Below are 72089 nucleotides of genomic sequence, written 5' to 3' on the forward strand. Positions count from 1 at the left end.
GTCAGAGACAGACAATGATGAAACACTGAGAAAAAACATCTCGGATGGATGGCCCAACATAAAGCGGGACTGCTCCTCTGATGTTTCAGAGTACTGGAACTGCAGGGCAGAACTATCCATGGTCGAAGACATCATCTACAAAGGAAATAATATCCTTATCCCAAAAATTCTGAGAAAAGAGATGCTAAAAAGGATCAATGGAGGACATCTTGGAATCGAAAAGTGTAAGAAAAGAGCACAAGAGGTGATGTACTGGCCAAGAATCAACAATGATGTAACAAATGAAATGTCAAACTGTACAATATTCCAGAAATATCAAGCAAGCATTCCTGCAAAACCACTAAAGCTGCACCCAGAACCATACAGACCTTATCAGAAGGTAGGCGCTGACCTATTAGAATATAAATGATGGATTATCTTGTAGTCACAGACTATTACTCCCTGTATCCAGAGGTGTGTAAACTGAACAACATCACTGCAGATGCTGTAATAACAAGTATGAAAGTCATATTCTCCAGACATGGCATGGCAAGTGAGGTCTTCACAAACAATGGACCCCAGTTTTGCAACTCAAGGTTCTGACAGTTTGCCAAAGAGTGGGACTTTGTACACACCATCTTAAGTCTTCATTTTCCACAGTCCAATGGTCTAGTGGAAAAAATTGGTACAGACAGTGAAAAGACTGATGAACAAGGCAAAAGACAGTGGAACAGACTTCTACCAGAGCATGCTAGTATACTGCACAATGCCGCTCACATGTCACCAGCACAACTCCTTATTGGATGTAGGCTAAGATCAAACCTACCCATTCAGGAGAACCTCCTGAAAACAAAAGAGGGGGAGAAAATGAAGAAGTTCAAAGAACAACAGAAAGAAAAGCCGAAGTATTATTTTGACAGAGGAACAAAAAAACTACTGAAACTCTACACTGGTGACCAAGTAAGGCTAAAAGACAAAACAAACTTGTGGACTCAGAAAGGAACTGTCCTTAGTAACATTTCAAGGCTTTTCAGCCAAGATCATACACCATTCAGACAGATGAAGGTGCTGTTCTGCGAAGAAATCGTCGAGATCTTCGAATGGAACCAGCCACAGTAGATGGAAAGACGAATACTTTTGAACAATCTGAATGCACATCTGAGAAGACATTGTCTGAGGCAACAACTCAGATTCAAGGACAATCAATTAGGAGATGGCCAAGAAATGTGAATCCTCCTAAGAGACTCATTAAGCAAATTTGAAGACTCCTGTTATAGAATGAAATAGTGCTATCTTATTTGCTCTTCAGGTTTTAGTGTATGTAAATGTCAACACAAAACAAGTTTAAAAAAATGTTAACAATGTTGATAAAGATGAAAATGTAAGTTTTTGGTGTTAAAGTTAAAATTGCTGAGTAATAAAAGAAAACATGTTAGTTAAAAGTAAGCTACTTTTGTTTTAAGAAAGGGAGATGTAAAGATAGTGACCATGGTTGCAATGCAACTAGCAATGCCTCATTGTTTGATTAAACTTGGCTGCCAGCAGTATGCTGTATCTGTAATGGAGATCTGCAGCCTCATGGCCTGCCTCGAGTGCTGTTTACAACAACTTTAAAATAAAGAACCTTTTCCTTTATCCATGTGTTGTCTAAGAACTCACGAATACAAGATGAAACAGTGATGAGGGCATCCGGTGTGGGCTGTGACAGCCTTATTGGGTGCTTCTACCTTTGGGGTTCCTCTCTGCTGCTCAAAATGTGGCAGAGCAATGGCAGACTTCCCTTCCAATAATCCCCCCACACAGCTGGAACTGTTCAGGGAAGACATCCATTACTCTTCCACAAAGTTATGACGGATAGCGCTGCGGCACCAGTTCCCCCCCACCACCTCCATCGGCTCCAGAGGGCGCTATGAGGCACCTCTCATTTATGAATGGGACGCTGTCTGAAAGGTAAGTTTTAGATCCGCTCTTGTAGCCGGCCTCCAGGCGGAGGCCTGACATGAAATGGCCTAATTTTTATTTTGGTGGGGGGGTGGGGGAAGAAAGAAATTATAACGCAGAAGTGAAACATTATCATTGCCAAGTATTAACATTTTTAAATCATCTATTCAAATGGATACCTGTAAGCACTGGTTTGCAGTCTTGGCATTATGACAATGCCAGATGTTTGTATCTGACACAGTCCTATTGTTGACCATTTAAAAACTATCCAACTGTAATAAAAGTGATGGGGTCACTGTGACCAAACTTGGTGGCTACTTCAGATCTGTTTCTTTAAAAATAATCATTTGAGCATACACCTGATTTCCAGATGAGTAAAGATATTTGATATCCAGCAGGCACTCTGCCTCTGTACATCTGCCGGAATCACTTTTATCGTGGCAGACTTGCTGTAATCTTATGTTAGTAAATCCAGACCCAAAGTAGAGATCTCAAGTAAATCTGAACCATTGTTTCAAGTATGGAGCAAGATTTTTGTCTCTTCTTCCTGAATGATAGAAATGTGGTGGAGTTGACCCATTGAGCTGCTGAGTACCAGTTGTGCAGTACTTGGCTGAGTAGGTATCAAAATCACAGAATTATTTGTTCACTGAATAATCATATGAATAATTATAGTTCAGTATTTGCCAACAGCTGCAGAGCAAGTATTTTCAAAACAGAAAGATGAGGGGAGAATGAGGTCTCTGAACCAATTGCCAGTGCCAAACAATTCTTGTTTTATATCCACTCTCAAATCTTACTGCTCTTCTGTTGACAATTTAAAGATACAACACAAATTAAATCTAACAAAACGAGCTTGAAAATCCAAAACAGTAATCCAAGTACTTTCTCCAAGATGCTTTGGTTTTTCTTTTGCTCTGTTATCCAAGTAATGGTTCCAGCTGCAGACTTTTAATACTGGAAATGGCAGCTCAGTTTCAAGCATGAACTTGCAGATCTAAGCCTTGAATTCTTTTCGCTAACTTTTCCAGTCATGAAGCAGGTGGGTTGGGCATCCTTCTGTGTAGTAAGTTGTTTTAAAATGAAAGTTAACGTGCTTGAGGGGACAGTGGGTTGATGCACTTGGTGTGATTCTCTTGATAGTCGGTCCAAACAGTTGGAGCATGGTCTGCAGCTTCCATCAATTGCTTGGGCTGACTTCCATACTTCCAAGTGTCTTGACTTGCAGAAGTATCTGAGCTGGCATAACAAGTCCCCAACCTTCCATTCAGCAGTGGGATCTGTGTAGTGGAAGCTGGGGATGTAGATGACTTTAGCCCCTTTCACACTGGCACTTTAACCCAGTAATTAACTGCCGATCTACTGGTTAATATGCCTGTGTGAATGCTTGCAAACTGGCATGCAGGGGTCAAATTGCCTTGGGATGAACCACCTAGGGGACTAGTATCATCGCCAATTTGTTTTGAATCTGCGTACTGGTTCGCCTAGTGTGATTTTGTTTGGGGAGGGTGGGGCGGTGGTATGCAGGATGTCACTGCTGGGGGATAGGCATCCCTTTGCTCTGTGATGCCAGTTGGTAAATGTGAAAGGGTGCAGAGAACTAGTTAGCATTGATCCAATGTGAACGGCTCTACTGATATTTTAAAAAGGTTCGTTTAGTGCCTTGAGGTGGGTTTACTGATCATTGACCCAAGTGTGTATAAATCAAAGCTTTTTCTGTAAGCAAGAAATTTGTTTTCTCATTTGATCTGATTCAACTGTATGAAGTCTTGTGTGTCTGACTTTCCTTGAGCCGACACCTACCCCATTTTACTCTGGTGGTAGGCTTCCTTCCATGTGCCAAAGCTGTCTCTAAGTTGGCCACATTCTAACTACCACTGGTAATCTTGAGCTGGGCAGCTGAGTTTCAGATTGGCTGATAATTGTGATGTTGCCTCTACTCCTTTTGCTCTTGTCCAGTTTAAAGGAGAGAACACGACTTCATTTTTAACAAAGTTGTACAGATGGGATTGATGGAAAGCCACAGTTTCCCACAGAGTGGGATGAGGTGAGAGGACTATTGGTTTGGAGCATGCTGCTGTCTTCCATAATTATGCTCTGCTGTCAAATGACTACTTGTGTGAGGTGTTTGCTGTTGGTATGTGTATGCAAGAGAAAAGAGAGTTTAGTGTAATTGATGGTGTGTGAACTTCAAGGGCACTTGGGGCTGGGTCCACACCTTGCAAACAAACAAATTTAAAATCTCCTCCCATTTCCTTCTGGGGATGTCTGAGGGTCTCACAAGCCAACCAAAAATCTACTCTTTTACCTATGTATTTTTCAGTGGGGTGGGGGAGTGGAGGGAAGAAGAAAGAGTTGGTCCTCCATTGTAGATCTCTTCCATTTGTGTTTGCTTGCCATTAAAGCTTTGCTTTCTAAGACTGTCCCATTGAATTGATGTGAGCAATTCAAAATTGAGCATTTGGGATGCTGTCTGTCATGGGTTAAACAAATTACAATCCAATCTCGCTCAGTATCATTAAATACATGTGGCAGTAGTAATGACATTTCAAAAGTTCTTCATTATACACAAAGCTTTGGTTCCTCCTTGACTGGACATCAGTAAGTTTTCTAATGCAAGTCCTTTCTTTTTGTTAAAAGCCCTGTCCTTTATCACTGGTTTCAATGATCTGCTCAGTGTTTGAGGATGATGTAAGTATTTGATGTTTTTTTTTAATATAAATGTTGGTGACTTCATGAAATAAAACTTGTTGGCTGACAAAATTTCAAAATGTTATCAATTTGAATGTAGCTTTAGGATTTACCAGTGCTTATTGTGCAGTATTAATGATCTTCACAATCCTCATCAGATCAAGTTTTTCAATGAACTTTTCCCTTGTGCGCTTCAAGATGTAAATAACATTTTTTTTTTCCCTGAGCCATTTTGGTAACTAGTTGAATTCCCATCAAGCAAAGCTTGTGTATAGTATTTGTGGTTATTTTTCTGGCAAATCCGTATCCATTCCTGGCAAAATGTAGAAATTTTACTCAAATGAGAAATGTATTCAAGCTAAATCCACTCAACCAGCAACACCTGAAATTCAATATTCGAAAATTTAAAATACAAATTTGATACAAGGAATGAAACTATTACAAAATGTTGTCCTTTCTGAACATATATTTGAGAGTTCAAATCTCTGGGCAAAGGAAGTCTAAACATAAAGACCTTTGTGTTGCCCCATGGGGCATATTGTAATCTTTTTCTTGATTTTTTTTAGAAAAAAGTCTCGGACTTTATCGATTTTTATTTTTAAATAAAATTTGGGAATCAGAAATCCAGGAGGAATACTGAAGTGATGCTGAGAAATTATGTGATGCTCTATAGATATAGTCTTCCTGAGTGTGTATAATTTCTTGTTAACTGATTGTAAACATTAATGTTGAATAACTTTTAAATGTATGTAAATGGGCAGAATTCTGAAACATAGGATCTCTAATGACTTAAAGAAAGCAACTGACTGTTTGATGCAGATGTTGCAGCTGATACAAATTTGAACATGCCAGGAGCTCTCTGTATTTGATCCAAAACTCCAGTAAGTTATGAATGTTACCAGAAGTATCAGGACTTGATTAAAGCTTTAGGCTCTCCCAGCTGTACAGGAGTACAGAGATCCTGCTACAGCTGTACATGGCCTTGATGAAACCACATCTGGAGTACTCCGTACAGTTTTGGTCTCCTTATCTGAGGAAGGACTTCCTCACCATGGAGGGGGTACAGAGAATATTCACTAGACTGATACCAGGGATGGAAGAACTTGCATATGATGAAAGGTGGGATAGACTAGGCTTGTATTCTCTGGAATTTACAAGATTGAGGGGGGATTTTATAGAAACATAAAATTCTTAAGGGTTTAGACAGACTAGATGCAGGTAGGTTGTTTCCAATGCTGGGAAAAACCAGAACCAGGGGTCACAGTTTAAGGATAAGGAGGAAGTTTTTTGAAGGACTGAGATGAGGAAATATTTCTTTTCACAGAGGGTGGTAGATCAGTAGAATTCTTTGCCACAGGAAGTAGTTGAGGCCGGTTCCTTGTCATTCCTTGTCATTCCATGTCATAGGTTAGATTTAGTCCTTGTGGCTAAAGGGATCAAGGGGTATGGGGAGAAAGCAGGAAAGCAGAGAAAGCAGGAACTGGGTGCTTCAATATGATCATATTGAATGGTGGTGTAGGCTTGAAGGGCCAAATGGCCTACTCCTGCATCTATTTTTCCACGTTTCCCTTATCTAGCCCATTCCAAAGTGGCAACTTCTAATTTTTTTTAAAATTTGGACATACAGCATAGTAACAGGCCATTTCTGCCCACGAGTCAGTGCCGCCTAATTTACACCCAATTAACCTACACCCCCAGTACGTTTCAAATGGTGGAAAGAACTGGAGCTCCCGGGAAAACCCATGTAGCAATGGGGAGAATGCACAAGCTCCTTGCAAACGGCGTGGGATTCAAACCCTGGTCCCGATCGCTGGCACTGTAAAGTCATTGCACTAACTGCTACACCAACCATGTCACCCTACTTGTTACAAATGCTTACATGATGTTGCAAGGTTGTGGCATTATCTGCAGCCAGTTGAGCATATGGCATATTGCTGAGCTGGAAAGGTTCCTGTATATCTGGAGTACATTAAATCTCCGTAAACACTATTTAAGTAGTGCACTTCCTTTAATCCATACTCTGTCCAACAGCATACAGCTAGTTTAATTTATTAGTCATGAATGTGATTCTCCTAGCTGCACAACTATGCAAGTAATCTTATTAATTTCAGACAGCCTTGCAGAATCCTTCCAGAGTTCAAGTTGCCACTTCTCACATCCAGCTACACCATCAGTAATAGTGTGGCTGTGGGTTGGAGGAGGTTTCTCCTGAATTTCACACTCCAGCCCAGAGCCACTTCAAGTTGGATGAGAGCAAGTGTCCCTCTATGAGTGTCTGTATGGAAATATATATTGCAGAACATCTTCATTAAAATCGATCCACAAATTTGAGGTTGAAATATTGGCTGGTTGTACAAAAACCACAAAACAACTCCTGATTGTCTTTGTAACCTGCTTTCAAGATAATTATGAACAGTTCAGATGTGGCGCACACTTTTCGGGCTATGCACAATTGAATCTACATATCAAGACACCAAATCTAAACTCTCAAACCCTGGAAAAGACAACGGTTGTGCTTTCCACCTTTTGTAGGGGTTTGATTGTCTGCTCATCAAATTAAAATACTTTACAATTTATTCTGTCAATTAATGATGGAGTTCAATGTTGTTTTAATTTAGGTGATTGGTTAGCACAACATTTATTACAGCGCCAGTCACCCGGGTACAAATCCAGCGCTGTCTTTAAGGAGTTTGTAAGTTCTCCCCATGCCGGCATGAGTTTCCTCTGAATGCTCCAGTTTCCTCACACCCTTCAAAAATGTACGGGGACTGAAGGTTAATATTTGGTGGTGGGGGGGATGTGGGGAGGTTACGGCCTTATGGGCTAGAAGGGCCTGTCACTGTGGCGTATGCCAAAATAAAGTATAGTACATGATCAAACTTGTATGAATGATTTAAAATTTATTTGCATTTTAACCACTGTGGCGACAGATTGACGTGATTCTTGATAGCTTTTTGATTGCCACTTCAATTTAACCTGAACATGGGCAAGTCTGGGAAAATAAGGAAAGGTTTTTGAGAGCAATTTATAGAAAAAAATTCAACTAAAAATTATTTTATTCATTAACTCTTCTCAGTAACACCTTTTTTTTTTACCCATTCATGGCATAAATAGCAGTGAGAATGTTGCTGCAATAATTTGAATGCGTCGGATCTATTTACTATTCTGGCATGATACCATCAGCAGAGAGAGGGAGAGTTCTGTAAAATTCAAGTGATTTGTTTCAGCCATTCTTATCAAATAATTGCTATCTGCTTCTGAAATGTAGAGGCAGGATAGGCCCTGATGGATAAAGATGTCCTAGGGAGACTGCAGAACATCACTCAAAGTGAAAGTAAGTTTGAATTTCATTTGAAAGCAACGGGCCCTTGCATCTCAAACATTATGCATGCTAAAATTTGCAATTGAATCATGTCCATGTTAATATTGGAACAATGTTGCCAATGTATATTTCAAGTTCAAATTTATTGTCAGAATGATATCACATACAACCCTAACATTCTTTTACCTGCAGGCCAGGCAGAATTTCTACTTATCAATACTGTAAACCGTACTCAACAAAAAGGCATATACAAAAGAAAAATGTAAGGAAAGTGTTCAAATCGGAAAAAAAATTCAGTAATAAATGTGAAGAGTCCTTAAATGAGTTTGAGCTTGTTGTTTAGTGTCTGGTGATGAAGGGGCAACAACTGAGCACATCCTGGGTGGTGTGAATCCTTGATGATTGCTACTGTTCTATGACAGCAGTGTTCCGGGTAGATCTTTGGGGAGAATTTGCCTGTGTCCACTATCTGTTTTGCAGGGCTTTGCGCTTGGATGTTTAGGCACTCCATACCAAGCAGTGATGGTGCTGGTCGGCACCCTTTCCATTTTACATCTGTAGATGTTTGCCAAGGTTTTCCAATGTCATATCAAACCTCCACACACTCCTGAGGAAGTAGGGGCAGTAATGTGTTTCCTTAGAGATGGTGTGTCCCATGAATTTAAATTCAGCTCTTCTTTTCAACTCCATCCCCACCCCCACCCCCCCCCCCCCCCCCCCAGCGCTTCCCCCTTATTAACACTGGATCGTATATCTCTAGCCTTCCCTTCCTAAAGTAGCATTAGAAACAAAGTAGATGACCTGGTTGCTCAGATTCAACTGAAAAGATATGACATTGTGGCCATTACTGAAACAAGGCTCAATATCCAAGGATACATAGTCTATAGGAAAGATAGGCAGGTAGGTAAATGTGAAGGGGTGGCTCTGATGGTAAGTAATAACATTAAATCAATAGAAAGAAGGGACATAAGGTCAAAAGTTGTAGAAACATTATGGGTTGAATTAAGAAATGTCAAGGGTAAAAAGACCATATTAGCAGTTATATAAAGGCCACCAAAGGCAGCTGGGACATGGACCATGAATTACAGCTGGAAATACAAAGGGCATGACATAAGGACAATATCAAAATAATTATAGGGATTTTAACATGATAGGGGATAGGAAATTACTGGATCTCAGGAGAGAGAGTTTTTTTTAATAAAAACTAAGATGGCTGTTTTGAACAACTTCTTGAGAAGTCCACCAGGGGATCAGCAGTACTGGATTGAGATGTGCAATGAACCTGAGATCATTAGGGAGTTAAAGGTCTTAGAACCTCGAGGAAGCAGTGACCATAACATGGTTGAATTCAATTTCAAATTTGTAAAGGAAAAAATGTTAATCGGATGTATCAATTTTTCAGTGGAATAAAGGAAATTACAGTGGTATGAGAAAGGAACTGGCTCAAGTCAACTGGAAAATCAAACTAGTTGAGGAACAGAGCAGGATTGGAAGATATTTTTACACGTAAAAGCATGCAGGATAAATATATTCCAAGGAAAAGGATATTTGTCAAAGGTAAGATGGAACCAATGTGGCTAACAAAAGAGGTGAAGGCTAAGATAAAAGCAAAGGGGAGGGCATACAAGGAAGCTAGAATTAGTGGGAAATCAGACGGCTGTGAATCCTTTAGAAACATATAGAAAGAAATAAAGAAAAGTCATTAGGAAAGATGAGTTATAAAAGGAGATTAGCAAACTATTAAAAAAAAAGCTATTTAAAAAAAACATAAAGAATAAAAGAGAGATGCATGTTAACATATGACCAATAGAAAACAATGCAGGGGAAATTATAATAGGTTATAAAGAGATGGCAGAAGAACTAAATCAATATTTTATGTCCGTCTTCACTGTGGAAGATGTTAGTAATATCCCTGACAGAGGCTTCAAGGAGTAGAGTTAGATACAGTTTAGATTATAGAGAAACTGTGCTTGGCAAACTGAATGGATTAAAAATTGATAAATCTCTCTGACCAGATGAGGTGCACCCACAAGTTCTGAAAGTGGTGGCTTTAGAGATTGTGGATACTTTGGCAATGATCTTCCAGAAATCAACAGACTCCGACATGGTTCCAGGGGATTGGAAGGTTGCAAATGTGGTTCTGCTGTTTTAAGGAAGGTGGGAAACAAAAAAAAAGAAAACTATAGGCCTATTAGCCTGACATAAGTGGTTGGGAAGATATTAGAGTCAATCCTAAAATATGGGGATATGAAATACCTGGAGATGCACGACAGGATAGGTCCAAGTTAGCATTTTTTTTTAAAGTGTAGATCCTGCCTGACCAACCTATTAGTTTTTTGAAGAAATCTTAAGTAGGATAGGGGAGGCTGTGGATGTTGTATATTTGGATTTTCAAGGCTTTCAATAAGGTGCCGCATGTTAAGCTGCTTAATAAGATGAGGGCCAATGGAATTACAGGGACAATATTAGATTGGATATAAAATTGGCTGATAGGCAGGAAGCAAAGGGTTGAAATTAAGAGATCCCATTCATGATGGCTACCTATAACAAGCAATGTTCCGCAGGGGTCAGTCTTGGGGCCACTGCTGTTTAAAATTTATATCAACAATTTGGATTGTAGAATGAATGATTTTGTGGCTAAATTTGCAGATGACACTAAGGTGGCAGAGCAGGAAGTGTTGAAGAAACCGTAAAGTTGCAAAAGGATATAGACAGATTTGGAGATTGTGCAAAAATATGGCAGATGAGACACGATACTGAGAAATGTACAGTTCTACATTTTGGCAGTAGAAATAAACAGTCATAATACTATTTGGATGGGGAGGAAATTCAAACCTTGGAAGTGCTAACGAACCTGGGCATTCTCGTGCAGGGAAACCTAAAAATTAATGACCAGATGGGATTGGTAGTGATGAAAGGGAATGCTATGTTGGCATTCATTTCACGAGGAATAGTGTATAAGAGTAAAGAGGTGTTGATGAGACTCTATGGGGCACTGGTGAGACATCAATTGGAGTACTGTGTGCGGTTTTGGGCCCCCATCGTAGAAAGGATGTGATGTTGTTGGAGAGGGAGCAGAGGAGATCTACTACAATTATTCCTGGAAAGCAAGGGCGAATGAATGAGGAGCATTTGGCAGCTCCTGGATTGTGTTCATTGGAGTATGGAAGAATGAGAGGGATTCTCAGAGACATTTCAAGTTTTGACAGTGGATGTCGACATTTCCCATGGTGGGTGAATCAAAAACAAGAGGTCACATTTTTAAAATTAGAAGTTATCCATTTAAAACAGATTAGTAGGAACTTCTTTAGTCAGAGGGTCATGGATCTGTGGAACTCTTTGTTGCATACAGTGGAGGAGGCCAAATCATTGGGAGAATTTAAACAGGAAATTAATGTAAATAATTAATCAAGGTATCAAGGGATATGGGGAAAAGGCTGGAAATTGGAACTAGGTGTGAACATAGTTCAGCTTAGTGTAGATTCAAGAAACAGAAGCAGGCCACTAGGCCCAACGAGTTTGCTCCATGAATCTACACTGCTGAACTATTCTCACACCTAATTCCAATTTCCAGGCTTTTCCCCATATACCTTGATTAATTATATATCTGTACAGTATCTTCTTGCTTTTGATGACATTGAATGAGAGGCTGCTGTTAATACATCATTCAGCCAAGATCACAATCTCCCTCCTGAATGCTGACTTGTCACACTATCTTATGCAGCCCAGTACCATAGTGTCATCAGCACATTTTGTAAATGGTGGTGTACTGAGCCATGCAGTTGTAGGTGTAAAGCAAGTAGAGCAGTGGGCTAAGTATGCAGTGTTAGAGTGCTGACAGAATTTGTGAAGGCAATTTTATTAAAAATCCTCACTGGGGTCCTGAGGTGAGGAAATCCAGGACCCAATTCCATAGGGGTATTGAGGCCCAGGTCTTGGAGTTTGATGATGAGTTTTGATGGGATGAGTGTGTTGATTGCTGAGTTAGTCAGTAGAGAGCATCCTGATGAGTGTTCAGGTATTCAGGTGTTCCAGAGTTCTTTGGTGAGCGAGTGAATTGGCATCTGCTGTAAACGTGTGGCAGTGAGCAAAATGAAATAGATCCATGCCACCTGTCAGACAGGAGCTGATGTTCTTCAACAATAGCCTCCCAAAACACTTCATTGTTGGATGCAAGTGCCACTGGTCAATGGTCATTTAGGCAGATTACCGCACTCTTCGTGGGCGCTAGTGCGATTGAGGCCTGTTTAAAACAGGGGAGTATAATGCCTTGCCAGAGGGAGATACTGAAGATATTTGAATACATTGGTCAGTATTGAGCAGGGTACTCTATCTGGACCAGATGATTTCCTGGGATTTACTCCCTGAAGGCAGAATGGATAACGATAGTAGAGGAGCAGTGGAGATGTGCAGTGGTTCTTTTTTTTGTTCTGTTAGTTGATTCAGGTGTAGAAGGCCTTGAGATAATCTGGGAGTGAAGCTTTGCTGTCTCCTATTGCACTGGATTTTTGGGTAGCAGTGTGAAAGAATTAGTTTTACAAATATGCTTAATAAAGGGCTAATGGATTAGGTAAGGATACAATAGCTACTTGCAAGTTGCTGGGAACATGGTTGCTTCTTAACATCTGTCCCAAAGTGAGATGGTAGCTTATCCACAAGAATGTCAATACGTCTTGGCAAAGGGACACTCTGAGCTTCCCAGATAATTCTAGACATTACAAGGTAACGTGGAATGGTAAACACAAAATGCAGGTGTGTGAGGTTCATTTGAAACTTGAGGATCTCATGCAGACCCCTTCCCAAATTGTGTACGAATGAATGATGAACACTCCAATGCATTTAGTGCTTAGGGCTCAGGGTAGGGGGGGGGGGGGTGGCGTGGCAAGATGGCATAAGGATCAGACGTGCCTTCCAGTCCTCTCCTGACTCTATCTTATTGTTTTGTCTAGAAATGCCCGTTAAAATTCTTTAAAAGTTTAGATAACTTCAGTGCTGTTAATTTAACTTCTGATGGTACAATTGGTGAAAAAGAGCAAAAAAAAATGACAACAGATCTTCAAAAAACTACATTTTCCAAAAGTTCAAGTTTTGGAGCCTACCTATAGAAAAGGCACCGGGACTCAGCGTGAAATGGATCCTGGGAGAGAGGTACAGTGTTCGGATGCAGAGCTCTATGTTACATCGGTAGAGCCCCCTAAAGAGGGCGCCAAACAGCCTTTAGAACAAAGAGTTACTCAGGTTCGCACATGCGCAGTAGCATCTGACGGCAATGTTATGAATGAACCACTTGTAGTATCATCAGCTGAAGTATTACCAGCTGAAACACCGGCTGGGGAAAGGCATTTGTCAACTGTAGTGGTGGCGCTGCAAACTGTACCTCTTGAGATGGAAGAACCTATACAACTTGATGTACTGGGAGAACTTAATACATTATGGACTGGGGAAAACCCTGGCCAGCGTCCTCCAGTCATTGCTGGAGAGGCTGTGGCTGGGGTTTCCACACGCAGTCATACTACAAGGAAAGCAACCAGAATGAAGGAAGGAACAGAAGATCCTTTGGTTATGCAGAAGAAGCAGGAATCTGTTGAGCCAGAATCTCTTTCAATTGAAAAGATTCTTGTGAATCTTGAATCTAAATTATCTTATACAATGCAGGGATTATCCAAAATTATGACTGAACTTGGTACGAGGTTTAATACCCTGGTGAAAATACATTTTCAACAGATGGCTGAGTTTGGAGCTTTTAAGCTTGAAGTGAGAGATAAATTTAATTTGTGTGAAGAAGATATAGATGAAATATGGGATCAAGTTCTTGATGTGACCAAAATGGTTGAAGACTTACAAACTCAAAATAAAAATTTGGTGAAAAAGATTGATTATTTGGAAAACCAATCCAGACAGAACAATATAAAGATTATTGGTTTGCCGGAAGGTATGGAGGGACCAGACCCAAGAAATTTTTTTACTGAATGGATTCCGCAGGTGCTGGGTGAAGAACATTTCCCGGAAGGTATAATACTGGAACGTGCTCACAGAGCTTTGCGTAGGTCAAAGTCCAAGACCTGTTTTGGTTCGTTGCTTGAATTATTAGGACAGAGAAATAATTTTACGAGTGGCTATTAGAAATGCACAACAGAGAAAATCACCCTTGATGATTCAAAATAATCGAGTTTTCTTCTATGTGGATTTGAGTCAAGAGGTTATGTTCCAACGATGGGAATTCAACCCTGCTAAAGAGTTGTTGTGGAAGAAAGGTTATAAGGCAACCTTTAGATATCCAGCTGTTTTGAAGGTTTTTCAAGATGGTTACCAACCAAAGTTCTTTGATTCTCCAAAGGAAGCTATAGCATTTGCTCAAGAGCTGCCAATCACTCAGTTTCAAGAGAGATATAGTCCGCCGCGATCTCCAAGGAGACAAGAGATGGAAGAAAAGATCCGTGCTCCAAGAAGGAATGGTCGTAATGGTGACTCGGCAGTTGGAGCTGATTAAAAGAAGAGTTGTCCATTTTTTTCTAATGCTTTTTTTAAAAAAAAAAGGGATATTAAATAATGATGATGTTAGTTTAAGATGAAGTGAGAGTTGGGGGAGAGAACTGATAGGCACTATTTTCTGAAAGTCATCTGCTACGTGTGAGTTATCTCACACCCATTTTTTTTGGGAGTTACCGCATTGTGCGGTCTAGACGGGAGGGGTTATTTTTAACCTCCTACCTGTTTTTTTTCTTTTTTTTTGTATTATTAGATTAAAGAGTGAAGGGGTTTTTTTTTGTTTAAATAATTTTTAAAAATTATTTTTTTTTCCTTTTTTTTCTCTTTCTTTTTTTCATTTTTTTTGATCGTATTAAGAGAGGGTAAGGGGGTAAGAGTTGGGGTTTTTTTTCTAACTGTTGTAAGACATGTCAAAATTTAAATTTGCTTCTCTTAAAGTTCAGGGTTTGAATAATCCTATAAAGCATAAGAAAGTGCTTGCTTATTTAAAAAAACTTAAAGTAGATGTGGCCTTTTTACAGGAAACTCATTTGACAGATAAAGAACATTTGAAACTTAAGCGGGACTGGGTTTATTAATTCTTCACTCTTTATCGTGGGGGTGGGGAGGGTGGGGTTTAGGGGTTAAAAATAGGTTTTTTTTAGTCTTAGTTTTTAGTTGTTAGGGGGAGATGCCAAGATTGGTATTGTATTAACTATGTTACTTTGTACTTGTATTACTTTATTTTGTATTTTTTCTGCATGTGAATTACTTACTTTCTTCATATGTTAAAATTAATAAATAAAGTTTCAAAAAAAATGGGCTCAGGGTAGAGAATGAGTCACTGAACTCTTTCTTTAATCCTTACATTCTCACTACGGTTACAGAGGTTTAAGTAAAGAAGCTGTTGTATTCTTAATTGGTTCTGCTGTGTGTTCAGCTGTTCATTTTCTTACAGTGTGGGCTGACTTTAATGTTGGCATAGTTGGCAGGATCTCATTGGGCAGAAGTCGCTTCAAAACGAGTGAGGCTATTAGCATTTAGGACATTGAGGTGTGATAACTGTGCTCCTTTCAAGGTTCAAAAAATACAACCAAGCCCCACGGTACATTTCAAACAGACTTTATTCAAATAACACTAGTGGGAATGAGCAGTTGTTAGTGTTGGGTAGACAAGGTCACCTCACTGAGATTGTTTGGTCTCATTCAAGGCAAGGGGTACAGTTTATAAAGTCACTCTTTTGCATAACTATCAAACACAAATGTCCGCAGACTCTTTGTTATAGATAAAATTAGCATTATACATTTGTTCATTTCAAAAGGCAGGAAAAAGGGAGTCGCCTTGATCAGAGGTAGCAAATACATATGGGGATTCATAAGTGTTGATGGCTTTCTGGGAAAGTTCATACCAAATATACAATGATATTTGTTGTGGTCACTGGAATTAATGAGCTTATGAGCCACACAAGGGTGACCGAAACTACCTGCACAGGGAGGGGGCCAGTACCAGCTTATCTGTTGGCGTCGGTTTCTGGCAGCATCCTTTGACAGTAAAGGACTGTATCTGTCTTGTATTTGTAACAGCTTAGTTGATTTCGGACAGGAAGCGCTCATGAAAGGCTTACTCCGTTGAAAGCTCGTTATGCAAATGTGAGTCTGTTTAACTGTTGCTTGGCTGCAATTAGCAGTACAGCAAAGGGTATTCATCATGCTCATAAATTCCAATTACCCACCTTAATTTTTCAGGAATGGGATGGACAAGGTGTGATGACTTGGTCTAGAAGGGTCTCTGAATATGTGGAATGTAGCTTCTGCCACCTTCTCCCTGGACTTGAAATTACAGGCTGGAGTTATTCTTTAAGCTTGCAAAATTCTCTCATGCTTGTACTGACTAGAGCCCCCAAACCTATTCCTTCAGCTGCATTTGAGCAAGAGCCTGATTGGGCTGCCGTTTGACAGCTCGCTGGCCAGATCTGTTGGTGTTACTGTGTTTAAAAGGTGTCACGGAAGGCATTAAATTAAAGCCTGGGGGCTTTGTTGGTCAGGAGAGATGCTTGGTGCCTGTCAGGGAGGTTTGTTAGCCAAAGAGTGTATTCTCTTTCCCATCCTGTTCTTGATGCTTCTAAATGAATGATTAACATATGCTGGTTCCCAACATCTGCAGTTCTTCATGAAATACAAATTCCAACAGTAGTTGTCTTGTGAAATACAAACTACCACATTACAGAGGGAGGATAAAGAGATGCCTTCAGATCCATTGTTTCTGCCTCCCATTCTGGTTTCCGGGAACTCTGTGGTCCCTCATCAGAGAATGATTTGGTTCTCTGCTGAGATCCAGAAAAGAACCTGGATAGATAAGACAAAGCATATAGATTTGGGGAATATGTGGTTCAAGGTTGCGTGTGACTGCAGTGGTTCTATGAATAAATGGATACAGGATTGTCTGAGGTTAAGTTTTAATTTGACTAGTTCAGTGGTTCTCAATTTTTTTCTTTCCACTCACATAACTCCCTAAGTAATCCCTATGCCATCTGTACTCTTTGATTAGTAAGGGATTACTTAAGGTAGTATGTAAGTGGGAAGGGAAGGTTGAGAATCACTGCTCTAGACCCATTTGTTACAGAAATATTTTGCTTGAGAAAAATAGTCACCGGCCCATTTCCTTGAGAGTTATGAAACCATGCACATAACAAGTAAATTAGGTACAATTAAAACTGTGGTTTTCAAACTTTTTCTTTCCATTCACATACCACCTTAAGCAATCCCTTACTAATCACAGAGCACCTATGGCATAAGGAATACTTAGTGGTATTTGAGTGGAAAGAAAAAGGTTGAGACTAGTTGGTCAGAGAGGCCCAGACAAAAGATGTGGCAGGAGATTATGGATAAGATTGATAAAGATGCCCCAGTACAACAGAAGTGTTATTTGTTTCTGAAGTATGGTAAAGAATTTTGACACTGTTGGTAGCATTAATAGACTGGGTACTGAAGCATGGCCAGATGGGAGAAACTGTACAGGATGTAGAAAAAGCAGAGCAATTATTATGGGAGAAAAATCTAAAGAAATAAACTGGAGGAAAAATAAGTCTGAGAGGGAGAGAATTGTTTACAAAGTAGGGGTGCAGCCAAAGACTTGGAGGTCCTGCAGGCTGAGAGTGAGTGGGACGACAATCAGAAGGAAAATGAGAGTAGGTCCCGGATGGTTTACAAACCAAAGGTGACGAAAAGACCCTGGGGACCTGATGTCCAGCAAGGCAACCCTACTTTTGCAGGATGATAAGGAATTAAAAGATCCCTTGCGGGCATCACCTGAAGCCACAACCTCCTCCTACGGCTACTAGCTGGGTCTCACGGCTTACGGTGAAGGAGGAGAAGTTGCTAAAGCAGGTTTCAGGCTCTTGTTTTGATGGAGAATTGTTGCCTCTTTTGGAAAAAGAAACGTGGAGATTTCCTCCCCCACCCCTTCTAGGCTCCTCGAGCACTTTTGTTTACATAATGCTAGTTGCAGAGTGTGAGGAAGAAGTGCTTTAAAAAACACTGGAGCTGAATGTATAATGAGCAGCAGTTTGAAGCCGGCACTGTGGAGGGCTTCGCTCATAATGGAATGAATCCTCTGTGTGTCTGTGTGTGTGTGAACATGCTGCAATGTGTCTGAAACATCGGGGCTTTGTGGAATTAATTGGCAGACACAGATCACAGGTCGCAATGTAAAAGTCAATTCATGCAGCAACTTCACGGCTATTGGACGTTAAAGTGACAGTTGAGAAATAGTGTTCCACTCCTTCGGTGTTTACAGTCTCACTTGCAGTCTTAGTGGCTAACTTGTACAGCAGGAGTGAAAACGAGACAAGGAGACAGGAGAAATGTGACCCTCCGTGTAAACGACAAGAAATGTTGTTAATAGCCCACCATGCTCCCAACAGAAATAAAAATCCAGTAAGCTTTGTTAACTATATCCGATCAACTCGAAATATCTGTGGGGGCTTAACCCCAGGACTTATTTTCCCTGTGCCGTGCAATTTTGATTCCTGAGGAAAGTGTAAAATGGACGTGGGTGGGGGAATGCGAACACTACAACATCCCATATTGCTGTATGAAGAACTCAGACAGTCGATCAGATAAATCTCATGCACACAGCCACTGGCTGATGGTTTAAAGTGACCTGTTGCCTGGAGTGTAAGCCCTTCCCCAAAGAAACTTCAGAGGAATGTCGGGAGCACTTTATTGTAGCACATCAGACATGCTGGACATTAAACAATGGGTAGCCCTCGGCCTAATTGCAATCCTTATGAAATGTTTACCAGAAATAAAAACTGCAGCACTGTTTAAAACAAATTTAAACTGATCAGATAATACCAAAGGACAACCTAGAAGAGCAGCGATGGCCTTCTGCCAGAGTAATAAAGAGGGAGCTGAGACACCACTGTAACCCAGAGTAAAATAGGAATTTCCTTTAACAATAAAAATGGGAGATGATGACTACTGGGACGATTGGCCGTATCCTGGCAAACCATCTGCCTCAAGGGCAAGGCTGATTCTAGACACTCTGCCCAGGAACCCAGAGTACACCAAATAATTAGCTTGTGGACTACCACCTCACCAACCTGTCTGTTTTAGGTGTGGTGGAGAAGGACATTAGCATTGGGAGTACCCCTCCTTTGAAGAAGTTAGTGGCTGTCGGGGATCTTCTACTACTAATAATCACTCTGTCAATGATCCACTAAGGGGCTGAAAGTTCTCCTTGCCTCACCCCTAATAACATGAAGAAGGAATGAGGAACCTATTGTTATGATGAGGGTGCAGGGTGCCTCACTTCCATTTTTGATTGTTGCAGGAGCAACTTTACAAGAATTCTCAGTGAGCATTGATGCCTCAAGAAGTCCATTGCACTTTGCAACACCATCATCTGCAAGAGGAGGTATGTCCAGCATCACCTTATGAGGTAAGGATAAACTAACTTGACTATCTTCCATACCACCTTGGATCAATCAATATAAGTTACACCTAGCATTCAGTGGCAGCTCTCCTGACGCCTAATCAACCAGGCCACATAACTTGAGAACGTTTGAGCCACTAGGAACTCTTTTTAGCAAACCTGTATCTGATCTTCCATGACTGCATTACTGTTAACCTGGCAGCCTTTTTAACACATCTTCGAGATGAACTTGGAGAACCAGATCATGATTATTTTCAGCGTAAGCATCTTTTGACTTCTGGCACAACAACATTTAAAAGATAGTCCCATTAATGGTTTGTGTACAGGTCAACCTTTGTCAACACAGTTCAGGTTTTGCCATTGTCCAAAATACAGATGAAGTAATAAAGGTGGCTGCCTTTTCATCCAGTCTGCCCAGCAATCTGAATTGTTCACCCTTATTAAAGGCTGCATAATAGGGAAGTGAATGACATTTAATATTTATGACCATATCAGGACCCTGTATCCCTTGGGAATGCTTAAGCAGATGCCACTGCAAAAGGTGTTGTTAGAAACCGTCCCTTCATAGTTTATTCAGAAAGCTCTAAACTTGGACAAGAATGCCTACTATTTGAGTGTATATGGATTGTTTTTTTATGGAATTGCTTGTACAGGTACACGATCGTTTATCCGGAACCCTTGGAGGAAAGTGTGTTCCGAATTTTGGATTTTTCCGGATTTCAGAAAACCCACCCAAATTGTGCTGCCGTATCCACTCCCACCCTCTTCCAGTTACCTGGCCACCTCCCCCAACTGCGGTGTCTCGGTCGCCCAGCCACCTCCCTCAACCGCCGGATTTTGTAGCTTTCCAGATTTTAGATGTCCGGATATTGTTGTTATTACTGGCTGACCTCTTGTCCTGGGGAAAAAGAGCTGAGGCAAATTTATATTCTTATTTATGAATGTACAAACTTGGATAAAGTGTTTTTATTTTATATTAGTAGTAGTACTATGTCTTCTTGCAGAGAACCTTCAAAAACAATGCAATTTAGAACATTTTATCCTTAGAACAATTTAAGTAAATATTGCAGATGTTTTGGCAATAAAAAATATGCATACTAAATTCCAAAATCCAAATGTATCTGATTTGTGTTGATCTTTAATGTTAAACTATTTTTTTTATTTTTAAAATGTCTTAGTAAATTAAATTATAGAGTTAAAATATTGTATCTGTATTCTTCATAAGTTAGCTGTGTGTTGGTACAGGGTCACATACAGGTTACTGCACATTTATAGAGAACTATTGTTTTCCAAGAAAAGAGTTCATTCTCAGAGTTGACATGTCTGGGAAGGACAGAGCTAATGGATTTGCAGTGGGTCTTAATTATTCAAGAACTGCTGAAGGAAGTTGGTTATTTTTTTTAATCAAAGCTACTTAAGCCTCTTGAACAGAGATGAGGTCAGAGGTTGTTATGCATATGGAATGTTTTTGAAAAAGGAACAGAATTTTGGTAGAAATAAAACTGTTCATGTGGTTTTCAAGAATTGGGACTCATCTCAGTTATGATGTAATGGTCATATTATTTGGAGAAATATATTGCCAAATTCAGAAATTTTGGGTTCAGTTTAGAGGGTACAAAAGTCAAAACGCCTGTGACATAGGGGTTGAAACCTTGTGAAAGACAGGATTGAGTTATAATAACCAGAATTGGTGCTGTTGTTGTGTTCTGACCATTATTCCACTAGTCTTAATGACCCGCTCCCATTCCATAAGACTCCAGACCTCCTGCATCCATGTATCTATCGAATTTATTCTTAAAACCTGAGTGTGATCCGATATTTACCACATCAGATGACCGTTCATTCCACACTACCACCACTCTCTGAGTGAAATTCCCCCTAAACTTTTCCACTTTCACCCTAAAGCCAATGTCCTCTCGTACTTATCTCCCCTAATCTAAGTGGAAAAAGCCTTCTTAGATCCATTCTGTCTATTCCTCTCATAATCTTGAAAACATCCATCAACTTTCCCCTCATTCTTCTTTGTTCAAAAGAACGAAGTCCTAACTTGTTTAAATTTTACCTGCAACCCAACTCCTGAAGAGCTGGCAATAGATAATAAATCTTCTCTGCACTTTTTCAATCATGTTGATATCCTTCCTGTAGTTAGGCAACACAATATTCTAAATTTGGCCTCACCAATGTCTTAAACAACTTTAACATAACATCCAAACTCTTATTCTCAATACTTTGATTTATAAAGATGCCAAAAGCTTATTTTTAATATACAACCATGTCTATCTGCGACGCTACCTTTTGGGAACAATGTATCTGTATTCCCATATTTCTTTGCTCTGCAGTGCCCTACCATTTACTGTGCAACACCTCACACTTGTCTGCATTAAACTCCATCTACTATTTTATGGGCCATTCTCCCAGTTGGGAGAATGCAAGCTTTGAAAATCTTCCTCACTGACAACTACATCTCCTATCTTTGTTATCCACAAAACCTAATTATTCAATTTACCACATTATCCTCCAGATCACTGATAAAGACAACAAACAATGATGTTCCCAACACAGATCCCTGAGGTGCACCATAAGTCACAGGCCTCTAGTCTGAGAAGCAACTATCCACTACCACTCTCTCACTTCCAGCTTTATTTTTAAAATCTCAACCTGCTCCAGATAGGTTTGAGCTCCTCTTGCATTTTTCATTCAATAGGGACAAATAACAAGATGATTAAATTTTTGAGTCTTTACATTTACAGGTTCTGAATGCTCAAGGGAAGGAAATCCAACTGGAAACAATGTTACCTGGTATCTAGTCTAGTGGTTATATTCTGATTAGTAAGTGGGAGTGGAAAAAGTTGGCACCAAGGTGGAATGGCCCCTCCCAATGCACCCACGGCAGTAAAGGTTGAGGAGCAACCTCAGTAGATGCATACATAGGCTGTGGAAAAAGATTGGCCCTGGAAAAAGGCAGCATGACTTATTGGAGGACAAGCCAGACCCCAGAGTGGCAAATAATGGACAATTGGTGTACTTTGTTTTGGGCACCCTTGAAATGACTGACTTGATGAAAGAGAAAGAGAATTTAAATCAGATAGCTAGATGGGAATGGTATTTCGATACTTATTTATGCATATCCCTAATGTATGCTAAAACTGTACCCATATACCAACCTATAGTAGTCAAGGTATTCCTATGGTAGCAATACCGTTTGACAATACAAAACAGTTAGCTTGGGAATGCCACTCCAACTGGACTCTGAGGGTTTGAACTAGATTCACGGTGAGGGTTTGGGGGGGAACCAAGCTGAGGAAGCAGAGAAAGAGGAGGTTGGCACTTAAACAGGGAGTGTATGTGTGGAAGGACAGGCCGAGTGGCCAAAAATGGAGTAACGGGGAGCAACAGGGATGCAGTCAAATGTAATAAATAAAGGGTTAAAGGTTTTGTATTTAGATGCACACAGTATAAGGTGGATGACCTTGTCGAATGGCTACAGATTTGTTGATATTATGTTGTGGCCATTATGGAGTAGTGGCTAAAGTATGGATGTCATTGGAGTGGAATGTGCAAGGATACACATTGTATCAAAAGGATAGGCTGGAAAAAAAGGAGACAGTGTGACTGTTGATAAGAAACAACATTAAATCATTGGAAAGAGGATATAGAATCAGTATAGGTTGTTAAGAAATGGCAAGGGTATTTTTTTTTAAATGTCTATGATATACAGATCTCCATGCAGTAGCCAGGATGTGGACAACAAACTGCCACAACGGAGAAAAGGCATCAGAAGCAGAATGTTATGGCAGTCATGGGGGATTTTATCCTGCAAGTAGACTGGGAAAAGCCAAGTTGGGCCTTAATTTCAAGAGAGAGAATTTGTAGAAAGCCTACAAGATGACTTTTAAGAGAAGCTTGTTGATGAGCCCATGAGGGGATTGGCTGTACTGGATTGGTAACCACAGGTGATTAGAGGTCTTAGAGTAAAGGAACCATTTGGGGGCAGCGATCACAGTATGAGTTTAATTTGGGATTTCACAAGGAAAAACAACTGTCAGATATGTCTGTATTTCAGTAGAATAAAGGCAATTACAGTGGTGTAAGAGGAACTGGCCAAAGTAGATTGAAAGGAAATACTAGTAGGGAAAATGGCAGAATAGAAATGGATTAGAGTTTCTGCAAGAAATGTGGAAGATGCAGGATAATATCAAAGAGGATACAAAAAGCTTCAAGTATATTAAGAATAAAAGGTGAAAGTAGATACAGAATCAATAGAAACCAATGATGGAGAAATAACAATAGGGAGATTCTTCTGTTTGATTCATTCATGTCTTAAAACTGACTTGTTAAGTGATTATCCTGACAGATCATTTTTCTTTAATAGTGGGGTATATCAAGGGAAAAGAAACCACATTCTAACCATTATACTGGTTATCATGAAATGATAAAAGAAGGGAATGTGAAAGAATAAGTTTTAAGAATATGCTTAGTAAAGGGTTAATGATTAGGTGAGGATACAATTGCTTCTTAACATCTGGCCAATAGCTTATCCGCAAGAATCTCAATATGTCTTGGAATAGAGACACTCTGACATTCCTAGGTAATGCTAGATATTACAAGGTATTCTGGAATGGTAAACACAAAATGTGAATGAGGCTCAAGTGAAACTTGTTCGGATCTCGTCCAGACCCCTGTCCAAATTGAGTATGATGAACACTGATGCTTTGAGTGTTTGGGGCTCAGTGTGGAGTATGAATCACTGAACTCTTTCTTGAATCCCCTCACTCCTGCTAGCATGACAAAGGGTTAAATAAAGAAGCTGTTGTATTCTTAATTGGTTCTGTTGTGTTCTGATATTTTGTTTTCTTAAAGTGTGGATTGTCATTTAGGCCTTGCTTCAACTATCCTTTGTTGTTTTCATTCTCATCTGGAATCTCTACTTAGCCCAGAATGTGACTTTTTGTACATCTTACCAGATGTATTCGAGACCTCTGGACTTGTATGTCTGTGATCTGGCTCTCAGCAGGTTCTGGGTTTCATTATTCATCCAGAGATTTTGGTTAAGGAAAAACCCTGAATAATTTGGTGGGGGGTGGGGCAAACACTTATCCACAAATTGATTTCAAAATCCAAAACTGCCTGGTGTAATTGTTTACATCCTTAGCCGAGTTCTTGAACATTGCCTAATCCACTAACTCCAGATAGTTTTTTAACTGTTCTTCAGCCTCCTGCAACCACCTTCTGGCTGTCTTGATCTCTGGTGCTTCACTTAGGCTCTATCTGTGCACAGCAAGCTGATCAGACTCACCAAAATGTGGTCACAGGAAAGAACAGTAAGCCTTCCTTAATGCAGTAGTGATCGAGTGTTCTGGGACCTCAGGTACAGCAGGTTTTGTGCTGGTGGCAATTGGACATGGGTTTCATTTGAAAAATTTTATTAGTATCTTCATACATTTCAAATTAACTTGCTATAACATTACAAATAGATAGTAAATAATTTTCAATTTTCGCCCCCCTCCATCCACCATCCGTAACTCCTGCAGATACAAAAAAAAGATAGAAGAAAGAACACATTCATCGTAATAATTATAGCCACATTAATAATACCATAATATTTCTTGATGAAAGTACCATATTTTCAGGGGGGATTGAATTAGAAGATCTGGATTAATCTAAATTCATAAATCTCGAATTTGACAAAATTTATCATAATGATGTCTTCTTTTAAAAGTAATTTTTTTTCTAATAGGAGACAGGCCTGGTTAATGTTACCAAGTATGATTTTTAGTGCGTCAGGGTGGGCTGTCTTTCGTTTACTGACCACATTATGCACCTCCAAATGCCTGTTTGTAATTGGTATCAGGAGTAATATAGACTCACTGAGAACTCTCTGTGGATGGAATGGGGTTGGCTGTGTTGAGGACGTTAGGAGGATGAAGAGTGATTTGGACGTTAGGTGAGTGGCCAAGATGTGGCAGATGCAATATAATGTGGATAAATGTGAGGTTATCCACTTTGGAGGTAAGGACAGGAAAGAGGACTATTATATAAATGGTATCTGTTTAGGCAAAGGGGAAATGCAGAGAGACTTGGGTGTTGCTATACATCAGTCATTGAAAGTGGGCGTGCAGGTGCAGCAGGCAGTGAAGAAGGCAAATGCTATGTTGGCATTCATAGCAAGAGGATTTGAGTACAGGAGTACAGAGATCCTGCTACAGCTGTACAAGGCCTTGGTGAGAACACATCTGGAGTGCTGAGTGCAGTTTTGGTCTCTTTATTTGAGGAAGGACATCCTCACCATGGAGGGGGTGCAGAGAAGATTCACTAGAATGATACCTGGGATGGAAGGACTTGCATATGAAGAAAGGTGGGATAGAATAGGTTTGTATTCTCTGGAATTTAGAAGATTGAGGGGGATCTTATAAAATTTTTTTAAGGGGTTAGACAGACTAGACACAAGTGGGTTGTTTCCAATGCTGGGAAAAACCAGAACCAGGGGTCACAGTTTAAGGATAAGGGGGAAGTTTTTTTAAGGACTGAGATGAGGAAAAATTTCTTCTCTCAGAAGGTGGTAGATCAGTGAAATTCTTTGCACAGGAAGTAGTTGAGGCCGGTTCCTTGTCATTATTTAAGACTAGGATAGATTTAGTCCTTGTGGCTAAGGGGAACAAGGGGTATGGGGAGAAAGCAGGAACTGGGTACTGATCAGGCAAGATCATATTGAATGGTGGTGTAGGCTTGAAGGGCCAAATGACCTACACCTGCACCTATTTCTCTGTTCTTCATTTCTAGGAATGCAGACCTTTCTAAGGCAGTGGAGCAGGAGGTCCACATAACACCAAAGCCCATGCACAAGGCTATATTTATTAAAAACAAACACCGCCCCCTCTCTCCAGTGCAGTATTTAAATGGTGAAAACTTCTGTTCGGATAACCGTGTCCAATGTGTTCTTGGTTAGCCAGGTCTCGGAGCAGTAAACGACAGATATTTGTCTTGCCTGTGTCTGATAAAACAGCCTTGGCCTGAGGGTGCTGATTTTTAAATAAATAAATAGATTGTTGGGGCAACTTTTGCAGTAGGGACGGTCTCATCCCCTGCACTTCAGTCTGGTTTGGATCCGGCCTTCACACTATGTTTCTGGGTTTGACCTTGGTGGTTGCCTAGCCCTTTAAGGGATCTTCACTCATTCCGGCCTGACTCAGCCATCACTTGGGAGATCTGAAGATTGTTAATGCGGTTCAGCAACTGGTCATTGGGAAGAAGACTGCGTGCTCCTTTTGGAATGCACAAAGCATAAAACTGCAATTGAAGGCATTTGTTTAAGAACCTTTGGCTGCTTGGGGTCCAAGATAATGTCCCATGTCTTCACATGAATTTGTGCAGGAAACTGGATCAAATAACACATTGATGAGGAACCTTTTTAACCATGGCAAAAGAATTTTCAAACCAAGGGTTTGATGTCTAGATCAAATGGTGCCATAGTTATTGCATTCCAGCTTCAAGCATCCTCCCACAGCCTTAACCTTGTGGATGCTTTAAATAATCCCTGAATCCTCAGTCGCATTCTTGAGAGCTTCAATTTTCCCCTTCATTTTCTGCCATCAATAATCCTGCATCTAAGACCTTTTCTGCCCACTCCTCCAAAACACAGAGGCTTGAATCTTTCTACTCGATACTCTGAGTGTTTTACCTCTATTTGCTAAAACTTGGAATCTTTCTGCTTAAGTTTCTAAATTACTGGAAAAGGTCATTCTAACTGATCATCCAGCAAAACAAAAGTCCATCAGCAAAACTAAAATACATGCCTTGAATGGATATTGATAGAGAGGAGGTGGATTTGGGGCTGAAAGCAGATAAATAATGATATTCCTCAAGGTTCATGGTTTTCTTGATCTATGTTAATGACCTAGTCTTGATTTGTTCACGTCATAAAACTTGGCACTGAGGGGAGATTGCAATAGGATATAAACATGCTGATACAAGGCAGAAGGTTTTTTTTTTGTAGGGGAATGCAGGGCCATCAATAGTGGAAAGCAGAATGACACAAGGAAACTTGTGCAAAGTGTGTCTGGACTGCATTGCCTGGCAGAGACAGGTACAGCCACAGCATTCAAGAAGGAATTGGATAAATGGTGAGGAATAATTTGCAATGGTGTGGAAAATTGGATGGAGTTAGTTATTTTAATGGAGAGCTGTCCAAGACCTGATGAGTTGAATGGCTTTCTGTTCTGTAGCTCTTTAATTATTTGGTGGCCTTCCTGGCTCTCCAATATAGAGGATGGGTTCTTTCCATCTGAGTGACCAATATGACCTACAGTTTTCTAATCTTTCGACAACTCTAGTGACATTGGTTCTTTTCACCCATTGACCTTGGGCTGCCTATGTGCAATCCAAACAATGGATTTGGTTTCTAGTTGAATTATTTTCTTCAACAATTTTTGATCTGGGATGTACAAGCAGAATGTGCTGTGCAAAAATAATCTAAATTATTAGTTGATGCGACATTTTCTTTCAGAAATGTGAATTCTAAGGTTAAGCCCACGGAAGCAGTTCTCAACAATGACACCACCAGGGATTAATATATCAGTTGCATAGGCCTCTAAAGATGAAGAGCTTTCTGCATCTCTGCCGTAACTTCTGTTGGATGACTCACTGGGATGTGCTATTGACTTTTAGTGTATGACTTTCAACGTGGCTGTCCAATGAAACATCACTGCACTATCTGATTTAATACAATGTACTCCTCATCAGAATTACAAAGCTGCCACATGTTAGACTATCCTACTGACGGAATGATGCAGGAGGTGACAAAAGTGGAATAACAAACATAAGAACAGCACCCAGAACTGCACAGGAATTTTAGAAAACAAATCTCACTTTTTTTTTAAAAAGGTGTTTGTACTTATCAAAGTTAGAATCTCCAGTTTAACCTTTTTTTCCCAAAAATAAACTTTATTTGCAACAAACAATTTTGCTTTGTAAATAATTTAGTCTTTTCCTCTGTTACATAATCAAAATATTTTCATCAATGTGCATTCTCCATTGAGCACCATTCCAGACTCAGCCCCACAATGCCCGGTAGCAGAAGGAATCTAAACTGTGGTCCTTCCCCATGAAACCCTCTCATTAGTTGCACCAAATCTTTTGTATCCTTCAGCATGTACTCCTGCAGCATAGAAAGTGCCAGTCAGACATCTCGAAGACCAACAAGCTTTGGTCAAACCAAAGGGCGCCTTTCAATAAGTCGAGGATCTTCCAGCAGCTCTGGATGTCTGTCTCTGCATGCTTTCCTGGGAAAAGCCTGTAAATCAGAATCCTCTGTTGTACTGCTGCTGGAGAGATCATCTGCAATAAAGACACTCGCTTCTTTCTCCACAGGCTGGCAAATTCACATTCTGCAAAGACTTAGGTGACAGTCTCCACTCAACTGCAATCATCTTGGGGGAAACATGCAAAATAGGTGATTATTTGTTGTACAGGAAGTATCTGACCAGGATGGCCCCTCTCACTGTCAGCCAGGTAAAATCCTGGTGCTTATTGGTGAGCACTAGTGATGACTCATTCTGCCAGATAACCTGGACAGTCTGTTCTGGGAACCACCCCACATCTTTGTCTGCAGGACATTCTGTACTGATGACTGCCTAATGGACTTGTCAAAGGTTTGTTTGGAAAAGATTTTCAAAGGCTAGATAGTGTGGCCATGTCCAGCTTACTGGGACATTGTGTGGTTACAGGGCCAGGCCCATCCTTGGCAATACCGAGGAGTGCTGGAACCTCAGCACATAGAGGCACTTAGTGCCCTTGTACTTCAGTTGCACTTGATGCAGCCACACAAAGGTGGTCATTGGGTGGAAGGCCACATTGGATACACCTATGAACTGGAAGAGTGATCTGGCAACCAATGGGGTGGAGCTAAGAGGACAGGCCACACCTGCAGCAGAACAAAGAGCACCAGATAACCAGGTTCTTTCTTGTTATTGAGAGGGAGCACCTTGCCCACAGAGACAATTTCTGGTGGACCTTAGTTGCATGCATTGACCCTTCCAAATGTGTTCACCATGCCTTCAAATATTTGGATCTGCTGTGAAGGGGGTAACATATTACAAGTTTAAGCTGTGAAGTGATCCTGATATCTAGATGTGAGAGAGCAATGATAACAGGTTAATGAATGGTACAGTGACCAGAGCTATTGCCTAGCAGTGCAAGTGATTCAGGTTCAATACTGGCACCTGGGCTCTCTGTGGAGAGTTTGTGTTTTCCCTGTTGCAGCGAGCATGTTCTCTGGATGTTCTGGTTTCACACCATATCCCGACAGGTATAAATGGACTGGATATTTGTCACCACAATTGCCCTATGTGTGGGTGTGTTGTAAATCTGGAGGGTGGGGAGGTGGTGATAGAAATGTGGAGACAAGAGTCTGTGCAAATGGATGCCTAATGAGTAACAAGGATTAGTGGGCCTATTGTGCTCTGTTTCAGTATGCACATAATGTGTGGTAGCACTAAATTCATATAATCGTTCAGGCTCTCACAAATTCCTTGGTCTGGGTGGGGGCTAGTAAAACAATTCTGGATTAGATTATATCCATGGGAACGCACTGTTTTCAGATTTATTGTTGGAGAACATACACGACATCACATACAACTCTGAGATTTCTTTTTCCTCTGGGTGTGGCCGAATTACTACAAATTGGTAGTGCAAAAAAGTAAACTGTACACAGCATTAACATGTAAACCATCAAAAGAACAGGTAACAAATGTAAACAACTGTGCAATCCAGACAGAGCAAAGAAAAACCAATAAAGTGTACATGCAAGAGTCCTTAAATGAGTTTCTGATTGACTTTATTATTGAGGAGTCTGAAGGGTAGCAGCTGTTCCTGAAACTGGTGGTGCGAGTCTTGTTGCACCTATATCTCTTTCCTGATGGCAGCAGTGAGAACAGAGTGTGCACTGGGTGGTGTGGGTCTTTAATGATTGCTGCTGTCCTCCAATAGCAGCGTTCCCTGTAGATACACTCGATAATGGGGAGGGTTTTGCCTGTAACATCCTGGGGTATGTCCACTATTTTTTTGGGGGTCTTAACGCTCAGGGATATTGGTGTTCCCACGCCAGACCATGGTGTTCCCACGCCAGACCATGGTGTGCCACCAGTCAGAAAACTTTCCACCTCACCTCTGTAGAAATTTGTCAGGGTTTCTGGTGTCATACCAAACCTATGCAAACTCCTGAGGACGTAGAGGTGCTGACATTGTTTCTTCCTGATGCCATTGGTGTGTTGGGTCCAGAAAAGATCTTCCAAGATGGTGACTCCAAAATTTATCTCTAAATTTGCTCACCCTCTCCACCTCTTCCACCCTCCCCCACCCCCCCCCCCCCCCCCCCACCAAATGATCACTGAATTGTATACCTCTGGCTTTCCTTTCCTGAAGTCAATCAGCTCCTTAGTTTTGGTGACATTGAATGCAAGGTTGTGACTGGTGCACCATTCAGCCAAGTTTTCAATCCCCATCCTATATGCAGACTCATCCTCTTCCTTTATACAACCCACTACTGTGGTATTGTCAGCAAATTTGTAGATGTTGTTATTGTCATACAGTCAAAGATGGAAAATGAGTAGAGACTATCGTCTAACATTTTTTGCCTTGGAATATTGGGAGCATTGGAATGTAATTTTGTCATTGAGTAAGTTTATCTAATCTTTGCTGCAGCCAAAACTTGGCTTCAAGAAGCAACAGCCCTGAAATTCCCATGAATATCAGGAGAATAATACTTCCAGGGGTTGGAGTTGTACCTCACCAAGGATAATGGCCGTTGTTCTTGATGGCCAACTATTCTAAGCACAAAATATAATTTCATAAGTTCTGAAGGGCAGGTCCAGCTATCACTAGCTCTGTTGATGACCTTAATTCTATCAAAAGTTCACAAGTGGGAATGTTTGCTGATTGTATAATGTTCAATTCTATTTAAAAATCCTCTGCAGCAGCTAGCAACGTCTAGATAATATTCCAGGAGAGGGCTGATTTATTGCATGAATGTTATTTTGCAAAATAGTTTCTGACATTGACTGACCCCAACAAGAGTCTATTTACTGGTCCTCGACTTTCAATTTCATTAATATCATTGAGTCCTTTACCATCAACATCCTAAAGATCACCTTTGACGACATCCCAATTGGAACAACCATGCAAATACTTGCTTCAGAAGAGGAGCTCATCGGACAGGTCTCCTACAGAAAGTGACTCCAGAGCCTGTCCACTTTCTGAAAGGGGGGAGTCAAGAGTGTGATGAATGCATCTCCAACTAGATTTTTTTTAAATAAAAAAAAAGCAGCATGGAATAAGCTGCCAGCAGAAACTATTTTTAAAAAATGATTTTTTTTTTAAGTGTAATTACAATGTTCAAAGGGTAGTTGGGCAGATGTGTGGACAAGGGGGTTTCATTGCATGGCTAGGTAGGGCTGAAGAGCCCTTTCCATGCTGTTTGACTGTCTATTACCATCCAGAATAATGCAGCCTGTTTGACAACCAGTTCATTGTCTTAAATCTTCATTTGCAGTATTTGCTTACAGAGACTACTCTGACCAAAGCTCCCAACCTACAACTTTCATCATGAAGTCTTGGAACATCATACCTGCAAGTTTCTCCGTCCCCAACAGTACTATGGGGGTACCTTCACTAGAAGGACTGCAGCTGTTCAAGATGGTGGCTCACCACCATCTTCCTGTGGGGCAATTATTAATAGACTATAAATGCAGACTCTTGCCAGCAATGTTCACATCTTGTCAGTGAATGGGAAAGGCAACAATGCAAAAATTTCACCTGACTTTGAGCCTTGGCCTCTCCTCCTTCAGTTCAAAATGTTTTTTCGTTCTGACATTGCCGCGCAATACAAATCAGTATGTTGGACCCCACTCCAGCAGAGTCTTTTTCTGTGTCTAGTTGCTATGATTGATTCTGCACTTCCAGGCCTTTGAGAAATTGTTCTAACTAATCAATTGAACTAAAATGATCTGGCATGCACCCTGAGGAATTTGTGGGTCACTCACCATGGTAACCACCATTGGTGAACTCACTACTGTTCACGCTGTTAACTCACAACTGTACTGCTACGTTCAGCTCCAACAGAATCATCAGGTTTGCAGATGACATAATGGTAGCTGGCCTTATTGACAGCAATGAAGAGTTGGTTTACAGGGAGGAGGTTGAAAGGCTTGTACAGTGGTGCAGAAGCAACAATCTGAGTCTTAATATGGACAAGACAACAGAGCTGATTGTGGACTTCAGGAGGACAAAATACCACTTTCCACTACAAATCAATGACTCAATTTTAAAGACAGTGGGGAGCACAAAATACCTTGGTGTCCATTTAAAGGATGACTTGGCCTGGACCCACAATACCACTTCATTAACTGAGGAGCAGCAGCATCTACTGTTACTAGATCAAACCAGCAACCACAAAGAAGGCATATCACACAGGGATAAAGATGAACAATTACTTTATTAACAAAAATTCACCTTCAAACTTTAATTCAAAATCCCCCCTTTTATAATAATGCCCACTGGTTACTTTGCAAATTCCTATAACAGTGTAAAACTAATAAATTCCCCAGCCTAAATATAACATATGCAATTAAAGTCTAAGTTACATTTCCAACCAATCCACAGAAAAACTTAGGCACACAACAAACACAAAACACACAAGACTCTCAAAACTTCGATCTCAACCGAAGTAAAGATCATAAACAAAATTCAGTTTGTTTGGTAAACTGAAGCCAAAAAATCTTTGAGAGAGAGAGAGAGAGCAAGCACAAAATTCGAAGTTGTCTTGTGTTGCTTCCAGAGAGAGGAACAACTGGGTTGATCTGGATCCTTCTGGCTGGCTTTGGAATGTTCATCCATTTTTGAAATCCCAACATTCTAAACTGTCCTCCAGACCATGACTCATGCTCTGGGCCTTCTTCCACTCCACAGCAGTTCACCTTCACCTTGGCTCTCTAAGGCAAAATGTCACTTTTTAACATAAAACCATACAATACGTAGGCCAATACACAACACAGAACTCTGTAACATTACGCTAAGGAGATTGAGTAGGGTAACACTACTACCAGCGCCAATGCTAACAATGTTCCACAGGAGCACAATAGAGTGTGTCCTGACTGGCTGCATCATAGTGTACGATAGCGGCAAAGCATCAGATCGAAGATCAGTACAGAGGGTGATTTCACCTGCTAAAAAGATCATCTTCCTTCACTCTGTTGACAATATTTACTGGGAGCAGTGTTTTGAGGGCTCAGGGAAACATTGAGGACTCTTACCATCCAGTCTGCAGTATCTTTGGGACACTACCTTCAAGAAGAGGTACAGGAGCATAAAAATCAGAACTGCCAGGGTGGGAAACAGCTTTTCCCTGCAGGCAGTGAGACTGCTAACAACCCTTGAATCCTACAAATTATTTTTGTTCATTTTGGCTTGCAATGTATGTATGTCATGTGTGTGTAGGGTGAATTGTTTCTGTGTATGCACTATGGTCCAGAGATGTGCTTTTTTTGGTCGGGTTGTACAAGTATGATCAGATGACTTAAACATGAACTTCCTCGTACTGCCCATACACTCATACCCCCATGACCACCAAATCTCTCACCTATGGGGGGGAGAAAAAAAAATTCAGGGGACCTGAATGTTTATCATCTGTTCTGGGATAATAATTGGTTGCTGTTTTTGAAGATGGCTGTTGTATAAATGGCTTTTGGTATAGCATTTCACTTGCCAGCAGTATAATTTGTGAGAAAGTTTATAGATTAACTTGTGAAATTCCAAATTTGCATTGTGGACTTTGGCCAAATGATTCCAATTTGGTGTGCACAGTTCAGGAGCACACAAACAATGCAATGCCTATTCTGGAGCTGCTATAAATATGGACACTTGAAGATTCAAGCCCGAAATTGCATTTTGATAAATGCAAAAATTGTCTTTATTTGTGTTCAGAATCTTTGCAAATGCCTTCTTCACTGTAAGATGATCTTCAGGGACTGTCAAAAATTGAACACAAGTGTATATATATTTAATTAAAGAACTCTGCAATTTAGTAATATAGTCTTTACAATGTGCAGTATAATTAGTTTTTTTTGGCAATTTGATATATCTGTTCACTTTCAGCATTGACAATAAATGATAGGATTCAAAATTGCATGATTGGTTTCTAAATTCCAAAGCACCCTTTTACAAGAATTTTTTGGAAAACTATTTAAAGTCATTGCAAAAATATAGAAGGTTATTCAATCAGATTTGAAAAATAAACATCACTTTGCATTTAAAGACAATACTTGATTTCCATCAAAACTGTCTCCTCTGCATTTCAGCTGGGTGCTGAAACAATTCAATTGTTACATATCACAAGGGAAGTGGAAGTTAATATTTTGTAGATAATTTATGATGTATGCTGCCTTATTCTTACCGAGCTCTAAATCAGTATCATACGTTTGCTGCTTCAGTGGATGCAAATTTCTCAGTATAGCAATTGTTGGCAACAATAACACAATTTTCACTCCTTTGGTATTCCACAAGACTTGGTTTTTGAAAGCTGTTTTAAAATACTTGTAATTCATAGAACAGAACCATGCAGGATGGGAGCAGATCTTTGAGCCCATGGTGACTCTGAACACTTCCCAAAATAAACTAAAACTGCTACCTGTGCAACCTCTTGCCTACTAGATTCTATTAGAAACCTCTTAGATGCTGCTATCCTATTGCTTGCATTATGCCTGGCAGCCCATTCCAGGCACCTACTTGTGTAAATAAAAACTTACCCACATATCTTTCAAACTTTCTCCCCCTTGCACCTTAGATGCATGTCCTCTAATAGGATTATTTTTAAAACCCTAGGGGGAAAAAAAACCTCTACCCTATCTGTCTTAATTTTTATAAATTTCCATCAGGCCAGAAAACAATTCATCCAACCTCTCCCCATAACTCATCCCCTCTAATCCAGACAGCACCCTAGTAAATTCCTTCTGTACCCTTTCCAAAGCCTCCGCACCCTTCCTGAAACAGTGACCAGAATTGCAGACAGTACTCCCAAGTGTGGCCCAATCAAAGCTTAATATAGTCAACCCATAATTTATAGCTTAAATTTCATTCACTGTTTTAATATTTACCTCTTCTGTCCTCCCTCAATTCCACCTCTCCCAACTCTCTCCTCCCTACTGAAATTGCAGATGTTTAATGCAGACACTGAGAAGATGCTGGGGTGCCCATGGATGTAGTGCCATTGGGGGGTTGCCCATGGATGTAGCTCCATTGAGGGGTGCCCGTGGATGTAACGCTGTTTTGGGGGGTGGAGTCTAACTAGCTGGCAATGTGCAGCATTCCCTTGCTAGGTGGAACCTAACAAGGCATACCATGTCTATGGGTAGAAATGGTCAGTCAAGGGTCTAGTCCCTTCATAGACACTAAAGAGAAAAGGGGATAATTTTACCTAGTGGGGTGGGAGAAGGTCAAGAGATACCCAGGTGCAGTCTGTGGGAGGTGGAAGATCAGTGGGGTAGGGAGGGAGATAGGTTAGAAGAAAGTACAGGAGTTGGTGAAGAAGAGATGGAAACAATCAGACCAGATGGGAATGGAGGTTACCTAAAATTGGGAAAAATGTGTTTGTACTGTTAAGTTTAAGGCTTTCCAGGTGGACTATGATGTGCTGTTTCTCAAGTTTGCATTGGCCTTGCCCTGAAAATGGATAAAGCTCAGGATATTTTGTTGTTGGAATGATTGGGGGAGTTGAAATGGTGGGCTACTGGAAATTCGAGCTTAGACCCACAATCGAAGCATAGGTATTCAGCTAAATGGTCAATCATAGCTCTCAATCTTATTGAGTACTTGGGTTCCACTTCCAACATCAGCCCTGCTTCAAGCTGCATGAGTTAAAAAGTTCATTATCAAATGCAATTCTTCACACCATGATAGGCCACTTGAGCCCATTAAGCCTATATTAACTCAGAGCACCACCATTGGCACCAAGGGTAACAGGCAATTTATTAATTAGCCTACCAACTAACACTTTGGGATGTGAGAGGAAATCAGAGCATGGTCATGAAGCGAAGATGCAAATTCCACGGAGACCATATCAGAGGTCAAAAGCAAACTCTGTTCACTGCAGCTGTAGGGCAGTGATCAAAGCATCTCGATGTACTCTGGATCTCTGCTGGAGTTAGATCATTAAGCATGCTATGCAACTTCAACAGTTCTGAATTTTCATGTTAAGCAAGCTAAAATAAGAAAATCAGTGAGATCCTCATTACAGAGATTGTAATATTTTTCTCTTCTCATCAAAATTGCTTTTTGTACAGATAAAGTACCCCAGGATTGCTTCTCTCTTTAAATACCTTGTCTGGTCACTCTCTCTGAAACTTTCTCCTCATTTGTCCATTTTTGAGATTCTGCCATCATATCAGTGTTTCATAAGATCTTGCAATATTCCCTTTCTGAGTGTGTTTTTTTTTAAAAGATACTCTTGTGCTTAGTGGGCCAACTCAGGTTGAATTTAATGTGCAATAGGTCTATATTTTTATTGTGCTCTGTGCTATATAATGCTAATTTCAAGGAGCTGTCATTTCCACCCTGTCAGGTAGCCTGGTGATTGTTTTACACTCCCTTGATATCCACCCCTCCCCCCCAATCTGGTGCCATAGGTACTGCACAACTGCAGCATCTGCATCTCCAACAGCATTCCACATAAAGCCTCTGTTCCATATGCAGCAGACATTAATTTGTACCTGTCCTGACAATAACCAGCAGTGCGAGTATAAGACAGCTTTAATAAACTAATATGTACACTAAGAGTTCTTGTCTCTCTGCAAGACGAACCTGAAAGGCTAGACTGTAGCTCTGGACTGCTTTATATACAAGGTCACCGGGCTGACCCCTGGTGACCTAGTGGTGTAATTACATATCACCACAGTACCAATGTGTCCCATTACCTCTCATCTACAGAAAAGCTATCACAGCAAGCCATTTGAGACAGCAGGTATGTACAGTCATTTTCTCTTTAATTGCAGGTTTATTCTTCATGGTAATTCACTCTATACAACAGACCTGTAATCCTTCTCTTCTGTATAATCCAAATTTTTTTCCACAGTATTCCCTTCCTTGACCATATTTTTCATGTCATGTAGAACAGCACAGGATCTGGCCCTTCAGTTCATGATTAACTGACTAATTTAACTAAAACTATGCTTGCACATGATGCATATCATTTGATTCCATGTATATTCACGTGCCTATTTAGAAGGATATCAAATTTTCTATTATATGTGCTTCCACCACCATTTCATGATAGCCCATTCCAGGTATCTACCATTTTTTTTATTTATATTTGCCCTGAAAATCTTTAAACTTCCTCCTAATATTTTAAATACATGCCCACCAGTATGTGACATTTTTCCGCTGGGGATAAAGATTGACTGCCTACTCTATCCTCTTGCAATTTTCTTCCTTACCTCTCATTGATTCCCTTTGGCACTTCTTGAACACTGTTGCTTTGAAGCAGTGGTAGCACTTGGTATTTCTTCATTCTTGTGAAGTGTCTTGGCACATTTTCATCCATTAAACACTTCTCAAATACAAGTTCTTGTTGTCACACGTTGTGTAGATGCATTCATGTGAAGCATAACAGCTGGAGATGTACAAGTGCAAAACTTGCCCTGAATTGCAGTAAAAAACATGTTTTCATTTCAGCAGAAATGAAGATGATTCTTGTAATTTGCAGGAGTGCAGAGTTGTCCATTATAAATTTCCATTCTAAATTCTTATGAAACATAATGAATGCTAAATTGTTGCTTTGGACTATCAGTATTTGCACATAAAACACAGTGGTGAAGGAGCATACCTGTTTAATTAATAAATGATTCTTTATGGATGAATCAATGTAAATAGTGTCCTCAGAGCGAACAGAAATTTGTAATAGCTACCCATTCTGACACAAAGACAGTTTTACTGTCTCTCAGGCAAGCAGACTTGGTTACAGAATTCATTCATGACGTGACATCTGACAAGCCCATTAAATTAATAATGTGTGATAGCATCCTCATTGGGAATTCATTCTTATGCTCATGGATGTGTGAGATGCATTTGTTTTGATTTATTCAAAGACTTTAAAAAAAAACAGCATATTTTATAAACTGATTTGTTCCATGCAAAATTAATGCAAAGCTTCAAGGCTTTGAAAATGTTAGCAGTTCATGAATTAGAGAGTGGCCATGTCAAGCATGTTGACATCAAGAAGATGAATACTACAGTCCAAGGGACACAATCTTTCTTCTTGATTACTGTCAGCAAGGCCTGAATTTGCAAACATTTTGCACAGATTGCATTTGTACACACACACCATTTCAGTGAAACTGCAATTAAACATCAGAGCACTAGGTAAGACAGATGGGTTTCTATATCAACTCGTTTCTATGGGGAAATCGCAGAAGTCCATCAAATACATGCTGACAGCAATGTTTTTTTTAAAAAAAATCTTTTTGAAATGATGTAGATAGCATGACGAACATTGTAGATTTCTTTTAATTGTATTCAGCACTGTTTCAGTTTGGATTAGAGGAATATCTTCCTAACACTGGTAAATGAGCAGTATGCTTGAAAATTGGGTTAAACAATTATCTGATTTTCATGTTTTAGAGGATGGTTTTAAACGATCCTACTCAGTATCAAACATAAAATTAGTGAATATTGCCTGACACTTGTACCTCCACATGAAAAGGCTGATTACCTTGTGCACTTGTTGGGAAGTGTGAATCTGCGAACTTAAACTTAAAAATTAATCTCTACTAATATGGCCAAAAGTTCTCCGTCAGTACAGAGATTCTGGGTGAGACTTACTGTGCACTTTACTGAGCTGGAGAGCAACTTCTTCTGTTAATAATGCAAAAGCATTTAAATCTGATGTTCGATTGCTGGTCAATAGGGTTAGGGTTAGCCTTGCTGTAATGATTACACAGCATTTGCAGCTGTACAGCATGAAGAATAATGCAGGGGCATGGATTGAACAATGGCCGGAATACAGGAGCAAGTCATGGTCATTTTTGGTTTGGTAAGCTGTGATCAGTAGGATGCCAGTGGTGCCCAGCCACTGTTTATACCTCTGTCTCGGATAGAGATGATTTGTGGTTGTTAATGTAAAAGAACATGACACTAGGCTTTGAGGAGAGTGACGAGAATCTTTCAAGAGGCAGAGATAGGCTCAGTGGTAAGGACAAGATGGATGTGCAAAAATCTGATGTAGTTTCTTTAGCAGGAAACAAATAATGAGAGTATTTTAAATGGTAATCGATTTGAAAGATGCTGTAATTCAGTGGGAACTGGGTGTCTGGGTGCATAGAATATCAAAAGTTAATGTGAAAGTTCAACAATTTTAAATGCAAATAATATGTTGGCCTTTATTGCAAGAAGATGGGAGAACAAATGTAAAGTTTCTTGCTGCAGTTGTATTGAGTCATCTTGAGACTGCAGCTAGAACAAACGTGCAGGTTCAAATCCAAAAACATTTTCTTTCCTGTTGTAATCAATTCATCTGGACCACTCTACAGCTTCAAAGTCTGTCAATAATGTTGTAACATTTGTCACAGAACTTCATTTGTTGGTCACTCGACGCCATCTCTACTTGTCTGAATTTCAAACTATTGTCTGGGTAAGTAGCATTTCATTTAGAGGTAATGGGAGGAGGACCCTATTTATTGAGATTTTTTATATTCCTTGAAATGTCTTCTTCGAAGCATCTTTGGAAATTTACAAAGGTACAAACTCGAACAATTTTGAAGAGCAAGACTAAAACCAAACTGTCGGAGAAAATCATCAGATGTAGCATCATCACCGGAAGGAAAGATATGGTCAACAATTCAGCTTCAACAGAGAGGGCCTACCGCAGACCTCCACCCCCTAAAATGACAGAATGAGAAGAAGACGAAATGAACTGTCCCAGTGTGTAAAAGTAGATGACACAATTTTCTTGTTTATTTTCATTGTGCGATTACATTGTTTAATGGGTTTATTGTAATGTATATGTTGAACGTTTAGTGGGTGAGGAGGGGGGTGGGAAGGAGAGAGGGAAGGGGGAGGAAGGGGAGAAAATGACACTGTGTATATTCAAGAGGGAAATGTTTATGTGTATTTTGGTCAATATGGTTCATAGTGTGAAAAATTTTTAAAAGTTAAAAAAAGAAAGCTATCAATGCAAAATTGACCATATTCTGCTGCTTGACCCATGGATTTCTTCCAGCAGATTGCAATTTTTTGGACAATTTTGCAGATTGTTTGTGATTTTTAAAATCAGCAAGACTAGATTTTTTTTTATTATTTTCACTAAGCTTTTGCATAAATCATTGAGTATTTTATTACCAAAATGCTACTAATTTGCAAAACAGACCAACTCCAGATTTTTCAGTCATCAGTGAAATACAGAATCGTAGGTTACAGTAGGACAATGACTGCAATTGATCCCCTTGTTGTGGAACCACAACCATAGAACATTACAGCATAGAAAACAGGCTCTTCTAGCCCTGTTTTCTGCCTAGTCCCACTGATCTGCATCCAGTCCATAGCCCTCCATGCTCTTCCCATCCACGTACCCATTCAAATGTTTATTAAATGTTAAAATTGACCCTGCATTCACCACTTCAACTGGCACGTTGTTTTACACTCCCACACTCTGTGTGAAGAAGTTCCCCTGAATGTTCCCCCTTAAACTTTTCCCCTTTCACCCATTGTCTCTGGTTTGTATCTCACCTATCCTCAGTAGAAGAAGCCTACTTGCACTTTATCTATACCCCTCATAATTTTGTATACCTCTAACAAATCACCCCTCATTCTTCTACACTCCAGGGAATAAAATGCTAACCTGATAAACATGTCTCTGTAACCCAAATCATGAAGTCATAGCAACATCATAGTAAATCTTCTCTGCACTATTTCAATTGTATTGAAATCTTTCCTATCCAAAAACTGCACACAATACTTCAAATTTGGCCTCATCAATGTCTTATACAACTTTATGACAACATCCCTGCTCCCATACTCAATAATCTGATATAGTCCAAAAGCCAAACCATGCAAACAATCATCCATTCCCCTTGGTTCTTGATTCGGCTGGGAGTCGGAGGAGGAGCTTGGAGAGAGTCGGGCTGTGAGTCAGAGGAGGAGGAGCTTGCTGAAAGTGAGTCAGAGGAGGAGGAGCTTGCTGAAAGTGAAGAGAAGGTAAGCTATTAAATTTGGGGGATTAACGAGGCTTGGGCCTACTTGGTTCGGCTGGGAGTCGGAAGAGGAGCTTGGAGAGAGTCAAGCTGTGAGTCAGAGGAGGAGGAGCTTGCTGAAAGTGACAGGGTTAATTGGTCAAGGGGCCAATAAAAGGAGTGAAAGGAGAGGGAGTGGCCAGTGAAAGCAGGCAAGGAGAAAAGGTAAGATGAGTTATTTGCCTTCATATTCAGAGTCATGCCAATAGGATTAGTGCTCTGTACTGGGTGTCAGATGTGGGAACAATGGGTGACCTCCACCCTCCCAAATGGCCACATCTGCACCAGGTGTACCGAGATGCAGTTACTAAGGGAGCGAATTAGGCATATGGAGTTGCAGATTGATGACCTGCGGCTTGTAAGGGAGAGTGAGGAGTTAATCGACTCAACTTTCAGGGCGATAAATACTCCAGAACCCGTGTCAGGTAAGTGGGAAACCGTCGGGGGGGGGAAGAAAAAAGTGAGAAAAATGGAGAGCACACCAGTGACTATCCCACTCAGCAACAGTTATGTTGTGTTGGATCCTGTTGCGGCAGATGACCAGACAGAAGATGGCCATGGGCACCAGGTCAATGGCAATGGGCACCAGGTCAATGGCAATGAGCCTGGCAGAGTGGTGCAAAAGAAAAGGAAAAAGAGAAATGCAGTAGTTGTTGGGGACTCCATGAACAGGGGTACGGACAGGAGGTTCTGTGAGCCAGATAAGTATACCCGCATGGTGTGCTGCCTCCTTGGTGCAAGGGTACGAGATATCACAAATTGGCTCCAAAATATTCTGAGAGGAGAGGGAGAGCAGCCTGATATCTTGGTACATGTGGGTACAAACGACATTGACAAGAAAAGGGAGGAGGTAATGAAAAGGGATTACAGTGAGCTGGGACGAAAGCTGAAAGACAGGAACGCTAGGGTGGTGATCTCAGGATTACTACCTGTTCTAAATGCAAGTGATGAAAAGAATGTAAGGATAAGGAAAATGAACGTGTGGCTGAGGTGCTGGTGTACAAGGCAAGGATTTGGCTTCTTGGATCATTGGGATCTCTTTTGGGGAAGGCATGATCTTTACAAGAGTGACGGGTTGCACCTAAATCCAAAAGGTGTCAACATTTTGGCAAGTATGTTTGGTACAGCAGTGGGGCAAGGTTTAAACTAATTTGGCAGGGGTATGGGAACCAGAGTGATAGGAAAAAGGGTAGGGAAGATAAAGCAATGAAAAGTAAAATAGGAAAAGTAATGTTGGGAGGAGAAAGTAAAAAATCAGACGGTGCAGTGAGTTTTCGGGTCAATGATAGTGTTAAGAAAATTACAAAGAAAAATAGTGGGCAGGAAAATCAAAAGAAAAGATTACAGAAGTCACTAGATATTAAAAGGATAAAGAGCAAAAGGGCACTTTATCTGAATGCCCGCAGTATTAGAAATAAGGTTAGTGAACTTGAGGTGCAAATCGGTACCCATGACTATGATTTGGTAGCCATCACGGAAACATGGCTACAAGATGACCCTAAATGGGAATTAAACTTTCAAGGGTATAAGGTGGTGCAAAGAGATAGACAGGATGGTAAGGGAGGTGGAGTTCCACTCTTAATCAAAGATGAGCTCCAGGCAGTAGTGAGGAATGATGTAAGATCTAAAGAGCATAATGTTGAGTCCATTTGGGTAGAGATAAAGAATAACAAAGGGAAAAAATTATTGGTGGGTGTTATCTATCGCCCACCATATAACAATAGTTTAGTGGTACAGGAAATAAATAGGGAGATAAGTGAGGCATGTAATAATGATACGGCAGTCGTCGTGGGGGACTTTAACTTCCACATAGATTGGGAAAATCAAGTTGGTCATGGGAGTCTGGAAGAGAACTTCATAGAATGCATCCGCGATAGCTTTCTTGAGCAGCATGTTAAGGAACCCACAAGAGAAAATGCTCTCCTGGATCTAGTGTTGTGCAATGAGATAGGTAGAGTAAATGATGTAATAGTCAGAGACCATCTGGGAAATAGTGATTATAGTATGATTGAATTTCTCATTCAGATGGAAGGGGAAATAGTTAGATCTAAAACTAATATATTATGCTTAAACAGGGGTGACTACCATAGGATGAGGGAGGAATTGGGCAGAGTGGACTGGGAGCACAGGCTAATTGATGAAACAGTTGAGGAACAGTGGAAGATTTTCAAAGAAATATTTTGTAATGCTCAACAAAAATATATTCTGGTCAGAAAAAAGGGCAGCAAGAGAGGGAAAAATCAACCGTGGTTAATAAAGGAGAGTATAAAATTGAAGGCGCAGGTGTACAAAGCTGCAAAGAGCAGTGGGAAACTGGAAAATTGGGAAAAGTTTAAGAGACAACAAGGGGTTACAAAGCGGGTAATAAAAAATGGGGAAAAAGGATTATGAAAGTAAATTGGCACAAAATATAAAAATAGAAAGCAAAAAATGTTATAAATATATAAAACGGAAGAGGGTGGCCAGAGTTAACATAGGACCCTTGGAGGATGAGAAAGGAAAACTGGTAACAAAAAATGAGGAAATGGCCGAGGCATTAAACAAATATTTTGTGTCAGTCTTCACGGTGGAAGACATGTCCAGCATGCCCAAGTGCGGAGTTAAGGATACGAATGTTGGGGAGGGCCTTGATAAAATAGTTGTTACAAAGGAAATAGTGATGGAGAACCTAATGGGACTAAAGCCAGACAAATCACCTGGTCCTGATGATATGCATCCAAGGGTTCTGAAGGAAATGGCAGAAGTTAGAGTTGATGCATTGGTGGTCATATACCAAAATTCCTTGGATTCTGGGCAGGTCCTGGCAGACTGGAAGACAGCAAATGTCACATCACTTTTTAAGAAGGGATGTAGGCAGAAGACTGGAAATTATTGGCCAATTAGCTTGACGTCTGTGGTTGGAAAAATGCTTGAAGCCGTCATTAAAGATGAAATAGTGAAACTTTTGCAACGTAAGGGTTCAATCAGGCAGACGCAGCATGGTTTTAAAAAGGGAAGATCTTGTTTGACAAACTTGTTAGGATTCTTTGAGGATATAATGGGTGCGGTAGATAGAGGGGAACAGGTTGATGTTGTATATTTGGATTTCCAGAAAGCATTTGATAAGGTGCCACACAAGAGACTTCTCAGTAAGTTACAGGAAAGTGGAGTCCGGGGAAATATATCGGCCTGGATTGGAAATTGGTTGTCTGACAGGAGGCAGAGAGTCGGGATAAATGGGACTTTTTCAGGTTGGCAGAGAGTGGTAAGTGTGGTGCCACAGGGCACCAGTGTTAGGCCCACAACTGGTCATCATTTACATTGATGACTTGGAGGAGGGGACAAAATGTGGTGTAGCCAAGTTTGCAGATGACACCAAATTGAGTGGAAGAGCAAATTGTAATGAGGATGTGGAGAGTCTGCAGAGGGATATAGTTAAGCTGGATGAGTGGGCAAAGGTCTGGCAGATGGAGTACAATGTTAGTAAATGTAAAGTTATCCACTTTGGCAAGAAAAATAAAAGAGCTGAATATTATTTAAAGGGTGAAAAACTACAGCATGCTGTTGTGCAGAGGGACTTGGGAGTGCTTGTGCATGAATCGCAAAAAGTTAGGTTGCAGGTGCAGCAGGTTATTAAGAAGGCAAATGGAATGTTGGCCTTCATCGCTAGAGGAATTGAATTCAGGAGTAGGGAGGTAATGTTGCAACTATATAAGGTACTGGTGAGACCGCACCTGGAGTACTGTGTCCAGTTCTGGTCTCCATATTTGAGGAAGGATATACTGGCTTTGGAGATGGTCCAGAGGAGGTTTACTCAGTTGATCCCTGGGATGAAGGGGTTGACTTATGATGAAAGATTAAATCATCTAGGATTGTATTCGCTCGAGTTCAGAAGAATGAGAGGAGATATTATAGAAACATATAGGATTATGAAGGGTATGGATAGGATAGATGTAGGAAGGTTTTTTGAGCTGGCCGGAGAAACTAAAATGAGAGGACACAGTCTCAAGATTCGGGGGAGTAGATTTAGTACAGAGATGAGGAAAAATAGTTTTTCCCAGAGAGTAGTAAATGTTTGGAATGCTCTAACCAGGGAAGTGTTTGAGGCTGCCTCATTAAACATATTTAAAATTTGGTTAGATAAATTTTTACATGATAGAGGAATTAGGAGATATGGGGAGAAGGCAGGTAGGTGGAGTTAGGTCATAAATTAGATCAGCCATGATCTTATTGAATGACGGAGCAGGCTCAATGGGCCATTTTTGGCCTACTCCTGTTCCTACTTCCTATGTTCCTGTGTTCCACGACGATAAACATTTTCCCTCAAAATATTGATAATGAGATTTCAGTCTGGACATTTTCCGGTAGCAGTTGAAAAAGCCTACTTGCATTCAGCAAGGCCTTTCATTGTGTGTAAAGACCTGGGATTGTACAAGGAACCTGAATATCACATGGATGAAGTCCATCAAACCTTGGGAAGCATAACTATCTTGTAAATCTGCATGGCCACTTTGACTTGCAGTTGCTGCTCAATTTAAAAAGTCTCTTCTTCAAGAGGAGAGCATTAGTAATGTTCCTTGTGCAGAAGTGTGCTACTTGCTGCAAGGTGTATAGATCTCCTGCTGTTACCTGGAATGTTCCAGAGAGAGGTTTGAGGTAACAGTGACCATTAGATCAAAAGTCTTACTGCATCTCCATTGAACACTCTTGTAGAGCTTCTGGGCACATCTGCCAATCTATGACCCTCTGTCATGGTTCACTTCCAGATGAAATGATCATCTATCAACAAGTGGCAATAACTTTAGACATGATTTGAGGTGTTCCATTGCATCAGATGTGCACTTATTCACATACTAAACATCTAGAATTGCATTTCGAGCATGGAAGTGACTGGTAAAATGTTTACAAATTAATCACTTTCACTTTAATGAAATTTTCTCCTACGACACAAAAACATTGCACAAGTTCGAGTTCATTAATTTTGGCCAAAAAATCCATTCTGAACAACCTATTAATGGACTGGAGGAACTCTGGTTAAACAGCATCGGTGGGGTAGAAATGTTGACTGGCCATTTTTGGCCTGATGCTGATTAAAGGTGCATACCTTGTTTTCCGCAGCTTTTGTTCATTTGTTAACCCATTAATAGTATTGAACAGAAAATAAATGTGGTTTAGATTGTCAGTGTTAATTTTTTGCTTTAAGCACAGAAGCATTGACCTTGGTACAGCATACTGTGACTTTTTGCCATAACTTTGAATGTTCCTTTCTGCTCATTTTGACTTCCAAATTTGCTGAAGAAGGAATTTTAATAAGAAATGAGTACACCTGTGTAATATGCAGGAAGATGCTGGATTTTTTTTTCATTTTGGCAATTCATCTACCCTTGCAGAACTGATTACAGAGCTTTTCAAGCTCAGTGGAGACCATTTGGTTTCTATGGAAAATTAAGCAGGATGTGTCAAGCAAAAATAGAAGAAATGGTTGTAAGAATATGAAAAGAAAGGAATGGCATAATCCTGCCTGCAGTAACATTACACAGCATAGTCACTGATAGTCGAAAGCTAATTGCTCATTGGAACTTTTGCTGGTGGAATGATTCATGATTTTCACAGTTGGAAGCAGCTTTGGGGCTACCACACAAGAAGAAGGTACCAACTAGTCCATTCTACCTGGCCTAAGCGTTTGAATTAGAAAAAAAAATCCAAATTAGATTTTTTTTTCCTAAATGGTTATTCGGTTAGAAGCAATAATTTGCTTAAAGACGGATACCAATATTGATCGTGTTTTCGTATTGACCATGGCAAAAGAAAAGAACTTTGACCAAAATTAATATTTCTTGTAACTTTTGTATAGGTGTAGTCTGGTGACCCTGTCTGTTATTAATAGTGGAAGAGCAGGCTATGTGGATAACTTGAAGATTAGATGTACATGGCTTTGACAAATTTGATAACAAGGCAAAAGCATTACAAAAGAATATATTGACTTGCTTTTCTAATTTAGAACATGAATAACTATTTTTCCACAAGTTCTTCTGTGTATTTTCTCTGGGTCTTCTTATCAACTTGTGACAGTTTATGTTATATATCTATATACAATCCACCAGCGTTGTCTCCGCTCCATCCTCAACATCCATTGGAGCGCTTTCATCCCTAACGTCGAAGTACTCGAGATGGCAGAGGTCGACAGCATCGAGTCCACGCTGCTGAAGATCCAGCTGCGCTGGATGGGTCACGTCTCCAGAATGGAGGACCATCGCCTTCCCAAGATCGTGTTATATGGCGAGCTCTCCACTGGCCACCGTGACAGAGGTGCACCAAAGAAAAGGTACAAGGACTGCCTAAAGAAATCTCTTGGTGCCTGCCACATTGACCACCGCCAGTGGGCTGATAACGCCTCAAACCGTGCATCTTGGCGCCTCACAGTTTGGCGGGCAGCAACCTCCTTTGAAGAAGACCGCAGAGCCCACCTCACTGACAAAAGGCAAAGGAGGAAAAACCCAACACCCAACCCCAACCAACCAATTTTCCCCTGCAACCGCTGCAACCGTGTCTGCCTGTCCCACATCGGACTTGTCAGCCACAAACGAGCCTGCAGCTGACGTGGACTTTTTACCCCCTCCATAAATCTTCGTCCGCGAAGCCAAGCCAAAGAAGAGATAATATACAATATAAATTATTTTATAGGAGATAAATTGTGGTAGCTTTTTAGTGTAGGTCACATACAAACACTTTAAAACAGGTCTCATTTAAAACGCCAGAACTCTGCTCAAGCCAGACAGTTCAGGCTCCGGGTGCCTTTGCACAAACTTTGAAGAATGCTTAGAAGGACTTCACAAGTAGGTGTGGATTGGACATGCTGTGGAGTAATGGATTATTGTTTTGGAAAGCAACAGATGAACAAACTCAGAAGATGAGGTCCAGAGCCGCGGTCTGTCTGAGTGCAGTTGGCTATTCTAAGAGGGTCATGTGCTTTTCTCTGAGTGAGAGAGAGAATATTCAGTTCTACGGTTCAGCAGCTGGAACTGAAACATGACAAGCTGGCAAGCTTGTGGAAAAACCCCATTTTGAAGATGGGTTGTGAGTTCTTAGTTCAGCCTGCCCAAAGCCCTTGTGGTCCATACAAGAGGAGATGGCTGGCTGTATAATGTTTCACTTGAAATAAGGGATTTAAATTCTGTGGTGATCTGAAAGAAAGAGGTTATTATCTGAAAAATCCTGATGGGGAAAGTTTCTTCGGCAAGACATTGAAGTGTCCGATCAGAAGGAATCAGTTGTGGGTGTCCAATGAGCAACAAATCTCTCTCTGAAAACCGACAAGAAGCTTCCAGAGCTTCCCTTTCAAGCACCAAAGCCTGGTGAAGATTCATAAATTAAATTCTGTGCATAGTATAAGTATTACCTGATACTGGTGAACTTGGAGGAGTGAGAAGTGAGATTGGACTGTGAATTAAAGATCTTTTTTGAACTTACATACACATGACACTCATGTGCTTAGAATTAGAAGGGAGTTAACAATAAGTTAAAGTTTAATTCTGTTTTCATGTTTAAAGAAAATTAAAAGCAACTTTTGTTTAAGTAACGATTTGTCTTGGTGAATTTCTGTTGCTGCTGGGTTTTGGGGTCTTCTGGCTCATAACTTACTTTTCTGGAAAAATATGCAAAACCACACCAAGGCTTGATCGGTGCAAATCCTAAAAATATAATAATAACATAAACAATGCGTGGTATCAGAGGTATAATCTGTAACAAGATAAAAGTTGAGGATTCAGATCAATGACGGAGAAAGGGTGCAATAGGCTATTTTATTAAAGAATGGTACTGTAACATAAAAGATTAGCAAAACAAATTTAGTAAGTCGTGAGAAAGAATAACAAAAAATGTCCAAGATACAGGGTAGCAATCAATTACGTCTCCTGCCATTCTGCTTGTTGGAGTCTCTGCATCAGCTGGCTTCAAGCGTCTGAGGTCATGTGCACTGATTGCGATCCTGGTTCCAGTAAAGTCCAAAGAACTTGCTCAGTACTCACATTCGCAATCAAAGAGCCTGTACTTCTTTCCGAATCTAAACATTCTAATTGGCAACTACTCTAATGCATTCTTGGTGAAAGTCGAATCTTGCCTTGTTAACAGAACCAATCTCAATTATTCCCGTAAATTCACTTGTGTCACATTCCTTAATGGCCGGCAGGTTTTAAGCCCTAACTGATCCCTTGAATTAGGACTTGCTTATCTTCTCAATTAGCACGCCTGTTCACTTTGAGGAAATGAGCTATCAACTCCAGTTTAAACAAAAACATGCTATTAACTCATTACAAAATCTCAATCATTTTATGTCTGTGATTATTTCAGGGTTGCATTTTGTAATTGGTGAAAAATTTTGTGGCACAAATTAGCGATGGTCCTTAAAACCTATCAGGGCAATTAGGGAAGAGTAATAAATGCTGGCCTTACAAACATTACCCAGAATCCAAAAAATTGTAAAATTATATTTCCTGGTAGTTTGAAGGAGGGAGTCTTTTGACCCAGTGACAGAAGGAATCATTATACATCCACGTCACTAGATAAATATTTGAGAGAAATGTTCAGATGATGTTGCAGCTAATGCTATTGGGTGAAGATGCTGAAATGTCCTCTCATCAGCCCAATGACTGAGACCAGTAGTTCTCTCTGCACAGATGAGGCCTGACCTGAGTACTGCTAACAATCTCTGTTATAATTTTAGGTCAAACTTGCATTGAGTGTCTTGTGTGTAATATTCCCAAGTAAATTTCACATCTCATCTGTACTGACTTATTGATCTTTATCGGGGTGTTTGAGTCTATTTCAAAGGATTGAAAGGTAACACTTGGTATTCACAGTGGCCCACTTTGATTAATTTAATTGTTTAAATTGTTCTAATTTTTTTGTGATTAGCTGTTATGCTTGGGCATCTTGTGTAGAAATGTAGAAGGTTGCGTTCATAGGAAATGTAGAAAGTTAAGTTTTTAAGATGGCTACAAAAATCATTTATAAGAAAACCAGCATAAGTTTTATTCTGTCAAGAAGCTTCCAGAGAACAGGTTATAAGTTTAAAGCTAACAAACCTTCCAGACAGAATCAATTCTCATTTTTTCTACAGAAACCCTGGGCTCCAGATATCCTGAAGCCTGCCTGATATCTTTAACCCAATAGTGCTAACAGACTACTGATAGAGTCAAGGAGCTGTCAAAAGGCAGCCCATTCATAAATCGGTTTCCCACCAAAAAACAGCGGATTGACAATTTATATAATGTCTGACAAGTAGTAACTCAAAGGCTGCAGTAAACCTCGAGTAGCATTGATGACATCACTCCATCTCTGGCTGGCATTGTTTCCACCAGAAGTTTTGGCCATTATTAACTTGAATAATGTAAGATTAGAGTGAAACCAGACATTTGCATGTGCTAATTGCCTGTCTGTTCCTGATTTCCAGAGAATGAATATTGGTGTGTACTGAGAGCAACCCTTCCAGACTTCTGTTGATTTTTGTACACAAGAAGGATGTATCTTAATTATGACTTGTATGTGAGAATAAATGATGGACAACAAATAATTTCCCTATCTTTAGGAAGAGGAATATACAAAATGTAAAACATAAGTTGCAACAATACGTTCAAAGAAATTATATCCAATTTGTATGCTGGAAAATGCCTTAAATATTGCACCCTGTGACTGCGTTCTTTGTATGACACCAAGCAGTCTTAGTGAGGTGACCTTGGCTACCCAACACAAATGACTGCTCATTCCCACTAGCGTTATTCGAATAAAGTCCGTTTGAATTGTATTGTGTGGCTAGGTTGCACTTTTTGTACCTTGACAGTGTGACTATCACACTTGTGCAACAAGATGCTGGGAATCGAGGCACCCGATGATCCAGCCATCCTTGGTCATTCAAGATATTCCAAGTAGTTTTTCTAATGTTTGGAGACATTAGCAAATAATACCTTACAATATGTAACAAATGAAATGCTTTAGAGTGAGTTAAGTACAAGAAGGTGACAATTTTAATTAAGTGAATTTGTTCAATTTTATTCTCGCACCGGAAACAATCGTTGGAAATCTGCGGTGTCAAAATTTTTACATGTAAATTGTAATACATCTATACATTTTTGAAAAATGTATTTAATTTTTCTTTAATACAGAAAATACAAATTCTTAGCAGCAACTACTAATTACAAGATCTGACCTGCATTAAATCCTTCATTGCATGGAATGGCATTTTACCAGAAAGGTTCATGAGCTTGTCCAATTGCTTCTGGGCTCTACATACATTTGCACTTTGATACCAATGAACTAAGCACACTTACAAAAAAATCCACTGATGGGCTACAGGTGCCGAATTCACCCTTCACAATGAATGTGAGGCCTATTTTACTGATAGGATTTACTTGATGGCACTTGGCTGCATCTACAGGTGAAGATTATTTAAGTTTTGAACTTGATCATTGTTGGTGATTTCTATCAAGTTCCAGCCAGCTGCACAATCACAAGCGTGACCCAATCATGACCCAGATTTTCCAACACCTACTTCTGTCTGTTCCTTCCCTTGGCTAACAAGCCATGTGCTGGACTGCTCCAGAATGCCAGTTCAGTGCATCATTTCCAGCATAGAATAATTTGAATGCTCATGGGATGTGGATGCAAGAGGGTATGTATTCTGTAAAGGAAAAAAAAAGATTTGGTTCATTGTGCCTGTTACAAAATGTATGTAAAATCAATTGATGGATATTTGATCCCTTAAGAAGCATTAAGAATTCTTATGTGTAACTATTGCAAGTATTAGGTGACAGAAGGTTGAATAATTCAAAAAGATTGCAATGATTATGAAGTATTTCCTGAATAGAGTTATTTTGTTTGTATTTCATCATTGAGAAATATTTCTAGTACTTTCAACATGGAATACAAAAGATATTAAAGAACTCAAAGCCAGGAAAGAATAAAGCCAATATTTTGTTTATAGAATTCAATTGAGAATTAATGATTTGCAAAAGGAGAACATTATTTCAGAGACTGAAAGAGTTCACCAAGGCCCAGAGAAAATTGGGCACTCTATGGTGTCTGACATTTTCCTGGATGACTATTAATGGTATGGTTAATACTTTGAGCTATAGCCCTTAGAATAGTAGACATACAGGAAGATGCTGCATGCAGTCCAATCGCCTTGATTCCGGATTAAATATTTGACATCTCTGACTTGAATGATGAAACGGTTCCCACAATCCAAAGCTTAGGCTGTTCAATGTTACTAGTTTATTCCAGGTCAGTTTAACAGAAATAAATGACCAGCAACACTATTTCTTCATTTAGTTAAGCAAAATCCTGGCAAAAATGAATCCAACCGCAGGTGAAGATCCTTGGGGAAAAGAAAGCTTTATCATCCATGTTTCATGGTCAAAAGGTCAACTATCAGCCAATCAGTCCCATACAGAACCCTTTTATCTTTTCAGTGCATTGAGTTGCAGGACACTGCACAGTTTTGAAACTATCTTTTAGAACTATATTTTCATATTGTTACAAGCCCAGAGGACCCATAAACCCACCAAGACAAATGGTTACTTAAACAAAAGTTGTTTTTCATTATATTTAAACATGAAAATGGAATCAAACTTCAACTTATCACTATTGACTTACTTAACCCAACTTAACCCCCTTCTAATTCTAAGTGCACGTGTGTGTAATGTGTGTGTAAACATAAAAGTTCTTTGGTTCACAGTCCAATGTCACTTCTCATTCCTCCAAGTTCACTGGTTGCAGGCAATTCTTATACTGTGCACAGAATTTAACATTTATAAAGTTCTCCAGGCTTTGGTGCTTGAAAGGTAAATGGTTACCACTCAGGAAGGTATTTGTCAGTTTTCAGAGAGAGAGATTTGTTGTTTCACAACATCCACAACTGATTTACTTCCATCAGCCACTTCAGTGTCTTGCTGACAAAACTTGCCCCTTCAGGGTTCTCCAGATGATAACCTCTTTCTTTGAGGTCACCACAGAGTTCCTTTTTTGTTTCGCTTATTCCAAGAGAAACATTAAACAGCTAGTACTCTCCTCTTGCATGAACCACAAGAGCTTTGACCAGCCGAACCAAGAATTCACAACCTGACTTCCAAATGGGGTTTTCCACAAGCTTGCCAGCTTGTCCTGTTCCAGTCCCAGCTGCTGTTGCTGGCTGTAACACTGTAGAACTGATCTGTGTGTGTGTGTGTGTCTCTCTCTGTCTCTCTCTCTCTCTCTCTCTCTCATGCACTCTCTCTGAGGAAAAAAGCTTGTTTGACTCTCTGCTTGCCAAACTGCACGATCCTCTTAGAACAGCTCCAGACAATCTGCAGCTCTGACAAGATCTTTCATCTGTTGCCTTTTTGTAAACAACAATCCATTAGTGAAGACTCTTGGGCACTCTCCAAAGCTCTTTCAAAGGCGGTGGGGCCAATATATCTAGCATTAGCGAAGTTCCAGTATTTCAAATAAGATTGTTTTAAAGTGTTTTTACGTTACCTACTCTAACAAACCTTTCCCAATTCATCTTCCAAAAATATATCTATATACTCTGTCACAATATGCTATTTTGTATTTGGTGGTTTTGTTAAAATATCCATGTTTCCAAAATGATTATTGATTTGCCGGTAAAGGAGTAACTATTGAATGAAGAAAAACTACATTTAGCATCTAACAGACAATGTCCCCATTCTGCTCTGTAGGACAGGGTTAAATGATATGGTAGCCATGAAGAAATTTAAGCAAGGAACTGGAAGAGCTAGAGGGAGCAAGTAGGATTAAGGAAAACCCTAAGAAGTTCTATGCATGTGTGAAGAACCGAGGGATAATGAGAGTGAAGGTAGGGTCATTTGAGGATAAAGGAGGAAATGTGTGCCTGGAGATAGGGAAGATCCTTAATGAATACTTGAATTCAGTATTCACCAGAGAGAGGGACCTTAGTCAATGTGAGATCAGCATGGAATAAACTTGTGTGCTGGACCATGCAGAGATTAAGAAAGAGGAAGGGGTGGATTCTTTAAAATAATATATTCAGATTGTTAAGTTACATGACCAGATGAGATGTACTCAAGATTACTTCAGAAAGTGAGGGAAGAAATTGCTGGGTCCTTGACAATGACCTTCGTGTCCTCCCTGGCCATAGGGGAGGTACTGGAAGATTAGAGAACAGCAAATGTAATCCTCGTGCTTTTTTTTTTAAAAAAAAAAGGTAATTGGAAGAATTCTGAGAATTATAAACTAGTGAGTCTCGCAACTGTGGTGCGAAAACTATTGGAGAGGATTCTTACAGGATTTATGAGCATTTAGTCTTCTTGGGTGTGGCTGGCATGTCTTTGTGAAGGGCAATTATGTGTGTGTGTTTTTTTTAGTAAGTGACAAATGAAATTGATGAAAGTAGTGCAGTAGATGTGGTCTATATAGATTTTAGTAAGGCATTTGACAAGGTCCCCCATGATGGACTCATTCAGAAAATAATAAGGCATGAGATCCATGGAACCTTGGCTGTGTGGATTCAGAATTGGCTTTCCTGAAGAAAGCAGAGTAGTAGTAGGAGATGGAACCTATTCTGCCTGGAGGTTAGTGACTAGTGGAGTTCTTCAGGAATCTGTTCTTGGACCCCTGCTCTTAAATTTTGTTTTATAAATTACTTGGACGAAGAAGCTAAAGGATGGGTCAGTAAGTTTGCAGATGACATGAAGGTTGAAGATGTTATGGATAATGTAGAAGGTTGTTGTAGATAGTGTAGATGTGTGAAATTATACATTTTGGAAGGTCAAAGTTGAAGGTTACATGCTTAATAGCAGTTTTTTTTTAAAGTATGTAAGGTCAGAGAGACCTAGGGATCCAAATCCATAAAATCTCTCAAGGCTGCACGCAGGATGATAGGGGAGCTATGAAGACTTGTAGTTTGCTGGCCTTCATTAGTCAGGGGATTGTTTAAGAGCTGAGAGGTAATGTTGCAGGTATGTAAAACTCTGGATAGACTACACTTTGAATATTGTGTTTAGTTTTGGTTGTCTCATTATAGAAAGGAAGTGGAAGCTTTGGATAAGGTGCAGAAGAGATTTAACAGGATGTTGACCTAGGTTGGAGAATGTGTCATATGAGGCAAGATTAACAGAGCTTTTCTGGAGCAAGAAGGATAAGGGGTGACTTAACAGAGATCTATAAAATTGAGATGCATAGATAGGGTGGACAACTGTCATGATAATGAATATGTATGAGATGTACCAGAAGTCACGTTGTATGAGAGATAAGAGCACAAGCAGGAGAACAAAGGAAACTGGAAAATAAAGACACTGAGAAGTTTACCTGATAAAACTTGTGTTCGATGTTTTATTAACTTCACATTTCGGGCCACAAATGTGACATTGGCGACGAGGATGAAAGAAGCTTGAAGAAAATTAAAGACTAAAGAAGATTACAGAGGATTACAGAGAACTTCAAAGTGATAAGAATTTTCTCTTTGACTCAGTACTTTTGGGGCTGGAATATTTCCTCATGGCTGGGGCAGACAGTGACTTTCTAACACATAGTGGAATTGCTCATTTTGACCCAACGGGTGATGCAAGCACTGTAAGTGTGAAGTGGAAGGCATGGCTGGAAGAATTTGAATCCTACGCCGACAGTCGTGGCCTATTTCTAGATACCGGTACGGTTGAACAAAAAGCGCAGAGGAGGGTGTTACTTCTTTTCACTGCGGGACCCGCAGTTCGGGAAACATTTAAGACACTTTTGAATACTGGAAGAAAGGACAAGTACCGGAAAGCGGTAGATGCATTAAATGCACACTATGTAGTGACACCGAATGCAACATTTCAACGCCATTTGTTTTGGAGAACAAGACAAGAAGATGGCCAGACAATTGCTCAGTACATGATGAGACTACGCCAGCTAGCTGTTGGATGCAATTACATGCCAGCTGATTTGGACAACCAATTATTGCATCAAGTCGTACAGCACTGCAGATCAGATAAACTCAGAAGACGTCTACTGGAAAGAGGGAGTGAGTTGGAACTCACTGATGCTTTAGCCATTGCTGCTGCATTAGAGGCTGTTGAAGGGCAATTTCATTCCATGACCCTGAAAGACAACTCAAGCCAGCAAATTAAGAGGCTCTCACATCGATAACACTCCACATCCTGTGTTGACGTATATCTTGGCTGGTTATGGCGATGTGAGAGGTTCCATGCATATTTATACGGCATTGAATTTGAACTCATCACAGATCATAAGCCATTAGAGGTGATCTATGCACCTAGATCCAAACCATGTGCCAGAATAGAGAGATGGGTACTCAGACTACAACCCTACAAATATAAAGTAATCCACATTGCAGGGAAAGCAAACATTGCTGATCCGCTGTCCAGATTGGTGAAGGATGGTGGTCCACAATCCAAGTCAGAATTGGGAACAGAAACAGAGAGCTTTGTACGCTTCGTAGCTATTCAGTCGACACCGAAAGCTGTGACTACGAAGGAAGTCAAGAGAGAATCCGAACGTGATCCAGAACTCATGGAAGTAAGAGAATGCATACAGAGTGGACAATGGGACAAGTGTACTCACAAGGCTTACATTCCCATTAGAGACAAACTTTGTTGCATCGGACAGTGTGTATTGAGAGGTTGCAGATTGGTGATACCGCAAAGATTGAGACCGAAGATCGTATCCTTAGCGCATGAAGGACACCGAGGTATTGTTGGTACCAAGCAAAACCTCAGGACCAAGGTATGGTGGCCAGGTTGTGATAAGGACGCAGAGAAATTTGTTAAAACTTGTCACGGATGTCAAATCACAAGTAGGAGTAATCTGCCAGAACCGATCCGGAGTACGCAATTCCCGACAGGAGCATGGATCGACGTATCTGTTGATTTTCTTGGACCTTTACCGACAGGTGAATCAATTATGGTAGTGATAGATTACTACAGCAGATACTATGAGTACGTGGTGTTGAAGTCCACAACCACTGAAAAAACAATACAAGCATTAGCAGAGATATTCGCAAGATATGGATTACCTGTTACATTATACTCTGACAATGGTCCACAATTCATTTCAGAGACATTTGCGGAATACGTGAGGACCACAGGTATCCACCATCATAAAGTAACTCCGAAATGGCTGCAAGCCAACGGAGAAGTAGAGAGACAGAATCAGTCCATTGAAAAACAATTGAGGATTACAAACACAGAAGGACAAAATTGGCGAGAAGCATTGCTATCTTATGTGGCTGTCTATCGAGCAACCCCTCATGCAACCACTGGAAAAAGTCCTGCAGAAGCATTTTTTGGGAGAAAAATCCGCACAAAAATTCCAGAAATAAAGGAAATCCGAGACGACCAGGAGATGAGGGACCACGATGCTGAAAAGGAAGGTGCAGCAAAGCTGTACACAGATTCGAAACGTGGAGCCAAGTACTCAGACATCATGCCAGGAGATAATGTTCTAGTGAGGCATGAAACTGGTGGTAAGCTAGACACACCTTATTGCCATCAACCCTATACTGTCGTATCCAGAAGTGACAGTATGGTGACAGTCAAGTCTCCGAATGGAGTCCTGTATAAGAGAAATGTATCAGGTGTAAAAAGGTACCAGTCCAGAGATACATCGAGCGAAGAGGTTGAAAGGCCAATACGAGATGCTGAAACTGAGAGACCTGATAATGTTCCAGAGGCAGTTACCAGCACTCCTGATGAAGTGACTAGAATGCCAGAAACACCCGAAGCCGTGGCGAGCAGTATTTCCGATGCTGAGAGTGAACAACCGAGAAGCGACGACAATATCGCAGGCAGGCCGAAACGAAACCGGAAAGTGCCCAAATGATACGAAGACTTTGTGCCATAGTTTTAATAAGAACTTTGGGACAGTATTTTAATCTTATATCATAATGTGCATGTATGAGTGCTGTAGGAAGTAAATTTTATGTAGTTGAGTTATTGTATTACCATTAGTTACGATGTTTTTAGGTTTCTGAGGGTAAGTGAAGGTAAAGTTTATTTCTGACTAAAGGAGGGATGTCATGATAATGAATATGTATGAGATGTACCGGAAGTCACGTGGTATGAGAGAGAGATAAGAGCACAAGCAGGAGAACAAAGGAAACTGGAAAATAAAGACACTGAGAAGTTTACCTGATAAAACTTGTGTTCGATGTTTTATTAACTTCATATTTCGGGCCACAAATGTGACAACAACCAGTAGCTTTTTCCTAGGGAACCAGCAGCAAATATCAGAGGACATCTGGAAAAAAAAAGTGAGGAAGGAATTGTCTGAGAGAAAATCTAGGAGTGGGTGTCTGGACTGCACTGCCAGGGGTAGTGGTGGAGATTGGTAAAATAAAGGCTTTGAAAATATTCTTGGACACATAGATGCAATTAACAAAAGGGATATGTGTGTGAGCTTGAAAAGGTATAGTCTGTTGAGTAGATTTGTATAGATTGACACAACATTGTGGGCCAAAGGGCCTGTACTCTGCAAAAATATTCAATTAGCCATTGAGCCAAAAGATCAGAATTGCAGAATGATTTTCTTAGCATGATAGATGCACTGGCACTTTTATATAAAAAAAACTTGCTGCAGACACTACCTGCAATAGTATAAATTCCTGTCATGAGACAGGAAAAGGGATGACTATGAAAGGATAGATAAATATTTAATTGTAGCAAGTGTAAAACAAATGTTTCAATGGTATAGACATCATTTGATTGCAGAGTAGTTTATGGCAGTACAGTAAGGTTCAAGAGCTTGTCAGCTGTGGTGGGGCAGGGGGTGGGGGTGGAGAGAGAAACATTAATCTTGGAATTTAGGGAGGGGGTGTACTTGATACAAGTTTATAAAATTGAGAGGTATTGGTCAGACCTTTTCCCCAGGGTAAAAAGTCATGAGGAGAATGTGTTTAAGATTAGGGGGACAAGCTTAAAGGAGATGTACTGGGCAAATTACTTTAGAGTAGTCAGAGTCTGGAAGAGGCCACCATGAGTAGTGGTAGCTGCAGATAGTAGTATTTAAGGGGTTTATAGACTGACATATGACAAGACAGGGAATAGTGGGGAATGAATCATGTACAAGCTACAGGTTGGTTTAATTTGAGCATCATGTTTGGTGCAAAAACATCTTGCCATGCTGTATGTTCTAAATTTCAAGGCCTCATAGTTTTCCCAACTTAATCACTGGTTTTACATTAACTCCTATTCATTCATTGTCAATGCCAGGAATATACATCTTTTCAGAAAATCCCATATGTGGAAGTTTATACAGAGGAAATTTGAACTATGAGTCAAGTTTTGGTCCCTATGTATCCAAACAGAACCTTTTGCCAAAGATAAGCAACTGAGTGAATGGCAATGGGAGAGCAGGAGAAATTGTGTGTGTGTGTGTGTGGGAGGGGGAGGAGAGAGAGAGAAAGAACTTGTCTTGGAATTTTTTTTTAAAGTACTGATCTAGCCACAATTACAGATCCAAGACCCAATCAAATGTAACATTACTGAAGGCATCTGGCTCAATTAAAATCACCTGCTTCTTTTGGAGGAGTATAAAGTTTCACATCTTTCAAATATTAGTGCAGGATACAGATAACTTATCTCTAATAATTGCTCATGTCAACACAAATTTCTCAAAGTCCTCTTGACAAGAACTAGTTGTTCTCGAGATCAAGATCAAATAAAGATTTATCTACAATGCACAGTGTTTGTTTTATAATGGTCTTTATCTTGTTGAAACGTCAACAGTTTGGAAATGGCCATGATTTTATTTCTCACAGTAATTATTAAAATAGAATGAAAGAACACCACAGGGAATGTGTTCTGTCATTTCAATGATAAAGCTACAAATTTTTTTAAAAAGTAAACGTAGGTAGGGTTTTTCCACTGAGGGTAGATGCTGAAGGGTTAAAGATCACCATTAAAATGTGCTTCTGGTATCCATTCTGCCCTTTATCTTCTGCAAAAGAATTCAACCCCATGAGAAATAATGTAATTACTGGGTTAAATCCTACACAGTACTGTAACAATCTGCTGAATGACTTTTACATTGAAGATACCATAAAATATATAAAATTAGAATTCCCTGTAGAAGTTTCCTGCATGATGGTCCAACTATTTCGCTCTCTTTCCCCCCAAGTCTTGCAATGTTTTTCCTCTTAACCTGCTATCAAAAGGGTCCTCTATAAAGAATGTGCCTAATAGTTATTCATCAATGTGAGCAGGATAATCATTTTAACAAAATTAGCTCTTAGAAGAACAAGGGGATTTCATTCGCCTCATTTCCTAAATCAAGCCACCATCTCATTAAAACCTGCATTGTGCATGAATACACCTGCAACCTTCAGCAGTTAAATCCAGAGGTAATTATCCTTGCAGCCCCTTATACTGAATTCTCCAATCTCACAATCAACCTTCTATCTGCTGGCAATTTAAATTGTATTTTCTGAATTGGCTTTGTAAAATTTTAACCCTTCTCCAAAAGCTCTTCTCTGGAAAATGTTTTCATCATCTCTGTTCATTGCTCCTCCAGCTTGGGTTGTATTGATATATAAAGTCCAGAATTAATGAGGTTCACTACCATGAAGCAACCCAATTGTGAGCATGTTCACTTCGTTTGAAGGGAAAACATTAAACAGAATTGAAGTTCGGCAATGATAGATTCTTACTGCACTAACCAAGAAGGTTCAAACACTTTGACATGGTTGAGAGCTTGAATATGTGATAAACATTCATCCTTACTGTTACAAGCTCCGCAAAATGAGATGGGCAATTTTAATAGCTGTTTAATTTTCTCCCTGCTAGTCAGATGCTTCCTCCCTTTCTAAGATGGATGGTTGAGATAAGCCAGTCAGATGTAACTATCTTCCAATAATGGGAAATGTATTGGGCAAAAGGTATATTGCAGGGAAAGGGTTTCTGGAGCATTCTGCAAGAGGGATGTAACAGCTGAGAAGTGAATGATTAGACCTGTAGAACTGTATACTTGCCTCATCAGATTATTTTTTTTAAATCTTAATTCAAAAGTCCACTTTTGGCTTCATGTTCTCTTAGAGTAGTTTTCACCTGGTAAAATCCCAAGGGAAAAAAACGACCCAACAACAATAAAAACACGAGCCAAGTATTTAAGAAAGACGGGCCTTTTATAAGCACGTTCCATGTGCTTGAAACACCCTGCATTCGGTCTCCGGTCGTGTATCAGAGCCACTGTAGCATTGGTCATGAGCACTAATTTGCACACAGCAAAGAAAATACTGTAATATAAGATTAACTAGAGAGAACCATAAAACATTACAGCACAGAAACAGGCCCCTTTGTCCCTTCTAGTCTGTGCTGAACCATTTTGTTTTTTGCCTAATCCTACTGACCTGCACCCATCCCATAGTCCTCTATACCTCTTCCATCCTTTTACCTGTCGAAATTCATCTTAAATGTTAAAATTGAACCCACATACACCACTTCAGCTGGCAGCTCATTCCAATCCCACCACTCTCTGAAGAAGTTCCCTTTCGAGTTTCCCCTAAACTTTACCCCTTTCACCCTTAACCCATGTCCTCTGGTTTCTATCTCATCTACCCTCAGTGGAAAAAAAAACATCTACATTTACTCTGTCTATCCCACATAATTTAAAATACCTCTATCAAATCTCCCCTCATTCTTCCACCAGCGAATAAAGTCCAAACCTGTTTAACCTTTCCCAATAACTGCCACCCTTGTAGCCTCTGTAGACAAGCCTTCTGGTTTGTCCTGCCTGAGCCAAGCTGTGATATTTTTCCTGATGAGCAAAGCTGCTCCTCCCCCCATCCCCCTTATTCTATGACATGTAAAGCAACATTAAGCTGTCAATCCTGCCCCTCCCTGCAACTAATTTTCACTACTGGCCACAATGTCATAATTCCACGTGACAATCCATGCTCTAAGCTCATCTACCTTTCCTACAATACTCCTTGCATTGAAATAAATACACCTGAGATAATTTCCACCACATACAACTGATTGACTTCAAATGGCGCATGCAATTTTCAGATCATCTTTTCCCTCCTCCGCTCCTCTATCTGCTCTGGCACTCTGGATCTAGATTTTATTTGAATAGTTATCTAAGATATCAGAGGAAACTGTCCTGTACTTATTTATAACCAATCCCATAAGATTTCTTTTGCAGGAAAAACAACAGCTGGTGTTTGGAGGAAAATTACAATGTTCTTCACTGTGGTAAAAGCATATAAAATACAAATACAGAGTTACAATCGAGCCAGAATGACAATTGTCTAGTGGCTCTGACTTCTAGCTTCATGACGTGCTTTGAGAGGCTGGCCTTGGTTCATATTAACTCCAGCCTCCAAGACAGACTCAATCCATTCTAACTCATCGACTTTCACAGCAGGTCCATGATAAAGGTTAAAGGTAAAAATTCCATTATTGTCACATAATACTACATTTGGAATATAACGTACATGAAATTCTTTAACTTTTGCCTACCATAAGGCAGACAGAGAGTTTCCACTTTGTCCAGTGCCAATCATAGAAACGTACAGCATCAGGTGTTCCTAGGCTGTCTCCTCTCCAAGTACTGACCAGTCCCGAGCCTGCTTAGCTTACAAGATAGACAATCTCAGGCATATTCAGGCCATTAGGTGCTGTTATAGATGCCATCACAGAGCCCTAGAATATCTGAATAACAAGGACCCTTGTATCAGACTCCTATTTATTAACTTTAACTCTTCCTTCAAAACAAGCTCATCTCCAAACATCCGGTCCTAGATCTCAGTACCCTGCTCTGTAACTGATCGTTGATTCCCTGTCCTACAGCCAATAAAGATTGGTGATAATGCTTCCTCAGTGATCATCTTCCACAATAAACGCCCTGAAAAGGGGGTGGCACGGTGGGCGTAGAAGTTAGTATACCATCTTTACAGTACCAGCGATTGGGACTGGACCAGGGTTTGAATCCCGCACTGTCTGTAAAGAGTTTGTATGTTCTCCTCATGTCTGTGTAAGTTTTCTCCAAGGACTCCAGTTTCATTCCACTCTTCGAAAACCTACTGCGATGTAGGTTTAATGGGGTATAAAATGGGCTGCACAGACGTGAAGGACCAAATTGGCCTGATACAGTGCTGTATGTCTAATTTAAAAGAAAATTAAAAGATTGTTTTCATTTCAAACTGATTGTAGAATAATCAATATTTTTAGCATGAGAGAAAAAACACTTTTTCTGGTTTCCTTCCAAGTTGAGGACTATTCTGATTTGGAAATCTATTACTGACCCATCATTGTTGCTGAGTTTGAATCCTGGAACTGCTGACCCAACAGCGCCATGAAAGCATATTCACCCAAAGGATTTTTTTTTTAAAATGTAGACATACTGCTGGCAGCAAGCCCTTTCAGCCCATGAGCCCAATTGACCTACAACCCTTGGTAAGTCTCAAACGGTGGGAGGAAACCAGAGCCCCAGGGAAAACCCATGCAGACAGGGGGAGTGTGGTGCACTGTTAGCCAGAATCAGACACACACAAAGATAAAGACTGTACAACAGGCTTTAATCCACAAAGACTTCCACAGAGCCAGGCTGGCTGTGGCTGCAGCAACTCTGAGTGAAGTCTCGGGAGGCTGTAGGGTGATTGACACCCGACCGGGTGGGGCTTGATCCCTTCAGGCTGACTGATTGACAGCCAGCCAGGTGTTATCCTGTCCCCTTACACTCCTGCAGGTACAGATGTTTCCCCCTGCAGTAGGCCGGTGGTGTACCAACACATTCACCCCCTTCTTTAAAATTGTCCCCGGTGGGGGGTGGGGGGGGGGGTGCAGTAACAAAGAATCACACCCACTGTGTACATACAATATTTACAGGTTGAGACAACTCGGCAGCTGCCGGGGTCTCTGTGACCGTCGTAGCTCTGGCTCCAGTTCACTGGTCAGAGGGGAAGTGGAGTGCTGGTGGTAAGGGTGTGTGCGGATGGGTGGCCAGGGTTGACGTATGCGGGTCGTATTGGATGGGTGGGGGGGGTGGGTTCATCTCCTAAAGCTGAAGCGGGCTCCTGATGGTCAAGGAAGCCCTGCGTGCCCTATAGCTGCCTGGGGACGGGGATATATGCCTGGTCAGTGTCGTCCTGGGGTGGAGGGTGTCATGGTGTGGTGGGTGCTCCTGCTGGTGCCAGGTCCCTGGTTGAGACGGTGTCCTCCCTGCCACTGCTGAACCTAACATAAGGGTAGTTATGGTTTCCATGAAGGAGGAAAACCTGCTCTACGAGGGCTTCGGCCTTGTGTGTCCGTACATGCTTATGCAAAAGCACCAGTCCTGGAGATGTGAGCCATGCTGGGAGTGACATTCCAGTCGCCGACCTCCTGGGGAATGAGAACAGATGTTTATGAGGAGTCTCGTTGGTAGCCGTGCACAGCAGTGACCGAATGGCATGGAGCGCCTCAGGTAGGACGTCCCACCCTTTTGATCTGAGAGCCAGGAGGAATTCCTTCCAGACCACCACATTCTCACGTTCCACTTGCCTGTTGCCTCTCAGGTTATAGCTTGTCATGTGACTGGTCGTAATGCTCCTCGCCGTCAGGTACTGGTGCAGCTCGTCGCTCATGAAACTAGACCCCTGGTCGCTGTAGCTGACAGCGGGGTAGCCAAACATGATGAAAATATGCCTCAAGGCCCTGACGACGGTGGCTGTGAGGTGACCTGACAAGGGATGGCGAAAGGGAAGTGTGAGTACTCGTCCACTACCATGAGGAAGTAGACGTTTCAGTTCGTGGAAGGCAGGGGCCCTTTGACGTCCATGCCGAGACGCTCGAAAGGCCGAGTAGCCTTTACAACGTGGGCCTGGGGTGGGGGCAGAAGAAGCGGGGTTTACACTCCACACAGACCCGACAGGCCTCTGTCATGTCCCTGACATCCCTGATGGTGCACGGCAGATTTCGGGACTTAACGAAATGGTACCACCGGGTGACGCCCAGATGGCAGAGGGACTCATGCAATGCCTGCAACCTGTCATCATGCATAGATGCACAGGTGTGAGAGAGGGCATCAAGGGAGTCATTAAACTTCGCGGGGCGGTACTGGATTTCGTAGCTGTAGGTTGCCAGCTCGACTCTCTAGTGCAGAATCTTGTTGTTCTTGCTCTTATGGGTAGTGTTAAACATGAACGTCATGGCTCGCTGGTCTGTGAGGAGCATCTGCCTGGTCTGCCAGCCAGGTATTGGCACCAGTGACGGACCGCTTCCACAATCATCTGGGCCTCATTTTCAATGGTGGAGTGCCCTAGCTCGGAACCGTGGAGGGTCCTGGAGAAGAAGGTGATGAGCTGATCCCCCCTTGGTTGAGGGTAGCAGCGGGGACCACCTAAGAGGCATCGCTCTCCACCTGGAAGGGGGAGTCCTCATCCACAGCCTACATCGTGGCATCCACAATGTCTTGCCTGATGCAGGTGAAGGCTGCCTGCACCTCAGGTGGGAGGGGAAAAGTTGTGGCTTGGGCCAGTGGGCAGACCTTGTCCGAGAAGTGAGGGTCCCACTGTGAGTATTAAGAGAACAGGCCCAGGCACCTGCCGAGGGCCTTTAGCGTGGGGGAGAGGGGTAACTCCATTAATGGGCGCATCCTTTCCAGATCTGGGTCGACAACTCTATGGGCCACGATGTACCCCAGGATGGCAAGACGGGTGGTGCTGAACACACACTTCTTGTTGTAAGTGAGGTTCAGCTCCGCGGGCGTCTGGAGGAATTTTTCCAGGTTAGCATCATGGTCCTGCTGGTCACTGCCGCAGAGAGTGACATTATTCAGATATAGGAACGTCGCCTTCAGCTTGTGCTGGTCTACCATGCGATCCATCTCCTGCTGGAAGATGGAGGCCCCGTTCGTGACCCCAAAAGGAACCCGGCAGAACTGGTACAGGTGCCCGTCCGCCTCAAAGGTGGTGTAGGTCTTGTCCTTTGGGTGGATAGGGATTTGGTGATATGCTGACTTCAGGTCAATCACGGAGAAAACCCAGTAGCGGGCTATCTCATTGACCATGTTGGCAATCCTTGGCAGGAGATAGGCATCCAGCTGGGTGTACCGATTAATGGTCTGGCTGTAATCCATGACCATCCTTGGCTTATTTCCCCCTTTGACCACCAGGACTTGAGTTCTCCAAGGGCTGTAACTGGGTTCTATAACACCTTCCGCCAGGAGTTGCTGCACCTCCGCCTTGATGAAGTCACTGTCTGCAGCGCAATAGCGCCTATTTCTGGCGGCGATCAGCTTATAGCCTAGCGTAAGATGTGGAAAGAGCACCAGTGGGGTGATGCACAGTGTAGAGAGGCCACAGGTTGGCCGGTAGGTTGGCATGCTCTGCAATGTGAGTGGAGGTTGGGGCCCCCCGAAGGCAAGGGTGACACTCCGCAGGTGGCACTGGAAATCCAGTCCCAGGAGGAGTGGTACGCAGAGTTTGGGCATGACCAGGAGCGTGAATCCTGTGTAAGTCTCCCCTCACACCATTATATTGACTGAGCAGCGCCTGAGAGTACCAACAGTCTTGTCCTTGGGGCAAGGGCGAACGAGCAAGTAGTGGGGTGGACCTTTAACTTTCGGGAGTGGGCCACACTCAGGCGAATGAAACTCTCGGTGCTGCCACTGTCCAACAGGCATTTTGTTACCTGGCCATTGACTTGCACATCTATCGTCAAGCGCCCAGGATCGTGGGGGATATCCCTGGTCAGCATGGTGGCAGCCAGGACCATCTCGGAGTCGGAGTCATTGCTATCTGGAGGGATGGGAGTATCGATAGGGCAGCCTAGTTATCGCCCATGTTGACAACGTTGCTGTCAGTCGCTGGGTGCAGTGTGCGGCAGCTAATGGCACCTGGAGGCATGGGGAGTGTCGGTAGGATGGCTTGGTCATTGCCCATGTTGACCTCGTTGCTGTTGGTCGCAGGATGTGGTGTGCAGCAGCTGATGGCACCTGGAGGCGTGGGAAGTGTCGGTTGTGTCCCCTGGTCATTGCCAGTGTTGACCACTCCATTCTCAATGTTGTCAGGGGCCGTCCGTGTTGGGTGCTGCCTGGCCCAAGATGGTGGCAGCAAATGGGGGGCCACTGCATGGCTGTCCTCCTTCCCCAGCCTTGTCCATTGCACTGGGGGAAGTGACATCATCATGGCCTGTGGCAGTAACATCATTACGTCAGCTGGAAGTGACATCTCACCGTGAGCAGGAAGTGACGTCGCTGTAGTTCTCAGTGAGCGGCGCAGTCGAGGGCGGGGGCTGCTGCAGATTCTTGGGGCACACGCTGTGACATTCGCTGGCACGGCCAGATGTTGCACGGTCTAAGTCGGGGAAGGGAGAAGTTGTCGCGAGGACAATGGCGCCACCCGGCACATGCATGTGGGGGGGGGGGGGGTGTCCGAAGGGGAATTGGGGAGGTCATTGAGGGCTGCTGAGCTGCTGGCAGGTTTAGAGAGGCACACTTTTGCAAAGTGGCCTTTCTTGCCACATCGGGAACAATACTGGTTCCTTGCTGGGCAGTTTTGACGCGATCGTCGATCTGACCCACACCAGGACCCAGTACTTCCAGGGGTACCGGGTGCCTGCCGCAGCAATGTTCTCCTCCCCAGCTCAGCCTGGGGCTGCAGCTGCAGTCTGAGAGTGCCATGAGGGAGCCTGGGGGAACTTGGAATCAGAGGCTTCGACATGCAGGGCTGCTGCTTCCTGGGTTTGGATCCTGGTTAGGGCATAGATGTTGTCTTCCAACAGCTTCTGCCGGATGGCCCTCGACCATTGCCCTCTGACAAAGGTGTCCAAAATCAGCCTCTCGCCCTCCTCTACACCTACCCTGGGTTTAGCCAGATACGGTCGGGCCAACTCTCGGAAGTGTCCCCAGGTAAGACTCAGCCGTCTCCCCGGGTTGCTGGGCTTGGATGTTGAGGTACCTTGCACAGACCACATTCATAGGGGACTTGTACAAGTTCTCGAGAGTGACAATTGCACTCTTGTATGTGGAGCAGCCTTTGGTTACCTGGAAGGCGCGGGGATCCAGCTTTGACCGGAGTAGGATCAACCTCTTCTGATCGGAGTCCAGGATGTCGCTCTCGTGTGCCTCGACCACTTGCTGCTAGATCTCGAAGTGTGTCTGGGCTTCCAGATGGCGTGGGTCGACCTCGGGGCTCCCTGTGCACTGGAGTTTTTCCCATAGCCACCTTGGAAAAATTTTGTGGATTAAATTGTGGTGCACTGTTAGCCAGAATCAGACACGCACAAAGATAAAGACTGTACAACAGGCTTTAATCCACAAAGACTTCCACGGAGCCAGGCTGGCTGTGGCTGCAGCAACTCTGAGTGAGGCCTCAGGAGGCTGGCGCAGCCTTATATCCCGGATGGTGATTGACACCCGACTGGGTGGGGCTTGATCTATTCAGGCCGACTAATTGACAGCCGGCCAGGAGTTGTCCTGTCTCCTTACACTCCTCCAGGTACAGAGGTTGCCCCCTGCAGTAGGCCAGTGGTGTACCACCACAGGGAGAATGTGCAAACACCTTGCAGACAGCGTGGAATTCGAATCCCGATTGTTGGTGCTATAAAAGTGTTGCACTAACCACCACGCCAACAGTGCTGGCCAATAATAAACAGTTTAACAAGACAGCTCACTGCCACCTTCTCAAGAGCAAGTTAGGATGGGCAAATAAATAAAAACTATGTTGTCTGCCTTTTCCAGTGGGTGTCCTGGAATCAAGTGAGCAGTGATTACAATGTGAATGAGTGGCTATTTTTAATGGCCTTTGAAAAGAGCAGTAAATCTTTAGTTAAGCAAATTGGTAGCAAAAGAAATATCTTAGAAGTGCAGAAAAATCATGCACTTCAGATGACATTTGGAATTATTGAAAATTTATTCTAGATTCTGACACTGATGAAGGCAGGATTCAGAAGAGGAAACAAGACCCAAGTAGAGAGCAATGGCCTTCTCTGTGAGTGAACCTAGGGGGAGATGAGGGTTGAGTCACTCAGTGAAAAGACTGAAGAGAACTATCTGGTTCTCTCGTTTAAGCTGCATTTATAATACAGGGGGCATCATCGAGTATGAAGATTTTAAATGAGAGCCAAAAATTGCAGAGCTGAATGAAATGGTTCAGTGGGAACATCAGCAAGTGTTATTTTGCTCAAGTTCTTGGAGTGGGACTTGGAATCTTAACCTTTGACTGAAAATCAAGATTGCTGCCCACAGTGATGCAGTTGACGCTGACTGATGGGACTCTTCTGGCTCCTGGCAAGTTCCCTAGCCATCTGTTCAGTCAAGCAGATTAACACTGGCAATCTGTGTGGGCTCCCACTTCAATGTCTGTAGCTTCTCTATTAAGTTTTCAATGCCCTGTTAAGCTATCAGGCTCCAATTAAACCGCTGCATTATTCCCAAGGTTTGGATGGACGGTGCCATTTTCACTGCTCTGATACTTTGTTATTTGTTTTGAACATTGATATTCACAGTTGGCAGTCCCGCATTGTTCACAAACGCCAGAGTGCATGCAGGATAAACAGGAAGAAAATATATTTAAATTATTCAGTGAGCAATTTCCAGAGTTCCTGGTGTTAGGCTTGTTCTCTCCCATTACAAGTTTAGCTACAGACCTCCGGTCATTTGCTTTTCAAGGTCAAAGGATCTAAAGTAACAGTAATGTTATACATTTGAAAATGCAATACAAACATAAGTAGGGTTTCATCTTCACAATCTTCCCTTTACAGAGTGCAAAAGAAAACAGCCTTCACGAATCAATAAATGTCTGAGCCATGACCATTGTTTGTTCAGTTTATTGCCTTGCATAAGTCATTTTCCAAAGTGCATCACGTAATCTCAAAGAAGGGAAGCCACTAATGTCACCTCTATGAAGGGTCAAAAGGAGATCTCAGGGAAGGCGAGAAGCAATTGTGGCAATGGAAGAGGGAGAAAAGTGATTGTTAAGATGGAACAAGTGACCTCATTGTCAAAAAAAGATTTGGAATGAGTTCTTCAGTTAGTGCTACAGTCAAATATATTTATCTTGCCAAGGATGATAAGCTCCATACAGTTTGGCTAGGTGGCTGCTTCTCTTATTATAAATTTAAGTATTAGCTGCATCTCCAGCATGAATAATCCCTTACCCCATATTTAATCGGAGCATCTTGAATAAGTTATTAATTGTGATGAGCTGAAGGAACACTGATGAATCTTCCAGGAGCACCAGTAGACTGATTCATTCAAACTACAGTGACAAGATTTGCCTCCAAATTTGGCAAAGCAACAATGAAAACATTAGACTGCTTTTCAAGAAAGGAGAATGAGCAAAAAAAAATTTGTGACTGTACTTGGAGGAAAATCATAAAATGACAAAGTCAACATGGAAAATCACATTTGTCAGCTTTAAGAGGTTTATAAAAATGTACCTAGTACGAAGGATAAGGGGGAAACCAGTGGATATAGAATATTTGGAACTTCAAAAGCACTGTAAATTGCTACTCAATTTAGGAGTCTGAGAATTTTTTTTTACAGACAGCACAGTAACAGGCCATTTGGCTCATGAGTCAGTGCCACCCTATTTACACCCCATTAACTTCCATCCCTGGTATGTTTTGAATTGTGGGAGGAAACCGAACCCCCAGAGAAAATCCATGCAGGCATGGGGATAATGTGCAAACTCCTTACAGACAGCGTGGGATTCGTAAAGGCGTTGCGCTAATGCTATGCCAACCATGCCTGAAGCTCGTGCTGAAGCTTTCTTGTTTATAATCCTGATCTGTTGTAATATTTTATTTTCCTTATGATGAATGAATGTGATTGCAGTGTTATATTGTCAAAAGTAATAAGATAATTGGTTTCTTGTGGCAATTGGTTATTTGTTGCTGGAAAGGTTTGAATTTATCTGCCCCAGGGTACCTAAAAAGTTAATAAAGAGAAAATGCTCTAGGAGACTAAATGTTCTGCAGCATTTTTCCTGTTTTTAAAAAAAAACGTTTACACTTTCTTAATGAGTGAGAGTGGAATTAAACATGAACATCTCTGCTGATCAGAGTCGTCAAGTCATCAGCGATACAGAATGGAAGCAGATAGCAGATCTTTAACCCACCATGTCCATGCCAAGTTGGCATCCGTCCATGTTAATCCTATCTTCCAGTCTTTAGCCTTTCATGCCTCAGCAATTTAAATGCTCAACTGGACTTCTTAAATGCTCTCAGTGAATTTATCACCGCTCTCAATCAGTGTATTTAAAATGTTTCCTACTCTAAGAGTGATAAACATTCCATTCAGTTCCCTTTGTCCACTCTCCTAAATCTACATCCTCTAGATTTATCTAACGTGGGATAAATTATCCTACTGTTTACCTATTCCCCTCATTATTTTATAACCTCAATCATGTCATCCTTAAATTCCTCCACATCAGGGAAAACAGACTCAGATTCTCAAATCTATCCTCAGCATTGAAATTCTTCATACCAGGCAACATTATGGTGAATTTTCCCCAGCTCAATTGTACCTTTCCCTCAGTGCAATAACCGGAACTGCCAGCAGAACTCCAGCTGAGGTCT

The 72089-nt window shown here is 41.3% G+C and overlaps 1 long non-coding RNA gene across 1 annotated transcript; it reads left to right on the forward strand.

The window, feature by feature from the left end:
• The first annotated feature begins 4556 nt into the window (after positions 1–4556).
• LOC138753635 (uncharacterized) lies at positions 4557–51386 on the forward strand. Its single transcript, XR_011351317.1, has 4 exons — positions 4557–4611; positions 7880–7945; positions 19235–19342; positions 51032–51386. It is a non-coding gene; the product is annotated as an uncharacterized lncRNA (long non-coding RNA).
• The last annotated feature ends 20703 nt before the right edge of the window (positions 51387–72089 follow it).

Source organism: Narcine bancroftii, chromosome 2 (assembly GCF_036971445.1).
Source record: "Narcine bancroftii isolate sNarBan1 chromosome 2, sNarBan1.hap1, whole genome shotgun sequence".
Taxonomy (NCBI): Eukaryota; Metazoa; Chordata; class Chondrichthyes; order Torpediniformes; family Narcinidae; genus Narcine; species Narcine bancroftii.